Source organism: Schistocerca piceifrons, chromosome X, assembly GCF_021461385.2.
Source record: "Schistocerca piceifrons isolate TAMUIC-IGC-003096 chromosome X, iqSchPice1.1, whole genome shotgun sequence".
NCBI classification, from domain to species: domain Eukaryota; kingdom Metazoa; phylum Arthropoda; class Insecta; order Orthoptera; family Acrididae; genus Schistocerca; species Schistocerca piceifrons.
In genome coordinates this window covers 873,888,658-873,949,605 of record NC_060149.1, presented here as the reverse complement: position 1 = coordinate 873,949,605, position 60,948 = coordinate 873,888,658, and the positions used below count along the sequence as shown (strand labels likewise).

Sequence of the window (60,948 nt, the reverse complement as noted above, 5' to 3'; positions counted from 1 at the left end):
AAGAACAAAAGTAAAGAAAATTTCTGCAATGCCCACCTGAAAACTCTGATTAGCAAAAACAACATACGCGACTGTTAAAGCAAGTAAACACACTTGCAAAGAAAAGACAAGAGAGAATTAAGGCGCCAGCAAAACACAAAAGAAAATTCCGTGGCCTCGAGACCCGGGGTTCTTCTTACAACTCGTCGCCAATGTAGTATCCTGCCCACTCGTCTAATATGGGTGCGTAGGAAGCTGTTTTCTCGGATCGCTAGACAACAGTTAAAGCAAATCGTATTAATGAAGTTCATTTCGGCAAATTAATTGACAATACTTAACTTTGCGTATTCACAAAGGTGAATGTCCTTCAATATACACAATTTCAATGCAAGCAAATAATACAGCTCATAAGTCACTGCTGTAGCGTTTGTATGACGGCTTGTCTTTTACTGCGGCCGCGACTCGGCGGCACGGCGCTTATATTCTCTTCGTATAGATGCCGCTCCAGTCGTAGTATCGATATAGTCAACGTACTATTGGCTGACGTCTTCTCCCAGCTCTCTCTACTCTTGCGTTCTTCATCGTCGCTCTGGCGCTTGATGTTACGCCTTTAGCTGTATTTCATTGGCAATAATGTATGGTCTAAAACGTATCTAATAGTAAGTTACCCCCTATCATACCATTCGCTACAATATTTGTAAATCAAGTGCACATGTTTCACAAATAGCTTTATTTCACAATGACTGTTATGGCTTATAAGGGGGCGAATGGTTTACTAAGAAGCTAAAACGCTACAATACCGCGTGTACAAAAAGAACAGATTTGTTAAGAGCATACTTCTTCAAAATCGACTGAGAACGTTACGAAACTAAAAATTCATGCGGAACGAAAGTAGGCGTTTTCTTTTCTCACAAGGAAATTAAAGTTTTAAGGAAAAAATAAGTTCATAAAACGATGTTTCGAAGTCTTATACTCTGCCACGAATTTGCACAATGTAAAAATCAGGAAGTGGATTTTACTGCTTTTCCCCGTCCCTGCCCGGTTTGGGTCAGTGCAGTTCATGCCACAACGGCGTGCAGCGTGAACGCAGCCTCACAGGGGAGGTGCGACCGCGTTTTGTTTTTATGCAGCGTTATTTCCTGACATTTTGTACGTCGCGATCTGTATTTAAGGTAGTCTGTTACCTCTAATCTGGAATTCCTCATTTTGGAAGCTTTGCGGCGTGGAAGAGGGTTGTTAACGGCGCCGGTGTTATGTGATGTCATAGTTCAATTCTTTTATCTTGGCGGCTCGCGCATGCCCGCCCAGACGCGGGAGATTGCTGCGTTGCCAGTTGCAAACGACGCACGAGACCAAGAGAAGCAGCGCCGTAGTATAGTATAGTTCGCAAACTTACGTTTAGGAGGGAGCGCGCAGTTTATGAAGTAGAAGCCACCACCGCCGCATTAACCCTTTCGCTGCTAGAGTCGTGCTCCCCGCATTCCGCGCTGTGCGCGATTTTGTCATCACTGCACTGCTCGCCTGTGCTGACACATGGGGTTCCGACTGCTTTGACACACTTATAATTCGATTTTACAAAAACTATTTAGCCCAAAAATCTGATTTTTACACATCTTCTTGACCGATACCTTCCCCCCATAAATGACTTAATTTTGTTTCTATGTTCAACGCAGTTATTGTGCAACATTAAATGTAGTAAAACATTGCACGAAATTTTGAAGAGTTTGCAGAAGTCCATAGCGTATACTTTCCTTATGGTCGATTTTAGTTGCCACAATGTTGAGAATGAAATGTGGACAATATACCTAAATTTCATATAAAATTTACTATATAACAATATCTCATTTAAGTACCAGATAGGTGTCGTATGTAATATTGAGAAATATTCTGTCTTTCGCGACTGTAATAAAAGTTTTATTTATACCAGAGTCGTTTCGCTTTTTTCTAAAAAGTTCTGATTAAAATTGGTGAAGTACACAAAACTGAATTGTGGACGTAATAAAACATAAAAACTAAAATATATTGTCAGTGAGGCGCAATGCGCAAAAAATTTTTGTTTGTCACAACGGACAGCAAATACTTGCCAAAACATAGATCAGTTGACGAAAACATTGAATATGATGATGTTGCCAAAGCAGCGAAGCAAATAATTGCGTCAGACAATCAAGTAGCTCGGCAACGTACGAGCCGAAATTCTGCTCTAAATAATACTTTTAATACTGTAGAAAGAATATATTTCAATATGAATAGTAAAACAGTGACTGCAGAAGAGAAGATATACAAACAAAACAGATAACATGAATATTGTATGTATGCCTTTTCATTGTTTTTAATTGTTGTGAAAAGATATATTGGAGGACAAAATTAGAAAAACCGAAAACTCATTATGATTATAATGAAGAGACAAAGAACTAGAAACTTTTAAAAATTACGTTCAAACGAATAAAATTCATGAAGTAAGACCCTTCAATATTGTTTTTAAATAAACAAAATACTGTTCACCAAACAGGGTTTGAACTCAAAACCTTTCACTTAGTAGTCAAATATCTTACCCATTACGCTAATGCAGCTCGTCTTTTAAACCACTTTCCGGAGGACTCTAAACAGCACGCAAAATACCGACAAACACTGTTGATACGACTATGAATTATTCACGTTTCGTCGAAGTACAATAGGAAATAAACAATTACCACTGTTCTTTATTGCGAAAAAGCGGTTTGTGAGAATGATACGAACACTTTTCCTTGCAATCTCCTGAATTAGGAGGCTTATTGCTTGTTTGGTTTAATTAATTAATAGAATATGAAGCAATTGGTATAGAGAATGCTTTTTCCAAACTTTCTATAAAGAAAGTCTGCTATCAAGACATTGCTTTTGTTCAATTACTTTGTTTATGACTGAACATTTCTAAAACTGAAGCCACTAGTCCGTAGTCTGCACTGCAGTCAAGCTCTGGCAACGTCGTTCTCTGTTCATTGGCTGACTGTGTTTTGTGACATCAGATGCGCAGAACGAACCTAAACTCGGCCGCCGTCGTAAATGATGCGCACTTTAGTGAAGGGATAGCAAAACTAGTGCTCTCACTTTCCGCTCATGTGGTGTGCGGCGTGTGAAATATTGAGGCGTTAAATTTTGTATCAGAATTGCAACTTTGCTTAGGTACAAACGAATAAAACACTTATATTGACTGTTTGCAACGAAAGCTTATTTCAGTGGAATAAAAAGTAATTAGAAATCAACCTCAGAACAGTAAGACGTCAAACACCTTGCACCTCGATATCGCCTGTGTCTACGAGCAGTCCTGTGACACAGACAAATGTGAGGACGTGCTGAATAGTAATACCCCAGAATTTTTTATGTGAAAACTCTCGAAGCTTTTTCAATAAAACAAACGTTATTAACATTCCACACCTTTATTCTTCATGTCTGCCTGTTTATTTTTCAACATAGTCAACCTGGCGACGAACAAATTGTCCCAACGAGAGAGCACTTTGTTGATACCGTCACTGTCGAATGTTTGACTTTATTGATGGAGCAACAACCTCACTCCTGCCTGCACCGCTTCATCACTATGAAAGTGAAGTCCTGGAAGGTGCTGTTTAAGTTTTGGAAAAAGATTCTGTCTTGGTTTTCGGCGTCAAAATGGTGAACACAGCTTTCAGCACTTGTCAAAACGCAAAAGGAATTGTTGACAGATGTCGAATATCGTCTGTTTCGTGTCAGGCTTGATCATTCGGGGTCCCCACCGTGCACACATTTTTTCTGCACCACAGTTCTGCAATGATGGCCTGTACACGCTCTCGTGATATGCCACAATTCCCTGAGAGCTATTTCTGTATTATCTAATGATTTTCTTTGACGAGCTCATCAAACCGATTGTGATGAGGCTGATCGGTTCCCGTACGCGGTCGTCCACTCCGAGCTCTATCACACACATTGAGGTGAGCACCATCGTCTCTTTCATTACGAGCACGAACGCCTCGGCGTCGCACATGACTGACATCTGCGTACACAGCTTCCATTACCCTATGGTTGAACTAGATTTCAATTGGAGACACGTTTTCTACTGTTAGAAACTCGATTACACCACGCTATTTCTCACGCAGCGACATACTCGTTGTTACGTTAAACACCGACTTGTTAAACGCTACAATTCTTAACCCTCTAGAAGCAGAAGGTTGCGACTTGTATCAGCGAAGCCGGAAAGTCGACCGAGTAACATGCGTGACATGTGATAACCGATACTGAGGCCAGAATAAAAAATTCGCAGGCATTACTTTTCAGCACGCCCTTCTAGAATTTCACGACTACGACGAGAATGCAGAAGTATGCTGGTGGGGATGGAAGCAAGAAGAAGCGTAGTTAACAAATTATTCGATGCCACGCTGTAATCAATTCATTTGACGATTCAGAATAGAAGAAACGGAAAATGATGTTCATTAACACAGAAATTAAACTGTAAATATTGACAATGTGCCATTCTGCGCCTGCATGTGTTTTTCACCTTGAGATTAATACTTATAATGCGTACTAATTAGCCCATTCGTTGCCTTCGTAATGTCCCCCCTCTTGCTTGGTCCCTAAATGAGGTAAAGAAATTACAACAATGTCACTGATGGTTCCTTCGTATCTTTCCAGCGACTTTTTTTGAAGTGTTGTTGTTTGGTATTAGTAAAGTACACCATTATTCTGCTCATATGAGGTACTGGATCGAGGTTGCTAGAAGGCTTATAAATTGTATTCGAAACCCAAAGTCTCAAAGGAAGTGTGTACTTGATTATCCGAAATTTCCCTGTTAGTTTACGTAGCTGTGTAAATAAAAGCCAGAAGAAACCATAATTTATCCATTGGCGTAGCTCATTCGAACAGCAGCGGAACAAAATATCAATCGTAATCTTCCATTGACAGTTGTAACGCTATAACCAACAGCTGAGTCAATGGTAAACCATGGCTGTGATCACAAATTCATAGCTATCTGTGGCTGTGGCACAGTCCATACGACATTGCGATTGTTGGGTAATATACTGCGACACGAATTTGTCTGTCGTCACGGTGTTAAATCAACAGAAATTGTTGCATGGTTCTACCTGCGTCACCGGCTTCTCGTTATCGTCTTTTCTTGTTGGGCTTTTCCTATTGCCTGAAAACGAGACACTGAGGTAAATGTGCGTATTCTGCGTGACGAAAATTCCAACATTCCATTTTTTCAGGTTCACTGATCATGTGCATCGGTACCAGATAGTAATTGGAAAACTGAATGAATAACAATAATTGTAGTAACAATAACAAACTAATAATGACTGCAGTTTACTGCTTTATTGGAGGTTGACAACTAAAAATAAAAGTAGGATGATCCTTCAGTTGTTACAATGCAAGGGTTTTGTTAGCGTTTGTTTTACTGAATTCCGTTCTAGCTATTTGCAGGACAAAAAGAAAAAGAACTGAAGCGATACACATCGACAGTCCAACGAGATTTGTACCAGCAACTTCACTTTCCTTACAAGGGAATGGTCCAGTTGGACTGTAGAAACCCATTCTGAAATTTTTCACGCAGCAAAAACACACCCAAAGAAACGCTCTGTCAGAACTTTAATTGCTAAGGAGCACTGCAAATCTTTTAAAAAAGATGTACAAGTTACTCATTTTTACCGAGCACTAGAGCGCGAATCGGCGAATACGGAGACAGCCGCGGCAACAGGACGTAGCGCCGCGTAGGGCTAAGTCCAAAGTGCACACATGTCAATTTTAAGAGTTAAACCATAGAAATAATGTCTAAAATTATTAATTTGTTGAACAACTTGGAATTCATATCGACAGCTAACCTGTTGTAGATGCAGATGTTACACAAATGACTAGTGGAGGAAAAGTAATCAAAGCAGCGTATGATGCTACATTACAGTCCATTTCCATCAGTCAGAACTTTAATGTGATGACCTTGAATGTTTTATAATAATTCCTGTAGCATAGTTCGTGTGATAATTTTAGGGTAATTTAGATTTTGCCAGTTGTGAAACATCTCCTTGTTTATTTCCTGTGGTCGCCACAAAAATGCGAATTATGTGTTGGATGACGAAAACAAACATTTTCCATTTCGCCAGGCGCAACTGACAAAAGAAAAATTAATGTATTCAGGTTTTTCACAGAACTTATCAGATTTATTTAGACAAAATTGTAACGGAGTAAAAGATGGTCGTGGCCGTTGTTATGCTTATTGTGCTGCGTACCAGGCATACTTCACCCAATTCGTAAACTGTGGTGATGCAAACTGAAAATGAAGAAATCACTAAGTATAAGAATATTGTTCCACTGATAAACCGGAAGAACAAAGAACTATCAGACACGTTATCTTCTCCAAGGGAAGTGGAAGTCTTACAACGCAAATTGTCGAGCCTGAATGCGCCTACTTATAACTCCCTTAAAGACCATGAACGGATTGGCCTACATTGTTGCATGAAAAGAGAACAAAGTCACCTGGTTCAGAGACGGCTTTTCTGAACAAGGAAGTGGAGTAAATTGGTACAGCATAAACATTTCGGAAACCCATGTACATCTGAGGTACAAGGCCTTACTGTATCTAAAATACAGCCATTAGAGTCACAAAGTTTACACGGGGCCTTTAGTTATATGTTTTGTAACATTTCGTAGTGTTTTACAATCGATATTGCAATTCAGCTCTTGCTGTTAAGCCAAGTTTACATTTAATTGCAACTTTATTTAATTTTAGTGAGTTTTTATCATCATGCCTCCATGGTTATGCCTTATATATTCTTCCAGTAATATTACACTGTGATTACAGTTTAATGGTCGGCTGTCAAGATCACTCTGTCTTTATGTTGTGTACTGCGGATTGCAAGCTTAAATCTGTATCACTATTTTTTATTAATTGAGAAACATAGTGTTTCATTACTTCTGAACGTTTTGAGACGTCAGAATCATCCTAAAGCAGGAAGCTTAACACGTTTGTTTGATAATATGTGCGATGTACCCGTAATGTTGGCAACAGTTGTCTGAAGCTCCGAGTAGTATTTGGCGTCGCTATTCGAAAGTGCATGTCAACCAGCATAGATGTCAGTTATTAAACCACGTTGTAAATATTATTGTCAGCTTTTGTTTTATCATCAGACGACTTGATAAATGTATGAAGTTGAAGTTGTTTGTATGTCAAAAAAAAAGAGTGTCGTTTCGCCAGTAGGAAGATGGTAGTTGCGTTCTGACTGAAATCTATGTATTTAAGAGTATGTGAATTGTAATTTTTGCATGCTAGGAAACAGTAGTTATTACACAGCACCAAGCAACAGCAGTGTTTGTTGATGGGGAGTGAAGTACATTTGACGACAACCAACAGCTGGAATAGTTTGCCATGTTCTGTAGCCACCAAACACGTCTGGGAGGAAGCTTTTGTGCATCTTCCATGTAAATTGTCATTGTGGTATATTTGTTCGGGTTTTTTATCCTTTTGCATCGCCAGCAGAGTTCATAAATGCCAAAACCCTACTGCAGATTACAGTCACTGCATGTTAAGAATAATAATCACAAAATAACCTTTAAATTTTATAGGACTTAAGTGATATCGACGAGGATTAATAATGAAGATTAAAAAGTTTTTTCTGAATATAGTATTAAAGATGTGGCACAGTTTTCTCGCATTTTGGAATTGGTTCCGCGATACGAAGGAAAGTTCAGTCCAAATTCTGCATTTAAGTAAAAATTTTATTATTGCAAATAAATCTTATGACGTTGTTATGAACAGTGATGATCCATCTGTTAAGGTCAGTATGTTACACTATAACTGTGAATATACTTATGTCTCAGCAATATATTGTTGTTTACACTGATTTGTTGTGGTAATGGTCTTTGCCTCTTGCTTCCTTCACTTCTCAACCGCCCATCCAGGTTTCTTTACAACTGCAGCTACGAAAGTTACATCCAGAATTAATAAACCAGAAGCTTGCACATGACTTTCACTTCGTGCATCGTTTGGACTTTGCAACAAGTGGTGCTGTTTGTATTGCTTTACACAAACGTGCAGCGAAAGCAGCTGCAACAGCTTTTGAAACAAGAAAAACGAAAAAGTATTACGTGGCCATTGTTCGAGGACATGTTGCTAAAGAGCTTATGGACATTACAGATCCAATTGGTGAAGACAAAAGGGAACGACATGGTAACCATCGCATGTGTCTGGCTTCTGATCCTAACAGCTGTTACGCAAAATTTGCACATACACGATTGCTAGTTCTTCAGCGTGGGCTTTATGGAACATATCCAGCCACAAAAGTATTGTTAAGGCCAGTCACTGGAAGAAGGCATCAGCTGCGCGTTCATTGCATGAGCATAGGTCACACCATTGTTGGAGATTACACGTATAGTAATAAAAACGATAGTTTACCAACTCGAATGTATTTGCATTCTTATAGGTGAGTATGGACTGCCATAGAATATTCCAACAACATTTTGCTGTGATAAATTTTTTTTATTATTATTTGTTAAGAGAAGTATGTTGAATAATAAATTTATATTTTTTTGAGGAGGGGGAGAGAGAGAGAGAGAGAGAGAGAGAGAGAGAGAGAGAGAGAGAGAGAGAGAATATGTGTAAGTCAGGGATTTGCTGAAGAAATTGCATATATTTACGGTATCTTGCCGTTAATGTGTGATGTTTCAATTCCAGACTGGTTTGTCATGCTGTAATTGCACTTTGTGACCAAAAACTTCCAGGCATTTGGGGTTTGGCTTTGCATCTGAGGGTATAAAACACAAACACACACACACACACATATGTGTGTGTGTGTGTGTGTGTGTGCACCTACTCTTCATCATATGTAGTTCCTGTCATTATGTTAACAGAGGTAATTGATGCAACCCAGATGTTATAGTGAACTACATCCCTCTGTTGAAATCGTAGGAACCCTCAAGCTCAGAGATTTCACATGAATTACATGTACCCAGATTCACTGTGTCTAAGTGTAATGTGAAGTGGAACTAATAGGGTTTTCCAAAACCCATCATTACCATGACAAACTAATAAGTCAACTGGTGGTGAAATTGACAGTTACCATACATCCAATTGTTGTTCAAGCATAGGCACAGATGAAAGGGACTATGCATTCCATTGACAAGTAATAGGAATTTATTTTCTTGGCTTCCTGCTCTCCAGAAATCACTGATTACAAAACAAATGTAAAAGTTTACTCAGTGATGCAGTCAGTGCTGTCACTAGTGTAGAAAATGGTTTTGTGTAGTGTTGTTTGTGAGCACATGGTGGGACTTACAAATGGAGATGTGCTGGCTGTCTGGTTTATGGTATTGTGTCAACAGTCTAATTCATTGGTAGATGGGAAAATGGATGTAGGTATTCTTAAGTGTGTTACACAGTTACATGCTTACTATATGGTGGCAATGGTTAGGAAATGTGAATTTTTCTTATTAGTGTGATTATATTCTTGTCCAGAAAGCAGAGATCGTTGTATTATAATTTTGAAGAAAATTAGAATGATTTGCTGGAACTAATGGTACTTGTTCAGACATATAAGCTGAACATCTTACACACATGGCTTTTGGATTTTTTAATTTTTATATTCATTTTACTTTAAGTTCAGAGCTCCAGTATACGTCTCCCAAAGTGCTTTGATGAAACTTTCAAAAATACTCGAGAAAATAGGCTTTGAAGTTTTCTGACCATTTTTTAATATGCTAAACTAAGAGGGTGGTCTGTCAACAAGCAGTGTGGCTATTTGATAGTGTTTACATGATGTGTGGGGGTCATGGGTTTGAATCGTAGCAGAATCAATTTTTTAAACAAAGTTACACATTCTGTGATCTTTTACATGAAGCATAAAATTCAAAAAGATAGAAAAAATATAATTTGTGATTTTTAAACTATACAATCTTTTATAAAAGATTGGTAATTAAGCATTTTTGTTTCCAGTAAAAACTGGATTTTTCTGTGCAGTATATAATGAATAGGAAAATAGGAATGCGGGTAAGCTACTACAAACAGCATAGTGAACGCATTATTGTGGCCAAGATAGATACGAAGCCCACACCTACTACAGTAGTACAAGTTTATATGCCAACTAGCTCTGCAGATGACGAAGAAATTGAAGAAATGTATGATGAAATAAAAGAAATTATTCAGATAGTGAAGGGAGACGAAAATTTAATAGTCATGGGTGACTGGAATTCGAGTGTAGGAAAAGGGAGAGAAGGAAACATAGTAGGTGAATATGTATTGGGGGACAGAAATGAAAGAGGAAGCCGCCTGGTCGAATTTTGCACAGAGCACAACATAATCATAACTAACACTTGGTTTAAGAATCATGAAAGAAGATTGTATACATGGAAGAACCCTGGAGATACTAAAAGGTATCAGATAGATTATATAATGGTAAGACAGAGATTTAGGAACCAGGTTTTAAATTGTAAGACATTTCCAGGGGCAGATGTGGACTCTGACCACAATCTGTTGGTTATGACCTGTAGATTAAAACTGAAGAAACTGCAAAAAGGTGGGAATTTAAGGAGATGGGACCTGGATAAACTAAAAGAACCAGAGGTTGTACAGAGATTCAGGGAGAGCATAAGGGAGCAATTGACAGGAATGGGGGAAATACATACAGTAGAAGAATGGGTAGCTTTGAGGGATGAAGTAGTGAAGGCAGCAGAGGATCAAGTGGGTAAAAAGACGAGGGCTAGTAGAAATCCTTGGGTAACAGAAGAAATATTGAATTTAATTGATGAAAGGAGAAAATATAAAAATGCAGTAAGTGAAACAGGCAAAAAGGAATACAAACGTCTCAAAAATGAAATCGACAGGAAGTGCAAAATGGCTAAGCAGGGATGGCTAGAGGACAAATGTAAGGATGTAGAGGCCTATCTCACTAGGGGTAAGATAGATACTGCCTACAGGAAAATTAAAGAGACCTTTGGAGATAAGAGAACCACTTGTATGAATATTAAGAGCTCAGATGGAAACCCAGTTCTAAGCAAAGAAGGGAAAGCAGAAAGGTGGAAGGAGTATATAGAGGGTCTATAAAAGGGCGATGTACTTGAGGACAATATTATGGAAATGGAAGAGGATGTAGATGAAGATGAAATGGGAGATACGATACGGCGTGAAGAGTTTGACAGAGCACTGAAAGACCTGAGTCGAAACAAGGCCCCCGGAGTAGACAATATTCCATTGGAACTACTGGCGGCCGTGCGAGAGCCAGTCCTGACAAAACTCTACCATCTGGTGAGCAAGATGTATGAAACAGGCGAAATACCCTCAGACTTCAAGAAGAATATAATAATTCCAATCCCAAAGAATGCAGGTGTTGACAGATGTGAAAATTACCGAACTATCAGCTTAATAAGTCACAGCTGCAAAATACTAACACGAATTCTTTACAGACGAATGGAAAAACTAGTAGAAGCCAACCTCGGGGAAGATCAGTTTGGATTCCGTAGAAACACTGGAACACGTGAGGCAATACTGACCTTACGACTTATCTTAGAAGAAAGATTAAGGAAAGGCAAACCTACGTTTCTAGCATTTGTAGACTTAGAGAAAGCTTTTGACAATGTTGACTGGAATACTCTCTTTCAAATTCTAAAGGTGGCAGGGGTAAAATACAGGGAGCGAAAGGCTATTTACAATTTGTACAGAAACCAGATGGCAGTTATAAGAGTGGATGGGCATGAAAGGGAAGCAGTGGTTGGGAAGGGAGTAAGACAGGGCTGTAGCCTCTCCCCGATGTTGTTCAATCTGTATATTGAGCAAGCAGTAAAGGAAACAAAAGAAAAATTCGGAGTAGGTATTAAAATTCATGGAGAAGAAATAAAAACTTTGAGGTTCGCCGATGACATTGTAATTCTGTCAGAGACAGCAAAGGACTTGGAAGAGCAGTTGAATGGAATGGACAGTGTCTTGAAAGGAGGATATAAGATGAACATCAACAAAAGCAAAACAAGGATAATGGAATGTAGTCTAATTAAGTCGGGTGATGCGGAGGGAATTAGATTAGGAAATGAGGCACTTAAAGTAGTAAAGGAGTTTTGCTATTTGGGGAGCAAAATAACTGATGATGGTCGAAGTAGAGAGGATATAAAATGTAGGCTGGCAATGGCAAGGAAAGCGTTTCTGAAGAAGAGAAATTTGTTAACATCCAGTATTGATTTAAGTGTCAGGAAGTCATTTCTGAAAGTATTCGTATGGAGTGTAGCCATGTATGGAAGTGAAACATGGACGATAAATAGTTTGGACAAGAAGAGAATAGAAGCTTTCGAAATGTGGTGCTACAGAAGAATGCTGAAGATTAGATGGGTAGATCACATAACTAATGAGGAAGTATTGAATAGGATTGGGGAGAAGAGAAGTTTGTGGCACAACTTGACCAGAAGAAGGGATCGGTTGGTAGGACATGTTCTGAGGCATCAAGGGATCACCAATTTAGTATTGGAGGGCAGCGTGGAGGGTAAAAATCATAGAGGGAGACCAAGAGATGAATACACTAAGCAGATTCAGAAGGATGTAGGTTGCAGTGGGTACTGGGAGATGAAAAAGCTTGCACAGGATAGAGTAGCATGGAGAGCTGCATCAAACCAGTCTCAGGACTGAAGACTACAACAACAACAACAACAACAACATATAATTAGAAATAATAAGACATGCATTTTTCATAAAATCATAATTAGATGTGTTAATTAGCGTATATTTGATGAAGTTTATATTAAAATGACAGGTATTCAAAGTGAGTGGAAAAAAACAGACTGAAAGAAGACTCGATTTAGCAATTACAAGTCTTGTGTGCTTTATGTCTTCTACGCGTCACAGAAATGCTAGTAGAACATGAACCTATGTTTAAAAATTTGATTCCATGTGGAATTGAAGCCAGGCCACCCACACACTGCTTGTTGAATAATATGTAACATATTTTAGCATATTAAACATGATTGGAAAACTTCAAAATCAATTTTCTCAAGAATTTTTGATAGTTGCATTGAACTGATTGGGGGGAGGGGTATATTTGAGTTCTGAACTTCACGTATTATAAATATAAAAAATTACAAAAATCTGATTGCCATGTGGTCCCCTTATTGATCGTGAATGAAAGTAACAATTATAGGTCTGATCTCTCTGCATGAAAATCTTGTAACAAATATTTACTACACTTCAGCCAGTGATAGGTAAAGTTTTCATCAACCCGAAGGTTTGATTGAACACCATGGCGCTGTATTAGGCATGACCCTATTGGAGATGGTATACTACTGCATTCCTCCAACCTTTTAACTGCCATATCTAGCCAGTTGCAAGAGACCTATAGTGTAACATATACTCCGAAACTATGTTGCTACTCAGTATTTTTAACTGTAGCAAACTTTGCCAAAGGTGAAAATAAATTACATATAAAAACCCTAGGACTAACTGCTTCCAAATGTATGGCAGCAAGTTCTTTGTACCTGAGCATGGTACCGAGCGAGGTGGCGCAGTGGTTAGCACACTGGACTCGCATTCGGGAGGACGACGGTTCAATCCCGTCTCCGGCCATCCTGATTTAGGTTTTCCGTGATTTCCCTAAATCGCTTCAGGCAAATGCCGGGATGGTTCATTTGAAAGGGCACGGCCGATTTCCTTCCCCATCATTCCCTCGCCCAAGCTTGCGCTCTGTCTCTAATGACCTCGTTGTCGACGGTACGTTAAACACTAATCTCCTCCTCCCCCTCCTGAGCATGGTGCAAGGCTACAACAAAATTTAAATGCTGTAGCATTAGCAGTTAGGTGTGCCTCTGTATATTATTATTATTATCATCATCATCATCATCATCATCATCATCACTTATTTATTTACCTCGAGACGCTGTAGGATCACGCAGAGCATTCTGCTTCATTTTAGCATTCTTTCTGACCTTCCACGATTTTCTCATTTTTTTCTTCAGCGAGTCTCTTCCCATCTTCAGTCACTGATTTCTTTGAGACTTCACTCTCTGACCTAACATTCCACTTTCTGTCTTGAATTTCTATTGGATCTCTTTTTTTTTTTTTGTGCTTTTTCTAGGCCAGGTTTGACTTGTGTGATCCATCATGTTGTTGACTTGACCACTTGTATATGTGTCAGAATCCTGTTGGTGAATGTGGTTGGTGGTAGCTTGCTGATGTGCCCTTAGCGATTTCGGCATTCTTTTTCTGACTGCTGCTAGGTTTGACATCTTCTCTGTGATTGTCATAGAGTGTAATGTGTATCCTTCTTCTATCAGCTTTGGGGCAAGAATTTTTCTCCTTGTTTTGCGTTCTCCCTACAGTATGCTTTCCATTTTACGTTTCATATGGAATATTAGTGTCTTACTTGCATATAGTATTTCAGGCTTGATTACTGTGTTGTTGTATCTCATCTTTGTTTGAATGGACATGCGTTTATTATTATACATGTCTTGCATTTTGCCGTAAGCTCTATTCATTTTTTGTGGTAGAGTCTCCCATGAGATGTTTTCTGCTCTTGTAGGTTGAAATATTTCACCTAGATATTTATAATGTGTAACTCTTTTTGTCTTGCTGTATTTTGTGTAATTTTTGGGCATTTAATTTTGAGAAGAAGAATTCAGACTTCTGGAAAGATATTGGCAGGCTTACTTTTCTGCACATTCTTTTAGTATTTCTATTTGTCTGGTTGCTGTTGATTCATTATCAGAATGTGTAGACACGTCATCAGCAAAAGCTGTGTTTGAGATTTCTATCTTGTCCCAGGTTGTGTTGGTTTCCAGTGTCCTTGGATTTTCAGCTCTTTTTCACATTCCCTCATTACTTTGTCAAGGATCAGGTTGAACAATCGTATTTATTTATTTCCCCCCTCTCTCCTGTTGCATTTGCAAATGGTGTGCAGGAACAATTAACTAATGGGAAGCTTGTTTTCAATCTCAAATTTCTCTCGTTTTACTATTGTGGTCTTTCACAAGCCACATGTGGGGAGGGAAGTAACATGTTACTTGACTCTTGTTGGAAAAGACACTGTTGCTTCGATCCTGAGTAGTTCTTTCTGCAGTTTTCTGTTGTGGCATCTTTCATACATACAATAATATCAGTACCAAACAACCACATTGAGCCTCCAGTGTTATACTCCTAGTCATTTTTATGTATCAACAAGAGTAAAAGTCCTATAACACCCTCTTGGAGTACACATGGGGGGAAAAAAAATAAAAAATAAAAAAATTATTTTTTACACCAGATGATTTCTCCACATTAAGAGTAGCATGCAGAGTTATATGTACTAAGAGACTGTCAAATCAATCCCAGAGTTTGTTGCATAATATGTAACATCGAATTTCGTTCACTGTGTGATCATTCAGAACTTTTTTTATTATTATTTAGTTTGGCATCAAGGATACATTACTTGAATTGAACAGCAATGATGTTACTGGTAACACAATATGCATATACTACAAATAGAATAGATTACATTCATTTATGGTAATAAAAGTTTTAGATTAGATCGATAAATCAATAATATACATATGGATAAAATCACTAGGATGAGTTACATGTAAAAGAGAAAATGTGGTTTTTATAAACAGTAATATTGACAAACAGATCTTCAAGTTGTAATAAAAACTATAGGTTAATATCTAAAGTATCCAGCCAGAAGATTGCTTGTTCAGAGACCTCATGTATGCTGGTCAGAGTTCCAGCATATTTCCGTAGGGGACACTCTGTGACTATGTGGTGTATTGTTTGTCGTTGGTGTCCGCAGTCACACTTGGCACTTTCAGCAATTCCCCACTTATGCTTCAAGTCCTGGCAATTTCCGTGCTTGGTGCGTATGCGATTTAGGGTGGTCCACGACCTCCTAGGTAAGTGGAATCCAGGAGGGACTCGTGTATGATCAGCAATGAGACCTGCAGAATCGGGATTGGCTGCAAACCACTCTTCCCGCCATGCTGTTTCTGGTTGGAATCCTTCAGAAGTAAGCCTTTTTCCAAGTCTCCAGGAGGGTTTCCTGGACTTAAGACGTTGCCTTTGAGTGGCATCACAGTCCTGGTGTAGCAGTAACTCGGGATTCTTGGAGCATTTCTCCCATTCCCTTTTCAACGCTGCTTGACGTCATAACTTCGGTGGTGCAATATTAGACAGAACAGGTAGCCATTCTGTGGGTGTGGATTTTATTGTCCCGGATACGCTTCTCATGGCTACATTCAGCTGCGTGTCTACCATGGCTGTATGAGCGCTGTTCAGCCATACTGGGCTGCAATATTCCCCAACAGAGTATAGAAGTGAGAGGGCAGTTGTTTTGAGTGCTGATGCCTTAGGTCCCCAGCTTGTTCCGGAGAGTTTGTGTAATATATTGTTTCTGGTTCTCATTTTTAAAGCTGTTTCAGTTAGGTGTTTTCTATATGTTAGCGAACGATCCAAGGTCACGCCGAGATATTTTGGGAATGGGTTATATGACAGCAACTGATTTCTAAAGGAAATTTGCGGTTTATAGCGAGCATGCCTATTACTCAGATGGAAGGTTGAGGATTCAAAATTCATCTAGAATTCGCAGATCCTGAGTGAGGGTCATTTCTGAAGTTGTAAAACCGTTAGCCTGTGTCACCAAGGCTATGTCATCAGCATAGATAAATGTTCTTGCTTTCGTTTCTGGCAAGTCAGCGACATATAAATTGAAAAGTAGGGGGGCCAATACTGATCCTTGTGGTAGTCCGTCATTTAAATTGTATACCTTGCTTACTTGATCTTTTAGGTGAACTTGGAATTTCCTGTTCGACAGCATGTTATTGAGTAGTTGTTCAATTCCTTTACATGGAATTATTCTTAAGAACTTAAGAAGCATGCCTTTCCGCCACACTGTATCATATGCTGATGTTAGGTCAATAAACACGGCCATTGTTTTCTTCAGGTCTTCGAAGCCCTTCTCTATGTATGTTGCCAACGCTAGCACTTGATCACTACAACTGCGGTCTCGTCTGAAGCCAGCCTGTTCGACAGGAATGTGTTTCAGGATAGTTGGTGCAATTCTATTATAGAGTACTCTCTCCAGCAGTTTATAGCAGACACTTAGAAGTGCAATGGGTCTATAGTCTTCAGGATTGTTACCAGATTTTGACGGTTTCAGGATGGCAATTATTTTAGTTTTCTTTAAAGATTTGGCAGTCTTCCTGTTGCGAGAATTTCATTAAACAGTGCAGTTAGCCACTGCACTGCACCTTGGCCAGGATGTTTAAGGAACTCCGGGTATATACCATCACAACCAGCTGCTTTACCAGATTTCAGAGTATCTAGGGCTGAAACAACTTCGGCTGCAGAGATTTTCTGTGCAAATTCGGAAGGCTGTGCTTGAGACATTTTAGACTTTAGCTCATGTTTTATTTCTTTGGCTTTCTGTTTGTTGTCGTTGCTTGGTGTTCTTGTAATATTAACAATCCTGGCTGCTATTTTGTTAGGATTTATTTTGTCTGATAAGATATTAACTTTTGTGGCACTGCCAAGCTTTCTTAATAAATTCCAAGATTTCTTAGCAGCGTTTCCATATGGAAAGACATGTTTTCAGTTGTTTCCATCGATTTCTTTTGCCTAGCTGAATCTAGGGCCGAAATCAATTCATCTGCTACCTTGGTGTCTCGAGTCGTTTTAAATTCGTCATACAGTTCTTGACATCTAGGGCTCCATCCAGGAATGTACTTCTCTCTGTAGCCTCTTGGAATATGTTTTCTGGCAATGGAATGAATTAGTCTAACAAAGCGGTCGTAGTGCCTAACTTTAGGTGGAATAAACTGAATAATATGATCAACCTCTTCAGAGAATTTTTCCCATTTGGCTTTTTGGAAGTTCCATCGTGGCTTTGGTATAGACTTCACAACTGGGATTTCGAGTCCAATTTTCACCAGTACAGGTTGGTGTTGGCTTCTAGGGAAATCACTGAGCACCTTCCTGCTGCTCTGCAAGGGTAATCCTTTGTTGTTAGTGGTAACGAAACAGAGATCGGGAGTGTAGTCCTGAGCCCATCTAGCTGGGCGGAATGTCCCTTTGTCCTTCCCGTCAAATAGTAAGAAAAGGCGTTCCATTTCAGCCCATTCTGATACTTTCTCACCATCTTCATTCGTGGTGCTGTAGCCCCATTGTGTGTTATGGCCGTTGAAGTCTCCAATTACTATTCCTGGATGTGGAATATTTTGAGCAGCTTCATTTACCCATGGTTGTGCTGGGGACTTATAGATGTTCACAATCTCTGTGTTGGCGACTTTCAGCCTGATGGTATGGATGTTATTCTCCGTTTTTCTTTGGACATATATTACCTCTTCAACATCATTCTTGATATATGTTGCAGATCCGTAACTTGCATGGTATGTCGCAGCAGCTAACGTGTAGCCAGGGAGCTTACACCTGGAATGAAGTTGGGTTTCGTCTGAGCGGTGGGTTTCCTGTAGTGGAACAACGTCCACCTTGTTTTCAATCAATATTTGAGTGAGATCCTCACTTTTTGCTCTGCTTGTTCCATCTATGTTTAGCTGTAAGAGCCGGAGGGTATTCCCTAAGTCCTTTGTCAGGTAGTTCTTGGCAGAACTATTTTGCTTCATTGCTATGTATCCTCTAACAGCTGGGATATCCTAAGGTAATTTGTAACCACCAGAGGTCCAGCAGCCTATATCTGTAGATTATTTAGATTCAGAACTGAATCTACATCTTCATCTATACTCTGCAAACCACTGTGAAGTGCATGACAGAGGATACACCCTATTGTATCAGTTATTAGGGTTTCTTCCCATTCCATTCACGTGCGGAGCATGGGAAGAATGATTGTTTGAATGCCTCTGTGCATGCAGTAATTACACTAATCTCATCCTCACGATCCCTGTGTGATATGTAGCAGGGTGTTAGTATATTCCTAGAGTCATCATTCAACACCAGTTCTAGAAACTCTGTAAAGAGGATTTCTCGGGATAGTTAACGTCTATCTTCAAGAGTCTTCCAGTTCAATTCGTTTGGTATCTCAGTGACACTCTTCTTTGGATCAGACCAACCTGGGACCATTCATGCTGCCCTTCTCTGTATATGTTCAGTATCCTCTGTTAGCCCCATCTGGTATGGGTCCCACATACTTGAGCAATATTCTAGAAATGGTCATGAAACTTCCCCATTGGTCTACCAATAAACCGAAGTCTACCATCTGCTTTACGCACAACTGAACCTATGCGATCATTTCATTTCATATCCCTACAAAGTGTTACACCAAGGTATTTGTACGAGTTGGCCGATTCCACAGTTACTCATTGATATTATAGTAATAGGACACTTTTTTTTTTTTGAGATTTTACATTTTGAACATTTAGAGCAAGTTACCAATCTCTGCACCACCTTGAAGTCTTATCAGGATCTGACTAAATATTTATGCAGCTTCTCTGAGATAGTACTTCATTATAGATAACTGCATCATCTGCAAAAAGTCTGAGGTTGCTATAAATATTGTCTGCAAGGTCATTAACTTACAACGTGAATAGCAAGGGTTCCAACACACTGGCGTGGGGCACACTAGTAGTTACTTCTACATGTGATGATGACCCTCCATACGAAATATCATTCTGTGTCCTCCCTACCAAAAAGTCCTCAATCCAGTCACAAATTTCATGATACCCTCCTATGATCATATTTTTGACAATAAATGTATGTGCAGTACTAAGTCAAATGCTCTTTGGAAATCGAGAAGCATTGAATCTACCTGGTTGCCTTGACACAAAGCTTCCATTATGTCATATGAGAAGAGTATGAGTTGGATTTCACATGATCAATGTTTGCAGAATCCACGCTGGTTATCACTGAGGAAGCCATTCTGTTCAAGATACCTCATTATGTTTGAGCTCAGAATATCTTCTAAGATTCTACAACAAACTGATGTCAAGGGTCTTTAATGGTAGTTTTGTGGCTCAATTATTCTACCCTTCTTTTAGACTGGTGTGGCCTGTGCATTTTACCAAAACCAGGCACGGTTCTTTGTTAGAGGGATCTTTGATAGACTATAGCTAGAAGAAGAGCTAACTCAGCCAAAAATGCAGTATAGAATCTGACAGGGATTTCATTGGGGCCTATAGTTTTGTTCAATTTTATTGAGCTCAGCTGTTTCTCCACACTGCTGACACAAGTATCTATTTCACTCATCTTTTTAGTGGTATAAGGATCAAATTGGTGCAATGCCCCCAAGTTTTCCCTTGTAAAGGATCATTTGAAAACAGAGTTGTGCATTTCTGATTTTGCTTTGCTATCCTCAATTTCTGTACCTGCCTCATTCACTAGGGAGTGGAGATTATTTTCGGTGCCACTGACATCATTTATATATGACCAGAATTTCTTTGGGTTTAGTGAAATGTCATTTGACAATATTCTTCTGTGGTAGTCATTGAAGGCATCACAGATTGCTCCCTTGACAGCCAAACATGTTTCATTCAACATCTCTATACCTGTAGCCCTATGCTTTATTTTACGCCCATTAGAGGAGTTTGTGGCACAACTTGACTAGAAGAAGGGATCGGTTGGTAGGGCATATTCTGAGGCATCAAGGGATCACCAATTTAGTATTGGAGGGCAGCGTGGAGGGTAAAAATCGTAGAGGGAGCCCAAGAGAGGAATACACTAAACAGATTCAGAAGGATGTAGGTTGCAGTAGGTACTGGGAGATGAAGAACCATGCACAGGATAGAGTAGCATGGAGAGCTGCATCAAACCAGTCTCTGGACTGAAGACCACAACAGCAACAACAACAACATGCAGTAATCTCTGTTTCTTTAGAAGTTTCCTTACAGTGACTGTATACCATGGAGGTTCCCTTCCATTATGAACAGTTATACTGGGTACATATCTATCCAGTACATGGTCAACTATTCTTTTAAACTTGAGCTGTAGTTCCTCTACATGCTCCTGCCCTGTGCTGAAAGTTCAAAGTTCCCCAAAGAGGTATGAGACAACTGATATTTTATTTAGGATACTGAATGTATATATCTTCCTGCTTATTTTAGTTGTCCTTTGTACTTTGATAATCATTGTTGCCACGATTACGTCATGATCACTGATACTACTTTTGATGTGGATATCCTCAAAAAGGTTAGGTCTGTTTGTTGCCATTAGAGCCAATATATTTTCATTATGAATGGGGTTTCTAACTATCTGATCTAGGTAGTTGTCGGAGAAGGCATTTAGTAATGTTTCACATGCTGTCTTATCATGCCCACCATTAACAAAAGGCAATTTTCCCAATTAATTATTGGGTGATTAAAGTCTCCAGTGATTGCAGTATGATTGGGGAACTGACATACAAATGAACTGAGCTTTTCTTTGAAGTTTTCGGTTACATTAGGAGATGAGTCTGGTGGGTGATAGAAGGATCCAATTACCGTTTCATGCCCACCCTGTTTTATGCAGCTCCAATTTATATCTCAGTGGATTTGAGTTTCCTGTCTACTGTAACAAATACACCACTTCCATGTCCTATTTGTCTATCCTTTCAATATACACTAAAATTTTCTCCAAAAATCTCACTGCTGTCAATTTCAGGTTTCAACCAGCTTTCTGTATCTAGTATTATGTGAGCTTCACTGACTTTCAGGAGCACTTCAAACTCTGGCATTTTATGTGAATGGTTGAAAAACTGATACTTCTGGGTTTCCTACAGCTATCGTTATCTGGGATGGATGGAGTCACCTAATGTAAAAAAAAAAAAAAAAAAATTCTTGTGCGCATCCCAAACGCAGTCAGCTACCTGAGTAGCAGCTTCTTATGGGTGGTGCACACCTGACCCCTTTAGGGGCACCCTACAGTTCACAACACTATTTCACAAGCACAGGAAGTGCAGCCTAGCTGTCAAAGAACCTCCGATGTCTCTAGTTCAGTTCTTCCACTTGTCTCAGAGCCAAAGGCCCCCGATTGGTTTTGGAGACAATGCTGAAAATTGTGAGCTTTGTTGAAACTTCATGCACAAGGCTGATCTTCTCAGTATTATCTGCCACTTGTTGGAATGACCTAAGTATGACCTAAGAGCCCAGATGACAGGCATGGAATGTTTTTTAGAAGTTTAGAGACTTGACTTTGACCTGGGCACAGCTACCTATTGCATTATGGATCTCGTGGATAGACAGTGTGAGCTGTGTTTCATAAGATTACTGATTACAGAATCCATGTTGAACATGGAGTGAACAATAATGGGTGCCTGGACATTTTTGGTCACATAGCGTGTGTAGTGCTTGTTGGCTTTACCGTATTTGTCTGAGAATAATGTTTCACATTTTAGCACTTGAAAGTATGTTATGAAGTTTAAAATATTTCAGCTGTTAGCACCATGAGATATAAATTTATTAAATGAGTAAACTCTGTGCATGCCTATGATACAAACATTTTTTTTAAAAAATATTTATAGGCTGGTTATACCAAATGACATTGAATCTATAGATATTCAGACTGCAGATCCATTCGAAAATGAAAATAATCCACACACATGGATGGTGGTAGAAGCTTTAAATGACTTAGATGAAAATGTATTCAAGAAATTGGACACCCAAGGCTGGTGAGTAACAATTCCATAAGTTATTGGTTAGTTACAGTGGCTAACGTGTCCATAGTATGCAGCTTGCTCTCTGTGGCTTCATTATCTTCTATTGTTATAGTTTCTGAGGAGATTATTTGAATAATATGTGCCGTACATCTATTCCTGAGCGTGTAGCATTATGATGACGATACTTACACATCTGGGACTGTAAATTCTGATGTGCCACACCTTTTGCTATTTGGCCTCTGTGAAGTAACATTATGGCCAGAGGGCTATAGTTAATTAAATTGTGTGAATAAGAATGTGGTATTTGGGAATGTCCATATGTAAGAATCAATCAGAATAAGTTTCCATAATTTTCTTGTCTTTTGTTAATGCATAATTTGACTTATTCCTCATTTCAGAAGGTCTAACTTCTTGATGGGATCTATGGACATGCGTGAATGAATGAAAAAGATAAATTTACTTTGCATAGAGGTAATTGAAGTGACACACTGGGTCAGACAGTGGGTTTAATTCCCTGTAAAAGTTAATGAAGTGTTGTCCATTAACGTATGTCTCCCTGCTGCAAGGAATTGTTCCAGGAAGAAGTAAGTATGTTGTTAGATGTTCTTATAAAATTTGAGATATTACAAGTGTGACAAACTATCAACTCATCTTGCTGTTTACAATTTTTTCTGATGTTATTGAAAAAGGTGTATATAACTGGATTCTAATACACCTTGGAAATGTAAAAAAAATAATCAATGGCCAATATTATGGTTCTCATAAAGCGATTCTGACACATCAAACACTCTTCACATTGACCGATGATATGTTGCAATGTCTAGACTGTTCTGTTTGCTTTATTTGTCCATAGACCATTCAGTAGAACAGTATCAGACATGTCAGATACATTACAGAAACAATATATACATATACAAAACATTGCCAAACAACGATGGATTAGGTGAACATAGGTCAGGAAATTGGACATAGAATCATACCAGCATTCACCTTAAGAGCTAATAAACATACAAACACCTGCCAATGCTGTGGCAAACATAAATCTTTTCGCAACAGATTCTCTCCTCTGAGGTGTACTGTGTTGCAAACAAAACTCAGAAAAGTGAGCACCAACAGCAGAAACATTCTTGTGCAAAGAAACAAACAGCGTAGATCAGGCTGTTCAAACAAGTGCCCCGTGGACGGGAGGGCTCATTGCCTCAGCTCAGAGCTGCGGCAGTGCCGGGAGCTCCACGTTACGCTTGCTAGTACTCTGTCCCCCGGTGGCCATGGTGCCTCCTCTCGAGATTGTCCCACATTTCTTGATGAGTGGGCTGTCCAGGAGATCCGGGCAAAGGAAAAAGTACCATACCCAGTTGCTCGCAAGTTATTGGCTAGTCGCAAACCCTGTGTTCTCCCATCTGGCACCTATAGTTTTGTTTTTGTTACCCCCTCGCTCCGTGAAGAATATGGCCATGCAACCTCAAATTCAGTGCTGAGGTTGTGAAATTGCCCAGTGTCAAGGTAGCATCGCTATCCCACTGTACAGCTGTGCAATGAGCCACCAAACTCTTGCTTCGAGGGGCGAAGCCACCAGCTACACAACCGGTAGGCCGGAAAGGACAAAAGGAGTACTCCCATGAAGACTTCCTATGTCCCTCCAGCTAGACAACACCTGAGTCTTCCTCTGCTAACCGGAAAGGCTCGAAGAAGTCCACCAAAGACAAATGGTCTTCTCCTTTGCAGACACAAAGGTCCTCTTCGACAGTGTTCCCACATGATACCTTAGTCCGACCGACTTCTGTGTCGGCGGTGCGCACCGCCAACAGTTTTTCTGTGTAATGGAATGTTTGCGGTCTTCAATCCAATAAAGAGGATTTACGGCTGCTTTTGGCATCACAGTGTCCCCTTATACTCTGCCTTCAGGAAACAAAATTGTGTCCTCATGACCTCTTTAAGCTTTCACATTTCCTCCCAGTTTGTTTTGACCTTCCCCTTGACGACCTCAAGGGGAAGGTCAAAACAAACTGGGAGGAAATATGAAAGCTCAAAGAGGTCGTGAGGACACAATTTTGTTTCCTGAAGGCAGAGCATTCCGTCACATGGGGGCATCGTGCTGCTCATATGGTTTGATGATCATAGTCAGCCCATCTCCCTGACTACCCATCTTCAACCTTTAGCTGTTCGCCTTTTCCTTCCACACCTAACATTTTCCCTTTGTACGAGGGTCACTCCAAAAGAAATGCACACTATTTTTGTAAAAATACAGTTTTCATTCTGCACTTGTGAAAGTTTTACAGTGTGTAGATACATCCTTCCCGCTTGTTTTCAACCTTAGTTCAACCTGTTCCCATGAGTGGTGTCGTCACAGCATGTCTTCAAGATGGCTGCTACACTTGACATTCGTCAGAAGCAACATGCTGTCATAGAATTCCTGTGCTGTGAAAACGAGACAGTGGGAAACATCCACAAGAGGTTGAAAAAGGTGTATGGAGATGCTGCTGTCGATCACAGTACAGTTAGTCGGTGGGCAAGCAGGTTACGTGATGAAAGCGGGTACGGCAGTATTGAGGATTGTCCTCGCAGCAGCAGGCCTCGTACTGCACATGCTCCAGACAACATGCAGAGTGTTAACGAATTGGTGACTGCTGACAGACGCATCACAGTGAACGAATTGTCACACTACATTGGGATAGGGGAAGGAAGTGTTTGCAGAATAGTGAAAGTGTTGGCATTAAAAAAGGTTTGTGCCAGGTGGATTCCCAGGATGTTGACAGTGGCTCACCAAGAAACAAGAAAAACGATATGCAGCGAACTTTTGGAACTGTACGAGAATGGTGGAGATGAATTTCTTGGAAGAATTGTGACAGGTGATGAAACATGGCTCCATCATTTTTCACCAGTGACGAAGAGGCAATCAATGGAGTGGCGTCATGCAAATTCGCCCAAGAAAAAAAAATTCAGAACCACACCTTCTGCTGGAAAAGTTATAGCTACTGTGCTTTTGATTCCGAAGGACTCTTGCTTGTGGTCATCATGCCAAGTGGAACCACCATAAATTCTGATGCATATGTGATGACACTGAAGAAACTTCAAGCTCGACTGAATCGTGTTCGACCACATCAGCAAAAGCAGGATGTTTTGCTGTTGCACAGCAATGCACGACCATATGTCAGTCAAAAACCATGGAAGCGATCACAAAACTAGGATGGACAACACTGAAACACCTGCCTTACAGTCCTGACCTGGCTCCGTGTGACTATCGTCTATTTGGGAAACTGAAAGACTCTCTTTGTGGAACAAGGTTTGAAGATGACGACTCGCTTGTACACGTTGCAAAACAGTGGCTCCAACAGGTTGGTCCAGAATTTTACCGTGCAGGTATACAGGTGCTGGTTCCAAGATGGCGTAAGGCAGTTGAGAGGGATGGACATTATGTGGAGAAATGAAAATATTGTTCCTAAAGGATGTATCTACACACTGTAAAACTTTCAAACATGTAGAATAAAGATGGATAAATAAAAAAGTTAGTGTGCATTTCTTTCGGAGTGCCCTCGTACCCTTTATATCCCTCCATCATTCAGTGTCACCAGGGCAGACTTCCTTCAGCTTATTGAGCAGCTACCTCACCCATTTCTGCTACTCGGTGACTTCAGTGTGCATCATTCCCTTTGGGGTACCCTCTTGGCCGATCTTCTTAATCAACTCAACCTCTTCTGTCTTAAAACTGGAGCACCCACATTCCTTTCTGACTCCTCGCACACCTATCCCCATTTGGACCTATCCTTCCACATTGTCCATCTTGCCCATCATCTTGAATGGTTCATTCTTTCTGACACCTACTCAAGTGACCATTTCCCATGTGCTATCCATTTGCTGATTCCTACAACCCCCCCCCCCCCCCCCTGCGTGCACACCCAAATGGCAGCTTACTAAGGCTGACTGGTGGCATTAATCCTCCCTGGCAACCTTCAGAGAACAAGATTTCCCCAGTTGTGATGACCAGGTGGAATATCTCACAAACATTATCATTACTGCTGCAGAAAATTCCATTCCTCGCACTTCCTCTTTACCACGCTGTGTTCCAGTCCTTGGTGGACTGAGGCATGTCACAATGCAATTTGCACGCAGATACGTGCTATCCACATTTCAACCATCGTCCTATGATGTCAAACTGCATTCATTATAAACAGATGTATGCACAGTGTCGTTGCGTTCTTTGCAATAGCAAAAAAGCTAGCTAGCTTTCATTCATTAGCTCTTTTAACAGTTCCACCACTTCCTCTGTCATGTGGGCCAACCTGCGCCGGCTCTCTGAGCCATTTGCCAATTTCTGGTCTGACAGTAGTGGATGATGTCATCGTGGACCATATTGCTATCTGCACCACCTTGGGCTGCCATTTTGCAGAAATTTCGAGCTCTTCCCACTATCAGCCTGCCTGCCACCAGAGCACTTGCCTGCAAAAGGCAAAGGTCCCGAGTTCGAGTCTCGGTCCGGCATACAGTTTTAATCTGCCAGGAAGTTTCATCTTCAGCGATGTCTTGATCGTCTTCACTCATGGAGCATCGACAGTTGCTTTTGTTTTTCCACTGACAAAACTGTCTGTATGAATATCTGGTGGTGCAGTTGGTTTCTCGCACCATCTTTACATCTTGGGCCTGTTGCTCTTCCATTCGTTGAAACTACGAAATTCCTGGGGCTCATGCTCGATAGGAAACACTCTTGGTCCTCCCATGTGTCTTACCTGGTAGCCCACTGTACACGGTCCCTCAGTGTCCTACGTGTCCTCAGTGGTACATCCTGGAGTGTCAGTCGAGGCACCCTCGTCCGTTTGTACCGGTCCCTTGTCCGTTCGAAACTTGACTACGGGTGCTTTGTTTATGAATCCGCACCTCCGTCCCTCTTACGCTGTCTCAATGCTGTCCACCATTGTGGCAGCCGTTTGACCACCGGTATGCTGAAGCTGTTGAACTGCCACTGTCCTACCGTTGTGGCTTTCTCCTGAACAGGTATGCATACCGTTTGTCTGCCATGCATGGCCACCCATCCTATGCCTCTTTGTTCGATGATTCCTTTGATTGCCAGTATGGGGTGCATTCCTCTTCTCTGTTACCTCCTGGAGTCCGCCTTCGCCACTTGGTCCGGTGGCTTAATTTCGCACTAACTGCAACTTTACCAGTGGGTGTGATCCCTTCACCACTTTGACTTTGTGAAGCAGCCTGTGTTAACCTTGGCCCTCATTCGCTTCCTAAGGATGCTACTCTATTCTCGCTCTATCGCATTCAGTTTCACAACCTTCGCATGGAACTTAGTGATAGTGCTTCTGTATACACTGATGGCTCTTGGACTGACCATGGTGTCGGGTGTGCCTTCGTCATTGGTGCCCATGTCTTTCGATATCAGCTTCCGGCACACTGCTCAGTATTTACAGCCGAACTCTTCACCCTGTATCAGGCTATGCAGTACATCCGGTGACAGAGGCTTTGCAATTGTGTCCTCTGCTCAAACTCACTCAGTGCCCTTCAAAGTCTACTTGTGCTGTACACCACTCATCCCTTACTGCAACAGGTCCAGGAAAACTGTCACTTGATCACTCTTGGTTGAGCCACTGTGATGTTTATGTGGGTTCCTGGTCATGTTGGTCTGCCAGGAAACGAGACTGCTGACACTGCTGCCAAGGCTGTAGTCCTCATATTTCAGCCCACTAGTTCCTATATTCCCTCCAGTGATCTGTGTATTGCCATCTGTCAGAAGGTGGTGTCCTTTTGGCATCGCCATTGGTCCTCCCTTCATGGGGATAAACTCTGGCTTATTAAGCCTCTCCCAGCAGCTTGGATGCCCTCCCCTCGGCCCTCCCACCAGGAGGAGGTCATTTTAACTAGGTTGTGTATTGGACACTGCCTTTTTAGCCATCGTAATTTGATAAGTGGCGCTCCCCCACCACTTTGTACACATTGTGCCCAAGTTTTAACTGTCCACCACCTCCTGATGGAATGCCCATTTTTTAACCGTTTACGTTCCCACGTGGGTTTGCCATCTGAGTTATTGGCTGTTTTAGCAAATGACGTGCGAGCTGTCAATTGCGTTTTACTTTTTATTTGTCAGAGCAATATGGCAAAGGCCATTTAATTTTTAGTTTTGGACCTCTGTTTCTGTATTGTCTCTTTTGTAGCCCTTTCTCCACATCCCAGTTTTTAGCTGTCTTCTCTTATGTCACTTGGAATTGACATATAGTCTTTTTTAACTCCTCTGTGTCTTAGTGTTGTATAGTTTTGACTTGGGGGTGTAAGACCCCAGTTATTTCTGCGCCGTAAAGCAAAACAAAATGAGTAACTCTGTCCCTTCAAGTAAACAGATTCATGACTGTCCTTTTTAGTTCTTGGGGATGTGTAATGATCTACTCGCTGAAGCCCACTGCCTGCTTCATTAGAGGAAATGTATCTTTAGTGTCGGAGGTGGACGCCCACAGTGCGTGGTGTCTTGCAAAATGCTTGTTTCTGCAAAGAAATAAAATTTACAGTGCCATTACAATTGAATAGAAGGGCCTGTTCACAAGGAAATGGTTTCCAATTTGAAGAGCAGTATACAGGAAGATGTAAGTTAAAAAAAATTGTGATTGAGGATTTTTTTAGAACTCTAAAAAAACTTCGTGTACTACTGTAATGTGTTTATTCATTTCATCTGAATGCTGATGAAGAAAACCTAAATGAAGCCGTAATTCGTGCAATTTATAAAGTAGTCCTCATCATAGCACTGACTGGCAAAACATTCTGTTTGGGACCTCCCATTAAGTCATTTCTGGTAGCAATAGAAGAATGAGTAGTCCCAAGGGGATTAGCAACTTTTGATGGTTTTTTTCTCTCAAAGCAAAAGGCATCCCATTGAATCCTCGACATGGGAGGTGATCTGGAGCCACAACTCAGCAATAAAGCTCAAGGTCCCACAGCATTTTCTCTCACCCTCAGTGAGAGCACAGATGCATGTGAATGTGCTCTACTTGCTATTGTTATACATGTTGTAGACATGCAAATTATTGAGAAGTGGTACCACTGGATTACATGACAAGAGGGCTCAACATTTTTGAAGTCATGTGAGAGTCAGTTGATAGCAAGAACATTCTGTGAGAAATCTTCATTCTGTGGCCACAAACAGTGTACCACAAATGGTTGGGTATCAGCAGGGTTAAAAAGTAAACTTAAGAGCGACTTTGAAAAGGAAACGTGGGTGTAATGGACATTGTAATGAATTGTGTATGCAAGGTTGGTGTTATCCATCATCAGTTCAAAGGGTTTCTTTGAGATATTGACCTTTTTTATTTATTTAGGAAATTGCAATGTTTTTAGATGGGAAAGTGAAACAAATTCCTTGCCACAGAGAATCAAAATGGATGTTGCCCATGCTTTTCTGGCTGATATGATGATTTATCTAAATATACTGAATGTGTCACTATAGGAGAAAGATTTGTTGATAGTACATGGGGCATGACAAACTAGGGAGGCTCATCAAGTTGAAATAATTGCTTAACACTAATAATGTGACAAAATTGCTCTGATCATAGTACACATTCAGAGATAAGCTCTATTTGAAGTGTTGATGGAGAACAGAAATCTGATGTTTTCATTTGTGTTGATTCTCTAAAGTTAACTTCTGACATATCTTTTGTAAACTGTGGACATATAGTTAATCAGCTAATAGATAGTTTTGAGTCACAGTTCCAAAAACTAAACTTTCTGGAGATGCAGTTACAATTGTTTAGTGTTCCTTTTTCAGTCGTACTTGATGATGTGTCAGCTGCAATGCAATTAGAAGTAATTGACTTACAAAATTCAATTTTATTGGAGGACAGGTACTTCTGCACTATGCCAACGGCCGTGCGCAGTGGTAACACTGGTTTCTGTCAGATCACCGAAGTTAAGTACTGTTGGGCTGGGCTAGCACTTGGATGGGTGACCATCCAGTCTACCCAGTGCTTTTGGCAAGCAGGGTGCACTCAGCCCTTGTGAGGCAAACTAAGGAGCTACTTGACTGAGAAGTAGCAGCTCCAGTCCCGTAAACCGACATACGGCCGGGAGAGCGGTGTGTTGACCACATGCCCCTCCATGTCCGCATCCAGTGATGCCTGTGGTCTGAGGATGACATGGCGACCAGTTGGTATCATTGGGCCTTCATGATCTGTTTGGACGAAGTTTAGGTTTTTAGGTACCTCTGCACTATGGTGACAAGTCATGGGGTAGCGATATGCACGTATACAGATGGCAGTAATATCACGTACAGAATGTATAAAAGGGCAGTGCATTGGTGGAGCTGTCCGTCATTTGTATTCTGGAGATTCATGTGAAAAGGTTTCTGTTGTGATAATGGGTACATGACTGGAATTAACAGATTTTGAACATGAAATGGTAGCTAGAGTTACACACATGGGGCATTCTGTTACAGAAATCTTTAGGGAATTCAGTTCTCAGAGATCCTCTGTGTTCTGACCAGGGGCAATGCAGTGGCCCACTGCCTTCGCTTAAGAACTGAGAGCAGTGGCATTTGGGTAGATGTCAGTGCTAACAGACAAGCAATATTCCATGAAATAACCACTGAAGTCAATGTGGGATGTATGACGAACATATCTATTAGGACAGTGGGGCAAAAATTGGCTTAAACACACTATGGCAACAGACGACTGACGTGAGTGCCTTTGTTAACTGCACAACATTGCCTGCAGTGCCTCTCCTGAGCTCAAGACTGTATCAGATGAGTCCTGATTTCAGTCGGTAAGAGCTGAGGGTAGGGTTCGAGTGTGGCACAGACCCCATGAAATGATTCACAGAGGAATACACACCAAACTGAATCTTTGGAGAGTTTTATAACATGGTTTTTCCAGTTTTTCTTGCTCAGCATATATTCCTAAAAGTTTTGTTCATCATACTCTTTCCAATTCATTTCCAAACAGTGCCATAAGGAGACCCTGGGTTTGATACATTTTTTCCATACTGAATGTAATTTGTGTTCTTCACACTGTCAGCCTATTGGCATTGAATCGTGACTGCAGTGACTTGAGGACTTGATCAGTTGTTACAGACAGAGATGCCTCAAAATTGCTCACTATTATCCAAGTGTCATCTGCAAAAAAAAAAAAGATTTTAGCTGCGGGTTCTGAGGTCTGTATGTCTTTTATACCAATAATGAATAGAAAGGGGCTTAACATACTTCCCTGTGGTACACTTATTTTGACTTTCTTTGCATCAGATACTAATTTGATTTTATAATCAAAATGAACTGATGTGAGTTCCACAATCTGTGATCTATTTTGCAAATGAAACCACTTGTTTACTATAATCTTTTATTCCTGTTGCTTCCACATTGTCTAAAAGAAATTCCTGGCTCAGTATTGAAAGCCTTACAAAGATCTGAAATAACTCCTACAATACTATTGTTGTTATTTCTATTTATAATTATTCCATTTGTGTAATCCGTTATTGTTGTTTCGAAATCCATACTGATTACTATTTAGTAGCTTGTAGCCGTTGAAGTACTTGGTGATTTGTTGCTTCATCTGTCTGCCAAATACTGAAACTGCTGAAAGCAGTGATATGGGTCAGTAATTTTCAATTTTATACCTATTACCACTCTTGAATAAAGGCATTATTGCCTAAATTTGAATCTGTGTGGGAACAGTCCAGCAGTGAAAGCCTCTCGGGGGCTCACCATTCTTTTGTGAGTGTGTTTGTGGCAAGCAGGGACCCCAGGCTATTGCAACACCTACTTCCTGTTCTGTGTTGCAATCTCTCATCTCTATCATTCCATTCCTTACTCTCCTTTTTATTGTGGCAGCCTTTATGTTGACCACCTATTCTCTACGTTCTGCTTTCCTTTCTTCTTGGAATATTCATTCATTTACCTAACTTCACCTTTTGCCTGAAGTAATTCCTGGTTCCCTTCTGGGTTTCATCTTCATTTTGCAAATTTTTCTTGTTGTGTAGACTAACTGAGAAGAACATCTCAAATAGCACCTTTTGCATGCAGTGTTGAATGTCATCTGCCCACAGTATCTGCATAGACTGCTATATGCACCTCAAAGCCAACATGGTGGCTGATCTGATAGGGTCATTATGTACCTTTCTGGTTGAGCGCTCTGACAACATGGGGATCACACTACTGATGCCTGAGCTGCTAGCTTCTCACACATGCCAAGGAGTAGATATCCATCTTCTTGGGACATCAGGACTCTCAGCAATGCCTATCTTGCCAGATGGCCTTTGCTGTATCTGTTTGGGGCCCACGGGGATAGCCCTTGATTGGGGGAGGTGGCATCAGGGTGGATATTTTGCACATTAGACATATCACATTACATGAAGACCATGGCCATTCTGATCCAACCATCTCATCAGACAGGTATAGACATTTCAGTGTGGATACTTAATAACCTTGCTGCTTTCCATACCCTGGAAAGAGGGACAAGCCAGACGTCTGGGAGTGAAAAAAATTATCCAATACTTTGTATGTACTCAAACTGATGGGGTACTTTTACTGCAACAATGTATTGAACATAAATTTGGAGAAGTTTGAATATTTGGGAAAAATGTGCAGTGGATTGCTATTGATTAAAGCCTCCTCTGCTGCACAATCTACAGCTTTTCAGGTATGTGATAGTCTTCGTGATATATCAGTGATCATTGCCCCACACAAGATGAATATGGTCCAAGGAGTCATATTCCTCAGATTCCTTTGAAGGCAATGTATTTTCACAAAAAGTTAGTCATAGTGTACAGGTGTGATGTCAAACCTTATGTCCCATCACTCATGAGGTGCCTCTGACACATATGCTTTGGTCATATGTCATACCACTGCATGGCAGACCAAAATGCAGCAACTGTGGATAATGACTCCATGTGGGTAAATCTTATGAACAACCACCATCATGTATCAGTTGCATGGAACACCATCCTCCACTTTCACCAGTTTGCCGAGTTTCCAAGACGGAAAAGACTGTCGTATACTGGGGGAAAAAAAAGAAAAGAACTGGACACCTACTTACTGATATGATGACCAATCATGCGAAAGTCACAGCCATCTCCATCACTACCTCAATTTTTTCCAGACCAGTTATCCCATCACCCACCTCTCATCAGGAATCACTTCTAGAACCTGCCCAGAGAAGCAGCTTCTTCATCCAGCATCTACCATTGAGAAAGCTCCCTCTCAGAAACCCTCTCTCCACAGACTTACAGATCAGAGGCACAACACCTCCCTAGGATTGAAGCAAAAGCAGCCACCAAAGACAGTGAAGGAGGAAGAGGGGAAAAAATGAGACTAAAAACTTGACCATTCAGTGGAACTGTTGCTCTGCAAGAAACATGCTTCACTGGTGACCATTCCTCAACACACAGTGGTTATTGTGCATTTTGTCAGACCCGTGCTGGCCCTGAGAGTGCATCTGGATGGGGGTGTATTCATTGGTTCACACAGATGTCAGTGAGTGGATTTCCCTTCATACCATGTTGGAAGCAATAGTGGTGCTGGTGCAAACGACCTCCACAATCGCCATTTGCAAAGTTTATTTACCTGCAGGCAGACCACTTAACTTCCCCCCCCCCCCCCCCCCATTCTCTTCTGCTACACGACTTCATTGCACACCAGTCCATGTGGGGAAGTACCGTTTCATTTTCTTGTAATTGGCCAACTTCTTACTGATCAATAACCTTGTCTCATCAGTGATAGTACTTGTACCCACTTCAGTGCTGCCAATGACACCTTTTCAGCTATCAACCAAATAATCTCTTCCCCCAGCTGCATCGCTTCATTACATTGGTCACTGCATGTCAATCTTTGTTATAGTGACCACTTTCCGGTGATAGTGTCGCTTCCTAGTCAGTGCCAGGTTGACCGACTACCACATTGGATGGTTTGAAGAGCCAATTGGCATTTGTATGTATCTGCTGTTACCGTCGCCCCCTATCTGTTGGATTGCATTGACAAGGTTGTGCAAGACACCTCTAATGCGATCACCCACGCTGCGGAAACTGCTTGTCCCTTCTCTACAGTTCCCCTCCACCGCCGGCTGATGCCTTGGTGACCAGAGAGACATTGCAGTAGGTATTCAGGATCGCTGAAGAGCCCTGCATCAGGCCAACCTTACCACTTTTAAACGACTTCGTGCTAAGGCTCACTTTCTAATTAAATGTGTTAAAAAGGAATGCTAAGACCACTATATCTCTCCCTGGGAATGTATGCCTCTTCATCCCAGGTGTGACCAAACTGTGTAGTCTTCTGGACCACCAAAGACCCACAGCTATACCAAGTCTCTCCCTTTAGGATGGGCTCTGTACTGGTATGTCAGAGCAACATGCTGAACACCTTATCGGTACGTCCTGGGGAGTGGATCAGATGACCTTCCCTCTGTTTGCGCCAAGCTCTTGACTGTTCGAAACTAGTCTATGGCTGTTTCATTTATCCATCTGCACGTCTGTCCATATTGCACTGTCGTAGTACATCCCACCATTGTGGAACACGTTTACACTAGCCCGGTTGAGAGCTTTTATGCAGGCAAACACTCACTGTTCATTGACAGCTACTTTCTGATTAGCCTCACCAACATACTCTGCAAACTGCTTGAAATGATGGCAACCCACTGATTATGCTGGGTTTTCGAATCAAAGAGCCTTTTGTTCCCACTTTCAGAGTGGTTTACAGCAGAGATGCTCAACAGCTGACCATTTGGTTAGGTTGGGACCAGCAATCTGGGAGGCTATTTCTAACTGCAAATACCTTATTGCAATCTTTTTTGACCTACATGTGGCATATGATACCATCTGGTGCCATCAAATTTTACTTACACTCAATAACTGAGGCTTTTGAGTGTCCCTACCAATTTTTATTTGTCTATTTTTATCATACCAGTTGTTTCAGGTCAGAATTGGTACTTCTCTTGGCTCTCCGTGGGACTGAAATAATGACCTCCCCCAGAGTTCTATCACACTCTTATTGATCGACATAGATGGGCTAGTGACCTCTGTCGGCCTACTGGTCACCCCCATGCTATTTGTCAGCAACTTGGACCATTGTTGCTAAGTCTATGGCTCAGTAGTGCCTTGGGTTCTGAAATTGTTAGACCCAGTCCATCATCATGGAGTTTGAGTGGCCACTGGTGCTTTTTGGACTAGTCACATAGACAGTCTCCTTGCTGAAATGAGGATCTTTGCTCTTCAGTTCTGATGATACCAACTCTTGCTTACCTGTGCAATTGCCATTCCACAATTTCCTGATCATCCAGCATATCCTTATCTTTTTGCATACAGGGGGCGTCAACTGCCTGCACCCACCCTCTAGTAGGATTAGCAGTTGGAATGTGCCACGCAGCCCTCCCTCTGCCAGGACCTCGATCTATCCTCCTCAGAATATACTGCCCCCTTCCCCATACTCCCCCTCCTTGCCCCCCCCCCCCCCCCATTTTTGCACAGTTTCTCTATGTTGGTACCCAGGTCACAAATTGAGACCAAGCTGTGTCAAGTTACTAAAGTCTCAGTCGCTTCAATGACCTTATGGTGTCTGTCCCTTTCATTTCTTCAGGAGTACAAGGGTGCTACCATATTTTACACTGACAGCTATAAAACCATGGATAGGATAGCTTATGCTTTCACATCTCCTCCCTGGAGCGGGTAGTGTTTTTAAGGCATAGCTGATGTCCATTAGCAGATACCTCAGTTTTATTGAAGACCTGTCCATTAACAGAGACCTGTGACCTCATTTTAATATGTTGTGACTCATTGAGCAGTCTCTAAGCCAGGTCATGCCAATTTGGCCACTTAGTGCTTGTGCAAGTGGCACAGGTGCTTTTCCTCCTCCCTTCCCTCTTTCCTCCCACGTAGTGACTGTAGCAGTATGTGTGTGACAGAGACAGTACTCGCTTTAGTGTCGTCTTCAGTGTGCTGAAGTGTTCGTTCGGAATCTTATCAAATGGGACACTGTGAATCAGTCTTGTGAGTATTCAGCATGAGCAGAAAAGGTTCGGATTGAGGTGTGCCTTTTTTTAATGCTCAGTGGGGAGATTTGTATTTGTTTCTAAAGTCTGATGAGAAAGCACTGTGCTTAATTTGCCACCATACTGTAAATATCCAAGCATTGAAAATGCACTGTCACTACGAAAATAAACATTACTCAACACACGAGGGGATTATTGGACTGAACAGAACTGATTAAAGTCAGAATTGCCACAATCTCAAGAGGTAAGCGTCTTTTATATTGTTCATTCTAAAAGAAAAACAAAAATATTCCTTTTTGTAACTGTACTCATATCTACAGAAACTTGCACTATTTCCCTTTAGATATTGTGCTAAGCTAAATTATGAGACTGTTTAGTGTGGTAATATTTTAAAGTTAATTATTGCTGTTGTTATTCTGCAGATATGTGAGCTGAATTGCACACCGGAAAGTGCAGTTTGAGCAAGCTACATTATTGCACTGAAAACTGCAAAAACTGGAAGACCTTTTATGAATGGCTAATTTGTAAAAGAGTGTTTTGTAGAGTGTTTGGAGGTAATGTAGAGTGTTTGGAGGTAATACACCCATCTGTAGTGGCCCAGTTTGAGGCGGTAAGCTTGTCTGAACATACAATTTCTCGAAGAGTGCAAGAAATTGGTGCAGAATTAAAGGAGCAGTTTTGCAGTAAATGTTGTATGTTTGTAGAGTACTTGATTGCCTTTGATGAGAGCACTGACAATCACAGCATAGCTCAACTTACAATTTTTGTAAGGGGTTTCAAAAAAGATTTCATTGTTACTGAGGAACTGTTGCATGTTATTTCTTTGAAAAATACCACAGTCAGGGAAGATATTTTCCTGGCTGTAGAGGTGGTTTTGAACAATATACAGTTGTTACTCGAGTGCCTATACAGCATTGCAACTGATGGGACCCCTGCATTGTTGTTGGAAGGGGTAGATTTTGTAGGACATATGAAAAAAAAGTACACGACTCTGAGCTTCCCCCAGCTTTGACAGTACACTGTCTTTTACATCAAGGACAGCTAAGTGCAAAAGTTTTCCACAAGTTAGGTCCATCGTAGATAATGTTGGAAAAATTTTGAGGTTTTGTAGACAGCAAAGCTTGAATCATCGGGAATTTAAAGGATTCTTGGAGAATATTTAATCAGTTCACAAAGATATGCCTTTTTAATTGCGCTGCACGATGGTTAAGTTGCTCAAAAGTACTCTGTCTTTTTTTCATTTGAGACAAGAAATAGCTCTGTTCGCTGATAGGAAAGGTTTTCTACAGTCAGACTTGGATGATGAGCAACATATCGCTAACCTCGCTGTCATGAAAGACAACATGGGGTTGCAAGCTAAAAATAAATTAATCAGTGCTTTGTGTGACTATACTGAAAGTTCCATATTGCATCATTGCTTTTTAAAAGCCAGCTTCAGGGAGGAAATTTGTACAATTTTCCCCTTCCTGAAATTCTTGAATTTAGGTACTTATGAAGACATAAACTGAGTAAAATCTGCACCCAAAGTGTTTATGATGCCATTTTCAGTGTGTGCCCACAGGATGCCCCATCAAGCGTCCAAGTTGAGCTGATAAAACTAAAGTCCAATTCAGTTTTGACAGACTGCTATTATCATTACGATGGTGATTTGATTTCATTGTATAAAGGCACTGATCAACAAGAATTCCCGAGGATTCACGCCCTTGCCCAGAAATATATAGCTATGCTTGGGACAACATTAGTTTGTGAACAAATGTTTTCAATTATGAGTATTAACAAAACAAAACAAGGTCAAGTTCATCTGATGCTTTGTTGGAAGCTATGCTTCAAATTTGCAACTGCCAAAATGATTGTTAAAATATCGGAAAATTAGTGGCTTCAAAATGGTGCCAAAGATAAACAAAGAATGTTGTAAATTAGTGTAAAATAAGGAGTGCAATAAAACTATTCTTTTTGTCTGTACACAAAATTGGCATTGTTATTATTATTATTATTATTATTATTATTATTATTATTATTATTATTATTAATTTTACTACTGGTACGCTGCCTGACACATACTGATTGGCAGAGCCCCATTCACCAAACACCACCTCAACTCGCCTCACTAAGTGCTGTCATAACACATTCCTCTCCTGCCATTGCCACAACAGTGCTGTGTCTGTCTCCTTACCTTCTCCCACCCCACCTGTGCCACAGCAGAGCACTGGTGCTTTTGCCAGTGCCAGCCGGTGCTTGCTGAGCACCGGAGTTGGCGTGGCCCGCTTGAAGCCATTCACTGCTTTTACTATTGTCACCCTGTGACATCTGCTATTTGTGACCTTCTCTGTGAACTTAATCATACTATCTGCCCAATTGCCTTTCTCTGGGTCCCAAGTTGAAAGTACCCTAGGGAATGAAATGTCTAGTAGTTCAGCTAGATGCCACCCTCCCCAGTCACTTTCACAATCCCAGGTGCACATTTGTAGGTGCGACTAAGGGCTCTGCTCACGCAAAGATGGCATGACATCTGGTGTGCTACTGCCCCCTATGATAAACTCTGCACTGTCAAGGAGACTACTGCTGCATGACATTCTCCCTCGTGTGAAGGAATCCACCATTGCATATTGCCCCCAATACCCAAGTATTCTTTTATGTAACAAGCCTCCCACACATCCTGGTCGAATGCCCCTACTTCCTGACCCTCCATGTTAAGCATGGTCTTCTGAATTCTTTACCTCTCATATTTGTGGCCAACTCAAGCGAAATTGAACTGATTCTCCGTTTTCTGCATGACAGTGGTTTTTATTCTGAGATATAATGTTTAATCTACCTTTGGGGTTGAGGGGGAGGTGTGGCTAGGATTGGTCGGTGGTCTCTCGTGTCACATACTGGTTCAAAGACCCTTGACCCTGCCTTCTTTGCCTGCTTCTTCTCTTATTTACATCTGTATCTACACTATTCAAGCCACCTTACGTTTTATGGTGGAGGGTACTCTGTTTACCCGTGTCACTTCTCGAGTGTCCTGTTCCAGTTGTGTATGTTTCATGAGAAGAATGATTGCTGGTAAACTTTGCTATTTATTGCAGCTCCCAGCAGACGTGTCTCCTGCAAGGCTGTCTTCAGCGTTTTCTGGACTGTCTCTATTCGTGGAGTGTCATAAATTATTTTTGCTTTTGTGGTACCAAATCAGTTTGTGTCAACTTGTGGCAGTACAAGGCATTTCTTCCACCATCCGTACGTCTGGGCCAAAATGCTCTACCGTTCGTGGATACAGTTACATTCGATAGGAAACTCAGTTGGTCTCTCCACATGTCCTACCTGGCTGCATGCTGCACCCGATCCTCAATATCTTTCATGTATTGAGTGGTACCTCTTGGGGAGCTGACCAGACTGTCCTCCTCCGCCTCTATCGATCTCTTGTCCACTCCAAGTTGGATTATGGATGCATTGTCTACTCTTCTGCACGGCTGTCTATCTTACGCCGTCTAAACACAATCCACCATTTGGGGATCCGTCTCGCCACTGATGCCTTCCGTACTAGCCCAGTTGAGAGTCTGTACATAGTAGCCGGTGAACTACCACTGTCATATCGGCGCGACATCCTGCTCAGTAGATATGCGTGTCGGCTTTCTTCCATGCCAGGCCACCCAACCTGTGACCCTTTTTTTGATGACATTCTTGACCGCCAATACGAGATGTACGTTTCTTCTCTGTGGAATCCCGGCGTCCCCTTTGTCACCTGCTTCAGCAGCTGCAGTTCACACTTCCTGCCACTTTCCGAATGAGTGAGAGCCCTTCACCACCTTGGCTTCAGGCACAGTTTTGTGTTCATTTTGACCTCAGCTCGTTCCAGAAGGATTCAATACCTGAGCTGGCCTATCGCTGACCTTTCTTCCATGCCAGGCCACCCAACCTGTGACCCTTTTTTTGATGACATTCTTGACCGCCAATACGAGATGTACGTTTCTTCTCTGTGGAATCCCGGCGTCCCCTTTGTCACCTGCTTCAGCAGCTGCAGTTCACACTTCCTGCCACTTTCCGAATGAGTGAGAGCCCTTCACCACCTTGGCTTCAGGCACAGTTTTGTGTTCATTTTGACCTCAGCTCGTTCCAGAAGGATTCAATACCTGAGCTGGCCTATCGCTGCAAGTTTCTCGAACTTCGCTCACAACTTGCCAATCACATATTTTTGTACACTGATGGTTCCAAGTCCACCTATGGTATTGGCTGTGCTTTTGTTGTCAGGGATGATAAGTTTCAATACTGGCTTCTCGATTAGTGCACAATTTTTATGCAGAGCTGTTTGCCCTCTGTCATGCTGTTCACTACATCCAGAGGCACCAGCTTACTTGCTGTGTGATCTGCTCTGATTCCCTCAGTGCCCTTCAGAGTCTGGACGATACAGCTCCAGTCCACCCCATTGTTTGACAGATCCAAGACTGCCTCCATTTGTTCCCGGATGGGTGAGCCCAAGTGATGTTCATGTGGGTTCCTGGCCATGTTGGCGTGCCTGGGAATGACACTGCTGATGCTGCACCCAAGGCCATAGTCCATCTCGGTCGGCCCACCGTTTCCTCTGTTGCCTCGCAAGATATTCGTAATTTTCTCTATCGGCATATCACGTCACTTTGGCATGACCATTGGTGCTCCATTCATGGGAATAAACTCAGAGAAGTCAAACCTCTCCCAACAGCCTGGTCGCCTTCCTCCTGGCCGTCTCGCCATGAGGAAGTAATGTTAGCTCGGTTCCAAATAGGGCACTGCCGCTTTAGTCAGCGCTACTTGTTGAGTGGCGACCCCGCACCCAGCTGTCCTTTCTGTAGCCAGCCATTAACAGTCAGACATTTTCTGATCCTCTGCTCCTTTTTTAGCCACTTATGTCTCAGGGTCGGGCTGCCGCCCACTTTGCCAGACATTTTAGCGAATGACGTGCGAGCTGTGGCTCGCGTTTTAAGTTTTTTAAGAAGCAGTAATATGACAAGAGGTTTGATTTCTACCTGGTGACTCCGGTGTCTTGTCGATGTCTTTTAGATACTCTTCTGTAACGTCTTGACGCTTTAGATTTGTTTTTTCTTCCTTTCTGTATTAGACCTTGAAACGGTTTTTTATCCTTGCAGTCCCAGCATTCTGTGGTTCTATATTAGGCACTTATGACCTTAGATGTTTTTTGTCCCCCTCCCCCATAAAAAAAATCTCTACACTGCTGCAGCTCTACAGAGCCCTTGTTCAATCCCACCTTGACTATGGGACTCTGGTTCATTGTATGGAGGCACCCTCAGCGTTGTGTTTACTCGACCCAGTGCGCCACTGTGGCGTTTGCCTAGCGGCAGGAGCTTTTAGGATGGGTCCAGAGACCAGTGTCCTTGTGGAGGCTGGAGTCCCTCCATTGCAGGTTAGGCGTGCACAACTGCTGGCCAGTTATGTTCCACATGTTAATTGTTCTCCTGCGCATCTGAATCACCATTTCCTTTTCCACCCACGGTGGTTCATTCCTGCATTGGCCAACCAAAGCAGGGCTTGCAATTGCAGTTCGTGTCCGATCTCTTCTTTCCGAACTGGAGTCTTTGCCTTTACCAGCTATACTTGAGGTCAATTCACGTACACTTCCATGGTGTACACCTAGGCCGCGGCTTCGCCTGGACCTTCTTTCACACGGCCCTAAGGACTCGGTTAACCCTGCAGCTGTCCGCTGCCACTTCCTCTCGATTCTTGACATGTACCGAGGCCACAAAGTGGTTTACACCAACGGCTCTATGGCTGATGCTCATGTCGGCTTCGCGTATGTCCATGGAGGACATATTGAACAGCATTCCTTGCCCGACAGCTGCAGTGTTTTCACTGCTGAGCTGGTGGCTATATCTCATGCTCTTGAGCACATAAATTCATGCCCTGGGGAGTCATTTCTTCTGTGTACTGACTCCTTGAGCAGCCTACAAGCTATCGACCAGTGCTATCCGCATCATCCTTTGGTAGTGACCATCCAGGAGTCCATCTATGCCCTGGAATGGTCCAGTCGTACAGTGGTGTTTGTCTGGACCCCAGGTCACGTCAGAATTCCAGGTAATGAACTTGCTGACTGGCTGGCCAAACAGGCTAGCGGAAACCGCTTATGCAGATCGGCTTCTCTGCTACTGACCTGCGTTCAGTACTACACCACAAGGTTTTACGACTTTGGGATGTGGAATGGCATAACCTCAGCATGCACAACAAACTGCGTGCCATTAAGGAGACTATGAATGTGTGACACTCCTCCATGTGGACCTACCGCAGGAAGTCTGTGGTTCTCTGCCGGCTCCGAATTGGCCATGCTTGGGTGACACACGGCTACCTACTGCACCATGATGACCCACCTCAGTGTCGGTGCGGCACCCAGCTGACAGTGGCCCATATCTTGGTGAGCTGTCCTTCTTTGGCTGCCCTGTGATGGACTCTTCAGTTACCGGACTCGTTGCCGTTAATTTTAGCTGACAATACCTCATCAGCTAATTTAGTTTTACATTTTATACGTGACGATGGATTTTATCATTGTATATATGTTTTTGCTCATGTCCTTTATCCCTTTGTGTTCTCCACTCTAATACTTTTTGTCTGGGTGTTTTAATGTGTCGTAGAGTGGCTGGCCTTTCCTTTTTATTCTCGTGGTTGGCCAGCCACAGTCTTCTGCCGTCTTGTTTTTATCACTTCTACCTGTTTCTTGCTTCTCTTTGTGGTTTTCTTTTCCTGTTTTGTCCATAGTAGTGTTGATGTCCTTCTGTTGTTCTTCTGGTTCTTCCAGTCTCCTGTTATTGTGCTTTCATTTCTTCTTTCCCTTGTGTAATTATTTTACCTGGAACAAGGGACCGATAACCTTGCAGTTTGGTCTCCCCCCCCCCCCCCCCCCTCCTCCTTTTGAACGAACCAACCAACCAACCTTGCCCATCATTGCCCTGATGTGGCACCAGGGTCAGACTGCACCCACAATCAAATGCTGAAACATCTCTCAGTGTCAGCATCACATTCTTGCCCTCTTTAATTGGACATGGAATGAGGGTGAGTTCTCACCTCAGTGGCAAGAAAGCACTATAGTTTCGGTACTGAAACGGGATAAGTACCCACTAGAGATGGATAGTTATTGTCCAATTGGTAAGTAATCTGTAAGTTGCTCGAATGCACAGTGAGTAAGCGGCTATGTTGGCTAATTTGGTTCACCTAGAGTCCACCATCTGGGCAGCTTTTGCACATCGTCAGCACCTCATCATTGTCTTTTCGACCTACAGAAGGCTTATAGCATGACTTGGTGTCACTACATTCTCACTACATTATGCTGGTGGCTATATCTCGTGCTCTTGAGCACATCTGTTCATGCCCTGGGCAGTCATTTCTTTTGTGTACTGACTCTTTGAGCAGCCTACAAGCTGTGGGGTCTACTCCCAATTTTTGTCAAGAACTTCCTCTAGGTCTATATGTTCTGGGTTCAAGTGAGTTTTCTCTCAGTACCCTGATATCCAAGAGGACAGGGTCCTGCAGGGCTCTGTACTGAATGTCCCCCTCTTTCTGGTGGCCACCAATGGTCTAGCGGGGTCTTTGGTATTGCCCTCCTTATTTGCCAACAATTCTTGCTTTTATTATTGCTTCTCTAGTATGGGTGTTCCTGAGCGTTGTCTACAGGGTGCCATATGAAAGGCACAGTCTTGGGCTCTCACCCATGGCTTTAGGTTTTCAGCTAGCAAGACTCATGTTATGCACTTCTGTCACTGTTGTACTGTGCACCAACACCCAGTGCTTTACCTAGATGATCAATTACTTCTTGTAGTTGAGACATACCGCTTCTTGAGACTGGTCTTCAATTCCTGGCTGACGTGGCTTCCCCACCTTTGCCAACTTAAGTGAAACTGCTGACGACACCTCAATACACTTCACTGCCTCAGTTACACTAGGTGGGGTGCAGAGTGCTCTACCTTTTTGTGGTTTTACAAAGTCCTGATTCTGTCCTGTCTTGATTATGGGAGTCTTCCATATACATCATCATCATCCTCACCATTGCAGATATTGGACCCCATTTATCGGTTTAGGGTCCGACTTCTGATAGAAGTCTTCAGAATGAGACCTGTAAACAGCTAACAGCGTACTAGTAGAGTCTGGAGTCCCTTCATTACCCATCAGACACCTACAACAGCTGCTGAATTACACAATATGGATTTGTAGCTTGCCTGAACATCCCAACTACTGTGTCCTTTTCCATGGAAGGGAGCTCCACTTCCCACAACAGCGACCCATAACTTGGTTTACAATTGCTGCATGCCTGCAGTGTGTCTATTTGGAACTGGAACTTCCTCCACTGTCACTTCTGGTCAGGGAGACATCACATCTGCTCCCATGGATTGTGCCCTGACCTTGGATTAGTCTTTGTCTCCTTTGGTCCAAAAGATTCTGTTGATTCCATGGTTTTTGCTGCCTGTTCTTAGCTGTCTTTGAGAAGTATCCGGGTTCAGAAGTGGTATTCACTGATGGCTTAACAGTTGACAGACGAACAGGTTTTGCGTACACACATGCGTGGTGCAATGAACTCCCTCTCTGCCAAACGGCATATGCTGAGTTGATTGTCATTAAATTAGCTCATGTTTGTACGTACATTGGCAAATGTGTCCTAATCTGTAGCGACTCCCTGAGCAGCCTTCACACTATAGGCCAGTGCTACTCTCCTCACTCACCGGGTACGGCTCGCCGAGATCTTACCTCTGACTTCCATCGAGCTGGACGGCCAGCCAGTTTCATTTGGACCCCCAGCTTTGTCGGGATTTCAGAAAATGAACAACCTGACTGGTTGGCCAAGTTGACCACCAGGATGCCTATTCTGGAAATGGAGGTCCCAGAACTGGACCTTCGTTCATTTATGTGCCATAGATTGCTGGAAATATGGAACTCAGGATGGTCTGCCCTGTTCTTTCCAAACAAACCGAGGACAATTAAGGAGACCACGTTCATGTGGCAGTCTTCCCTGCATACTGCTTGCAGGGAATCCACCATCCTGTATCAATTCCACATTGGCCGCACTTGGCCACATTCTCAGACATGAGGATCCCATTCACTACTGATGCGGAGCCCACCTGATGGTGGGACACTTTCTCAAAGACGGCCCTCATTTGGCTGCTTTGAAGCGGCATCTTAATCTTCCTGACAAGTTCCCTCTGGTGCTAGAAGACAATGCCAAAATAACTGATCTGGTCTTACATTTTGCGCGTGAAGGTGGTTTTTATTCATCCTGTAAGGCAGGACTTTTTGGCCACATTGACCACCTGAGGGGTTGGGGGAGCACCACCCCCCTCCACCCGAGGTCCCGTGTCAGCCTTCACTATTTTTCATTTTTTGGTTTTAATGCCTTGTTGTGACTAATCTTTTAATGTCTTTTCTGTGCTGTCTTTTTTCTGGACTTTGATCTCTGTTCTTTATTGTGTTTGTTACACTTAGGTTTTCCAGAATTTGCCTTTTGCTTTTCCTTTAAAGACTACTCTTGGTTTGCCACTTAATAGATGAAGGGACTGATGACTTTGCATTTTAGTCCCTTTCGTTGGAGGATACAGAAAAACCTCAAGGAGGGGTGCTAAAGATATCTTGAGCCACCTTTACTTTTACTGTAATAAAAAATAATCAAGTCACATGCAAAGATTAAGAAAGTTTTATTATGAACTGATTATACACATTTACAAGACAGTGCCATCTTATGATATAAAAAAAGTTACAATTATGGTTCTCTTCCGTAAACAATGAATTCTGTGCACCTATTCTTCCTGACAAATTGGTTAATTACATCATCAGTAGGACAATCAATGTCAGGGTGAGTGTTCAGCAGAGCTAAGCCATTAAGTCAATCCTCCTCCATTGTCGACATCAGCCATGTCTTTGTATGCTTCAATGTTGAAAAACTTCTTTCTACTGTAGCAATAGACTGTAGTCCGTATTTATAATGCTATGTATCGAAGGTAGAAAAACAGTAGAATATTCGCAACTTTTCTTGAACAAATGCCAGACAGAATCACGTATTGCGATCACTAGAATGGCCGCGATTTTTCTCGTTGGTATGTGTTAGCTATCTATGTGCAGACAGAAATGAGTGAAGTATGACGATGTGGATGCACGTGCTACATAGGAAAGTGCAACTACTTGATAACTTGATTCAGTCAATTTGACTAATGAAAGAAATGAGTGAACAGCGTGCGGGCTGACTGGCAGGGGTGGTGCGGTTGGCAATGCGGGTGGCTCTGCAAGGGGGGAGGGGGGATGCGCACCCTCCATATGTATCTACCACTGGTCCCTTTCATTCCAAACAAACCAACCAGCCAACCATCTGAAATACTTGTGCCTTCACCAGCAGTGTACTACGTCGTCAAATCTGCCACAGATCCTGCTTTATATAGTGAACAAGCGTCCAACTTCCATGTTCTGTGTGTGTCCAACACCTTGTGGCTTACTTGTAGTTTCACCAATCTTCAATCATTTTCCAAATATGCTCAAGACAGTAGCGCACAAAAGGCTGACCAGCATCAATGTTTTCTAGATGTTCATTCCCAAGTGCCAAGCCATAACAATCACACCATTGTCAAACATACTTATATCAGTGGATTTCACCATTCACAGCCTGTATCATGGCTAGAATGATTCTCAATACGTCTGCTCCTCTTGTATACTTTCCTTATCGTGTCACATGCCTGCAGGGCCAACAGATGTCATCCAGTGCCGCAGTGTGCAGTATTAATAATGTTTTGGCTTATCAGTGTATTCTGGGTACTAGATTAGTGATACCAAATGAATGACCTCTGCTCAAGTTTTTTGGAATACACATTTCAAAATTAGTGGTGAATACTGAAGAGAAAGCATTGTATGTATTGTTAGCACATGATTGTGAAAGCACTTCCAATGAGGACATATTACTTAGACTACACTCCTGGAAATGGAAAAAAGAACACATTGACACTGGTGTGTCAGACCCACCATCCTTGCTCCGGACACTGCGAGAGGGCTGTACAAGCAATGATCACACGCACGGCACAGCGGACACACCAGGAACCGCGGTGTTGGCCGTCGAATGGCGCTAGCTGCGCAGCATTTGTGCACCGCCGCCGTCAGTGTCAGCCAGTTTGCCGTGGCATACGGAACTCCATCGCAGTCTTTAACACTGGTAGCATGCCGCGACAGCGTGAACGTGAACGGTATGTGCAGTTGACGGACTTTGAGCGAGGGCGTATAGTGGGCATGCGGGAGGCCGGGTGGACGTACCGCCGAATTGCTCAACACGTGGGGCGTGAGGTCTCCACAGTACATCGATGTTGTCGCCAGTGGTCGGCGGAAGGTGCATGTGCCCGTCGACCTGGGACCGGACCGCAGCGACGCACGGATGCACGCCAAGACCGTAGGATCCTACGCAGTGCCGTAGGGGCCCGCACCGCCACTTCCCAGCAAATTAGGGACACTGTTGCTCCTGGGGTATCGGCGAGGACCATTCGCAACCGTCTCCATGAAGCTGGGCTACGGTCCCGCACACCGTTAGGCCGTCTTCCGCCCACGCCCCAACATCGTGCAGCCCGCCTCCAGTGGTGTCGCGACAGGCGTGAATGGAGGGACGAATGGAGACGTGTCGTCTTCAGCGATGAGAGTCGCTTCTGCCTTGGTGCCAATGATGGTCGTATGCGTGTTTGGCGCCGTGCAGGTGAGCGCCACAACCAGGACTGCATACGACCGAGGCACACAGGGCCAACACCCGGCATCATGGTGTGGGGAGCGATCTCCTACACTGGCCGTACACCACTGGTGATCGTCGAGGGGACACTGAATAGTGCACGGTACATCCAAACCGTCATCGAACCCATCGTTCTACCATTCCTAGACCGGCAAGGGAACTTGCTGTTCCAACAGGACAATGCACGTCCGCATGTATCCCGTGCCACCCAACGTGCTCTAGAAGGTGTAAGTCAACTACCCTGGCCAGCAAGATCTCTGGATCTGTCCCCCATTGAGCATGTTTGGGACTGGATGAAGCATCGTCTCACGCGGTCTGCACGTCCAGCACGAACGCTGGTCCAACTGAGGCGCCAGGTGGAAATGGCATGGCAAGCCGTTCCACAGGACTACATCCAGCATCTCTACGATCGTCTCCATGGGAGAATAGCAGCCTGCATTGCTGCGAAAGGTGGATATACACTGTACTAGTGCCGACATTGTGCATGCTCTGTTGCCTGTGTCTATGTGCCTATGGTTCTGTCAGTGTGATCATGTGATGTATCTGACCCCAGGAATGTGTCAATAAAGTTTCCCCTTCCTGGGACAATGAATTCACGGTGTTCTTATTTCAATTTCCAGGAGTGTATTTATAAAACTAGCACAGTTTATCATAGAGAAATTTCCTCTATAAGAAAGAAGCCCTAAATCAGTATTAATAATTTCTATCTTTGTGGTGTCCACATTGGAAAATATGTTGTCTATAAGACTCGGGGTGTTTTTGTGGGGTTGTTAATAAGAGGAAATGTGTTGATGCTGTGCAATACATTAAGAAATAGCTCCTTTAATCCACAATCATTCACAAGTTTTATACTGAAGTGCCTACAGACAATTATAGTGGATTTTTCACTAAACATAAAGTCCAACAGAGACTCTAATATATTAATAAAAAGAGTCTGTCCCCACTAGGTGTTCTGTGTACAGTTATAATTATTACATTACCCAATTACCCATGCAATTGATTGGCAGCAGCTTCAAATTGCTTTTCAATACTCGATTCTTATGCCTTACAACTCCCTTTACAGTCAACATTAGATTTAAGAAAAATACAAACTACACCACTTGTGGAATCCTTCTTTTAGAACTAGGGTCTTGTGTGATCTCTCAAAGGCTTATGATTGTGGAGGTCACAAGATTTGCTCAGAGAAGGCCTAGCATTATGGAATCGCCGGACCTGTAGGTAACTGGTTACAATCATACCTTGACAATAAAAGGCAGAAAATATTTATAGATGGCCCAAATAGCTTATCCCAAAGTGTGCTGTCCTGTGATTTGGTGGTGATTGGGGGTGTGTCCTGTAAAGAATGTAGCCCCCTTAGGGTTCTGTGCTTCGGCACTTGCTGTTCCAAATACATGTGAATAATCTGCTTATGTGCATCATCAAAAAAAAAAAAAAAAAAAAAAAAATTTTATGACGTTTGCTGATGACACAAGCATTATAATAGATAACACATGAGTTACCAAACTGGAGTCTAAAGTGAAAGACATACTTCTGGAAATTCTGTCCCATTTTGCAATAAACTCCCTACCAGTTAATCCAAGATAGACTAGTCTTATTTACTTCCACACAAATCACAGGGTCCCGGAAGAAGTAGCACCTTAATTACCTAGCAATAAATCAAATGGATTCTTCTAAATGTCTGTATTCATGTAGATGGCAGACTGAACTGGTAATACGTTCTCCAGACACTGACACGTTCGTCATATGCAACATTTGCTCTAAGAGTAATCATGTTTTGGTGACAGTAGTATCTCACTGAACTTACTTTGGTTATTTTCATTCCATAATGTGTCAGTGCACGATTTTCCCAGAAATGTGGAAGAATTAAAAATGCATAACACAAAGAAGAGCAGTATAAATCGTGTGGGATACCGCCTCAAACCTCGTGTTGTAATATTGTTAAACAACTCTGTATAATGACTATAACATATGAATACATTTACTCCCTGGCATGATACATTTTGTCACAAATAACCCTATTCCATGTGAAACAAATTGCAAAACCATGGCCATAACACTAAAAGGAAAGATGATCTCATCTCTGAGCTGAAGCATGTGGCACCTGTACGAAAGGGGTTAAGCACACTAGTGCTAAATTCTTCAATTCACTGCCAAATAGTATCAAAGACACAAGAAATAACATATGTCTGTTTCAAAATAATTTGAAGAAGTATATGCTTGACACCTCATTTTACACTATGAAGAATTCTTTATCAGTGGTAAGCAAAACCTTTTGTTATGACACACTCATACATGCGAAGAATTTAAAAATCCCTTTGTCTGTATTTTAATTGACAGTGACAAAGAAAACATATTGCAGAACACACCACTGTTTGTAAACTTCATTATTACTGCTGCATAATTATTTTTGATTTACTCGTTGGTATTTATATTCTTTCTGTTGATATTTATATTTCATGTATTATATGTATTAATTTATTCATGGCTGTAATTTTTCAGCAACTGAAGAGAGAGCGTGTGTGGATAAATTTCAGTCTGCAGTTGAAAATACATTTTTATTATGATTTACCAGTTCTGACAGATTAATCTGCCACCTTCAGAAGCCTACAAAATCTAAAGATTTATAATATCCCTAATTTTGTAGGGTTGTGAAGCTGATAAATTATTTTGTCAAAACTGGTGATGCATAATAAAAATATATTTGCAACTGAAGACTGAATTTTATCCTGAAAAAAATATATGTTTTCATATTCTGTGTTGACTTGTTTTCCATCCAAGCAACTTGCTCACTCATATTGATCTACAGACCATGTATACCATAAGTAAAAAAGAAATAGGAAGTTATGTTATACATTAACATGCCTTCATTCTTAAAGGATGTAAACACACAAAAAGTGAAGCTGAAAATGTTTTTGCTTAGCAGGTGCTTGTACTCTTCTCTGAGGTATTGGAAGATATTGTCTTTTTGGAGCATGTTTACTGTCTGTTTAACTTATATAAGTTTACTCTGATCTTATTGAACTCCTGTAGTTATAAATTAATTGTATTACTTGTATCATGTACTGCTCATGTGTACAAACAGTGTACTTACAGGGTGTTTCAAAAATGACCGGTATATTTGAAACGGCAATAAAAACTAAACGAGCAGCGATAGAAATACACCGTTTGTTGCAATATGCTTGGTACAACAGTACATTTTCAGCCGGACAAACTTTCGAAATTACAGTAGTTACAATTTTCAACAACAGATGGCGCTGCAAGTGATGTGAAAGATATAGAAGACAACGCAGTCTGTGGGTGCGCCATTCTGTATGTCGTCTTTCTGCTGTAAGCGTGTGCTGTTCCCAACGTGCAAGTGTGCTGTAGACAACATGGTTTATTCCTTAGAACAGAGGATTTTTCTGGTGTTGGAATTCCACCGCCTAGAACACAGTGTTGTTGCAACAAGACAAAGTTTTCAACGGAGGTTTAATGTAACCAAAGGACCGAAAAGCGATACAATAAAGGATCTGTTTGAAAAATTTCAACGGACTGGGAACGTGACGGATGAACGTGCTGGAAAGGTAGGGCGACCGCGTATGGCAACGACAGAGGGCAACGCGCAGCTAGTGCAGCAGGTTATCCAACAGCGGCCTCGGGTTTCCGTTCGCCGTGTTGCAGCTGCGGTCCAAATGATGCCAACGTCCACGTATCGTCTCATGCGCCAGAGTTTACACCTCTATCCATACAAAATTCAAACGCGGCAACCCCTCAGCGCCGCTACCATTGCTGCACAAGAGACATTCGCTAACGATATAGTGCACAGGATTGATGATGGCGATATGCATGTGGGCAGCATTTGGTTTACTGACGAAGCTTATTTTTACCTGGACGGCTTCGTCAATAAACAGAACTGGCGCATATGGGGAACCGAAAAGCCCCATGTTGCAGTCCCATCGTCCCTGCATCCTCAAAAAGTACTGGTCTGGCCGCCATTTCTTCCAAAGGAATCATTGGCCCATTTTTCAGATCCGAAACGATTACTGCATCACGCTATCTGGACATTCTTCATGAATTTGTGGCGGTACAAACTGCCTTAGACGACACTGCGAACACCTCGTGGTTTATGCAAGATGGTGCCCGGCCACATCGCACGGCCGACGTCTTTAATTTCCTGAATGAATATTTCGATGATCGTGTGATTGCTTTGGGCTATCCGAAACATACAGGAGGTGGCGTGGTTAATATTAAAATCCTCACATAACAATAATTTCACTTCGGTACTATAAAAAGTGTTTAATGCTGCTTCCATTTTTTAAAGAATATGTTTTTGTCACCCAGTGGTGATCTATATATTGTTATGACAACTAGTTTTTCACTCTTCTTCTCAGTTTTTAACTCTATGGCACATGATTCAAAATGTTTTTTCTGTATTTAGATGGTTCAATTCTGTTTTCACTTTGAACTGCAGTCCTCCCCACCACTTTTAAAAACACTTCGGCAACAATGTGATGCTAAATTAAAGTTGCTTGTATTTATGAGACTTAATTCACTAGCCTTGCACCAGTGTTCAGACAAACAGATACAAGAGACATCAGCAAGATTGTTTAAAGCTACTTCTAGATCTAGCACTTCTTTTTTGAGGCACTGAATATTCTGACACATTATCCTGACTGGTTTGCAAGTATTTTTTCTTTTGTCGTTACCTGGTAATGTGCTGCTTTTTCCATAGTAGTTGTGACTTATCTGCAAATTTTCTTGCTGGTTTGTCACAATCTTTTCCTTTTCTTCGTTTGAAGCCATAAAATATCCTTATATAATGATGTAGATATACCTTGTCTTTGACTCCTCCTCAAGCAGTGTTGTGTTGCTGCAACTGTTGTTGATAGTTTTGTTGTTGCTGCTTCTGTTGTTGTTGGTTTAGTTGCTGCTGCTTCTGTTGTTGTTGGTTTAGTTGCTGCTGCTTCTGTTGTTGTTGGTTTAGTTGCTGCTGCTTCTGTTATTGTTGGTTCTGTTACTGCTGTTGTTGGTTCTGCTGCTGCTGCTGCTGACAGGATTCTTCATCCGGTTGCTGCCTTTGTTTCTTTTATTGGCACTATTTCTGTTGATGGTGGATCTGTTGTAGTATCTGTTGGTTTTGCTGTTGTTTCTGCAAATGGTTTTGTTGCTGTCACTGGTGATGATTTTGATGTTGCTGTTGCTTCTGTTGTTGTTGCTACTTGTGATGAACCTGCTTTTATTGATTTTTGTGATGTTACTGTTACTGTTGTTGATGGTGCTGCAGATGTTTGCTGGTGCCTTTTTATTTCATCCAATACTTTTTGTGCTAGAATTTTCTTCCCTAGGCCATTCAAATGAAGGCCATAAGAAGTGTGGAATCTCCGACCAGTGCCACTAATATCAACAACACAAATATTTTTGAATTGACTGCGTATACTGGAAAAACTCTCATTAGCAGTACTAATCTCTTTGTTCCCATAAGACCAGGGTGGCAGATCATAGCGATGTGGAATGTTGACAAAGAGAATGTTTGTATGTGACAAATGAGCCAGATGCTTTTTCAATTCTGAGCAGGCTGTAGAGGTTTCATTTTTATATGCATCGTTAGAGCCTACAAACAAAGCTACAAAGTCTTTTGAAGTCAACTTGATAATTTCATCAGTGTAAACATTCGTAATTACCTCCGAAAGGGAAGCCCCAGGCTTGACATAACTCGTGGATTTCACAACTGATGCCTCATTAACAAGAGAGGCTATTCCACATCCATGGCTATCAGCTAAAATGTGCAGTTTTCCCATGTGATTATGTATTTTTTGTTGTGACCTAGGCATATGTTGACATGGATTGCGCATAGGCCTATTTAGGGGAGCAGCAACGGCTGAAACATGTACCTGCATATTTTCAAAAATATTTTCTGAAGCACTATCATCACTTAGCACTTCGTACCTTTTTTGTAGTTGAATAGATGGGTTTAGTCTGACCCTGTAGACATTGGTATCATATTTTCATTCTGACAATGATTTTTCATGTGTTTTCGGCAACGGATCAACTTTTGCACACCAAGAATGGAACTTTGTTTCGCGTACGCCATTACTGCCTACTCTCCCACACTTTTTACACACGTTATGTCTTGTATTTTTGCTACCATGGTTTATGATTCCTGAGTGAAGTTCACTGAGTGATTTATTTACACCCGTTGTGTTCAGCTGCAGGGATTTGTTGCACTCGTGTTGTAAAACGCGTATCTCTTCCACTAACACTGCAATGATATTGTTTGTGTAATCCATCTTATTAAGTTTTTGCACAGGTTCGTCTCTGCTACATTTTGTGCAGAACCATATCTTACATTTAGGATCTACGTTAACACATGAATAATGAAATGCAGTTTTACATATCGTGCACATTACACCTTTAACCACACGTTTTTTGCAGTGGCAGGGATCCGAACCTAATGTTAAACTTGTTTCCCCGAAAGACGATGTAGATGCTCCACATGTGTAATTCTCCTTGTTATTTCTTGTGGTTCCACAGTTTTTTTCTGTGACTTTTTTTGTTATGTAGCATGGCATGCACAAGTTTTCACAATACACACTGACTATATTGCTCGATAAACACTTTTCCTCGCTATTTTTACACTTTTTTCTGGACTTTACACACTTGTGATCCTCACTCGGCGCCATTGCAAAGAGCAACATTGTAGACATGCTGAAAGTATGGGATGAAATGGTAGCTTTGTGCATGCACAAGACTAGCAGTTTGAGGAAAATTCTCGCACAAGTTCTGTCAGTTGCCAGCCATCTGTGGCCAGTTTGCAGCTACTGCCTGAACAGTGTACTGCTTATCAGGGAGAGTTAGAAGTAGTCAGTGTTGCTACATGGAATGCCATTTTCACACTGCACATGCGCATGATTATTTGGGACTGCTGCTCGAACAGCCCTACTATCAGTAACTGTAAACACTTGTTGCCTGGTGGCTGTTTCATAATATGCAAGGAGTCAACATTTTTCTGAGGTTTCTTCTAGTAAAAACCTTGTGGGAATGTTGTCTCCTAACAATTTCTGACATAGCCATCAGTGAAGAAGTATTTATGGGTTATTGAAAGTTAGACATCTATAATCGGAGACACTGCTTCACAATGGGCCAACTCTTACTTAACAGATAGGAAACAAATACCATAGTAATTGCAACTTTGAAATGAAACAGTCATTCCTCATACTCAAAGAAAAAAAAAATCTCAAGTAGTCCCACAAGGTTTGATATTGAGTCCCTATGAGTTCCTTTTCTACATAAATGATCTACTACTTGTTAAAAATGCACATTCAGTTTTATTTGATATCTGTCACTACTACTGTGATCTGTTATTCATTATGTCATAATCTTAAGGAGAAATTTTGCAAATGTAATGAGGCACTTAGTATTAAAAAAAATTAGGAATGTGTTTTGCCAAAAAACAGGTATGCTGTTGACCACCAATAAAAAAATTTAAAAATGCTATCAATTTCCTCTCTTTACATACCAGGTGATTATAATTAAAGTTTCAGTTTCAAAATCCTGTAAAAACAGAGTGGTGCTGTAAGCAAGAATATGCAAAATAAGATGCAGGGCATGTGGCTGTTCCTCAGTTTGCATCCCAGTTGCATGGCATGGCTGTTTCAATGCAGGATTGCAAGCTGCTGGTAAAGCTCTTTTAATGAGAATGCTGTCTGTGCACCAGTAACTCTGCAGAAGTTCTGGGCATGAAAGGGCATGGAAAAAGGCATTGGTCCGTCTGTCATGGTTCTGGAGAAAAGATTACATAATTCCAAAAGTCAGATTCTTTTGAAGTGCAGTATGGCAAAGGGAGGAAAACAGTTGATCCTACATCAGTAGATGACATGGCCAGAGCATTGTTGGAGGGGTCAAGCAGTGGTGTGCGAACATGCAGTGCAAGGGGTATTCCAGAACTTTGGATATGCGTGTGAGCACAGTGCATAAAATTCTATGAAATGTCCTGCTTTGCTATCCATATAGAATTACACATGTTCAGGAGTTGTTTCATGCTGACCTGCCAGTAAGACTAACATTTGCTAAGGAATTTCTTGCCCACCATCTCCAAGGACATGTCAATACACAGAATTGCAGAATATGGGCAACAGAAAATTCACTCTTATGTCAACCATTACCACTTCATTTGGCGAAGGTACCTTTGTGGTGTGGGTTTACAGCATCATTATTGTTGGGCTATATTTTTTCGAGAAGATGGATCTGCGGGTCGTGTTACTGGTAAAAGCTATGAGACTTTTTTGTTCAACATCCGTCCAACCCTTCAACAGTATGATTGTGTGGTTATAATTTTTTTTGTACAAGATGGTGCTCCTCCACACACTGCACAGGCAGTGAAGCAGCTGCTGCAGGGGCAAATTAGAAAAACTAGAATTATCAGCTACCATTTCCCTGGCTGTCCAGATCTCTTGATCTTAATCTGTGTGACTTTTGGCTGTGAGGTTTTCTGAAAGATATTGTGTTCAGTGATTAAATTACAAACGTAGCTGAACCAAAGGCACGAATTGCACAACACATATACTGAAGGGACCCTCCGATCTGCTGTGGATACCGTTTCAACGATTTCAGTTTGTGGCAGAAAATGGTGGACGGCATTGAACATGTCTTCCACTAGTCTCACGCCAGTTGTTGCTTTTTGTGTGGTTTTTGGCCTCAAAAGACAATTAAAAACAGATTTTTCCCAGTCAATGTTGTATGATCTTGCCATGATGGACAGGCGTACCTATTTAACAGTGCCATAACTGTCGAATGGTAAATTTGTATGGTCATGCACATTGCACAGTACTGTTTGTTTAATGTGTAACTCACACAATAGCTGTCGTATTGTGATTCAGCTTTAATTTGTAGCTGAACCCATTTAAGTTTTGACGCTTACTGCATCCGTCTAGTGGGGAAAATTTCCTTACCTTCTCCCCCCCCCCCCCCCCCATAACCCGATAACATGCCCCTTTCTTCAATAATATTCTGTTCAAATTTTATGTCATTCTGGGCAGTGAATCATTTTTTACAGCATTTTGAAACTATAACTATCACCCTGTATATGAGTTACTGATTTTCTTGTACAAAGCCAACACTCAGTCGAAATTTCATGTTCCCACCACAACTTCAGCACTTGCCACAGAGAGTGTGTTAAACTTCTGACACACCATTTAAAACTCTATGCCCAAACACCAGAGTATATGGGGTTAAAAATTTACAATAAAATAAAAGGTAGTAATATATTTAATATGATGATTGGTTCACTAAAAAGATCTTCAATCTTCTGGTGGAATTCTATTGAATTTAATGAGGACAGTTTCAGAAATTGAATGAGGACAGTTTCAGAGTTTGAAGAAGGAAATTGTGTATTTTATTTTTTTGTGTACCAAAAACCATCATAAGTATTTGTGTGGCTGTTCTTATAAATGTGTAAAAAATAATGTAAATTTGTTTATTTCTCCTAAAATGGTCTGATTGTAATACTTGTCATGTCTCCTATACGTTAAATCAAATTATTGAATATTATATGTAACAAGGTGAATAAATTACATCTCACTAGTCAGTCAAAACCAATACAGCCATTAAAGAGTTTACCCAAGCATTTGACTGAAATAAAATTTGTTGTTAAATCTGTATGGCTGGCAGAAGATTTGAACTTAGGTTCTTGCAATTGCAGGTTGATTATCTTAAGAACTGCCCTCTGTTCAGAGTGATGGGAACAAGCTGGCCATAGGGACTCTGATGCCCCTATTCCCAGTCTGTGTATGGAAGAGGGCAAGCTAACACAATACAGAAAGAGCATGCAAAACACACATGCTCTGCTTTCACTTTCATACAATACAAATCACACAAGGTCATAGGCTTCATGGCTGTTAATGATGATAAAAGTTCTTGGTCATTGTTCATTCTTGCAAACTCTTCTGATCACACATTCCGACTTGCATTCTGAGGCCTCCTTCCAGAAACTATATGTACACTTGTGTGCAGTGTCAAACTTGCACTACTTTAAAGACAGTGTTTCCCATCTTTTTTGCTGTAGATTTTAAAAATTGACTATTGAATGATGGTATTGAGATCAGTGGAAGTGTTCACTGGTGTACTAGTCACTAGCGTTTAAGGTGAGAATTATTGAATTGAATTTTGTTTGATCCTGGAGGATTACATGGTGTATAGTGAACGTACATGTAATATAGGACGTCAAAAATACAAAAACATACTATTCTAACATCATTGATTGTAATTAACAGTATTTACAAATTTTATGTGAACAGTACTCATCAACACTTCAAAATTTCTTATAAACCAGATAGTCTTTTAGATTCTTTGAAAACTTATGTCATGTATGTTGTCACGTAGTTTTTTAGGCAGACTTCTTAGTGATTTGATACCTGAGTACTGAGATCCTTTCTCAAGGATTGTCAGTCGGTGTGGTACGCTTCATACGTAATTCATCCTCTGCGTGTTGTGGGTGTGTACACTAGCATTTGTTGTTCACTCTGCACTATCTTTAGTGACATATAGTGTAGTTTTATATATGTCCAAGGAGGAAGAAGTTGAGATGCCTAGTCTTGTTTCTGCATGTTTCAGAATTCTTTCTTCTTAATAGGATTCTGGCTTTCTTTCTTCCTTTTTTCTTTTCTTTTCTTTTTTCTTTTTGAGTTTCCCCTCACTACCACTCCATACTGCAGGTATGGTTCAAAGAGTTATGATATACTGTGCACCGAAGCTGTTGGTCTGCATACTGTGGTAGCTACCTTGTCATAAACATGATGGAGCTAAGTTTCTTACAGATAGAATTAATATGCTGTTTCCATTTCAGGTTGTTATGCACAGTAATACGTAAGAATCTGTTGGATTCTGCTTCCTCTAGTCTCGTTTCATCCACCTCTAATCCCATGTGCACAGCCTTCGCTTTATTTCTTAACACTGCGTACATAGCCTTCCTTAGGTTTATTACAAGTTATTTTCCAGGAGCCATTGAGCTGTGGTGTTTGCAGATATGTATGTTCTTCTCTCAAGCTGGCCACACTTTGCTCATTGTTCAGTCATGCCATCTGCATACAATATTTTCTTCTTTTTCTCTTCAACACTTGTGTCATTAAACAGCAATGGCCCCATTACTGATCCCTGTGGCAGTCCCTATTTGATAGTTTTGGTTTCTGACTAATGTGCATCCCCTGTTGATATATATTGCCTCCTGTTGCATAGGTATGGTTCTATCCACTTCCCTGCTTGCCCTCGAATACTGTAGTTTTCCAATTTTCTTATCAGTATTTCAGGGTTCAAGGTCAGTAGTGTTCAATGCTTTGGAGATATCCAGAAACATTGCAGATACAACTTGGTTGTCATCTAAGGACTGTATAATGTAATCTGTCAGACAGGTAGTTGCTGATTCCAAAGATCTACTTTTTCTGAAACGGTGCTGTGATGGTATGAGAATTTTGTGTTTGTCCAGATAATCAACTAATCTGTTATACATAAGCTTTTCAAGGATTTTTCAGAACCCTGATATCAGTGCAACTGGCCTGTAATTGTTGGGGTCATCCTTATCCCCTTTCTTGTACACTGGTACCACCCTGCTCATCTTCAGTTTTTCTGGAAAAATTTCATCTCTGAGAGCCCCTCTTTGCTATTTCCAGCAATGGTGAGATTATTTGCTCACTTGCTTGCTTCATTACATGATTCAATATTTAGTCATCACCAGTTGATTTCTTGGACTCCAGTTTCTGTACAGTTTTCCTCAGTTCATGTTCTGTGACTGGTTTCAGGAACATGGTTCTGCTTGATTTTAGTGGTAATTTAGTAACTTTCTTTTGTGTTCTATTTCTTTCCCATTTTAAGTTCTCTTCCACATTTACATAGTTATCATTAAGTATGTTAGCTATTTCTCTACCATCTGTAACCGCTGTGTTGTTTATTTCCATTGATCTGATTTGTTTCTTTGTTTGATACAGCTTTTTCCTGTCTTTCACCTTTAATTGCGTTCCAAGCTGCCTTTGTCTTGTTTCTTGAGTTCATTGTGGTATCATTAATTGCTCTTGATTTTGCCTCTCGTATTATTTTTCTAAACTTCTTCTGTAGCATTTTATAACTTTCAGCTTCACCCCTTCGTCCCAGATCCTGCATTTTCCTTCATAGTTCTGTCATTTCACTGGTAATCCACTTTGTCTGATTCTGCATCTTTTCTTGTCTCTTTACTTTGTGGAATGCTACATTAAAATGGTGTTTAATTGTTGTAATAAATGAATCATATTTTTCATGTACCTTCTGTAGGGCTTCATTCGAGCTTTCCCTGCTTAATATTGTTCTAAAGACGTTAATATTTTATTCACAGATATTCCTGATTCCTTTGGTTGTTTGTTTTGGTTCAGATATTATGTCCTTACTTTTGCAAAAGATCAGCTGTCCATGATCAGATATTTCTGTTTGGACTACATGTGACTCATAGTTAGACCTACTAAAATTAGTAATGACCATATCAATAACTGTCTGACTTTGAGAAGTCACTCTTGTTGGTGCAGATATTGTTGCCTCCATATTGTATTGTATTCACAATTCTTCAGTATCTTGTCTTGGTTTTGATTCTTTTCCCGTGTCAAAACTGAAGTTTCCATGTATAACAATGTTTATCTTCATGTTCATTCGTAGTAAGTTGGCATATTTTTTTTCAGAAATATGATAATCTTGTCACTTGGTGATCTGTACATACAAAATAATGTAAAGTAATCAGTCACTACACCAGTAATTTCAAAGTCTTTTTCTCTAGCTACAGATAATCTCACACCTTTACTGTTTGCAGTCTTTAGGTTCTTTCCTGTTTTAA

The 60,948-nt window shown here is 41.4% G+C and overlaps 1 protein-coding gene across 4 annotated transcripts; it reads left to right on the top strand.

Moving 5' to 3' along the window:
- Nucleotides 1-7,009: 7,009 nt before the first annotated feature.
- On the top strand, nt 7,010-38,384 carry LOC124723096 (RNA pseudouridylate synthase domain-containing protein 1-like). Of its 4 annotated transcripts, none has more exons than XR_007006502.1 (5): nt 7,010-7,748; nt 7,873-8,393; nt 22,379-22,493; nt 22,880-23,065; nt 36,853-38,384. XR_007006502.1 is itself a non-coding variant. In XM_047248273.1 (4 exons), the coding sequence occupies exons 1-4, from the start codon at nt 7,566-7,568 to the stop codon at nt 22,598-22,600; spliced, it is 858 nt and encodes a 285-aa protein (XP_047104229.1). In that variant the 5' UTR covers nt 7,010-7,565; the 3' UTR covers nt 22,601-22,846. The 4 variants fall into 4 exon arrangements, 1 of the variants encoding a protein (XP_047104229.1); XR_007006501.1 differs by having other exon boundaries at nt 22,347-22,493; XR_007006503.1 differs by lacking the exons at nt 22,880-23,065; nt 36,853-38,384 and adding an exon at nt 22,594-22,623.
- The last annotated feature ends 22,564 nt before the right edge of the window (nt 38,385-60,948 follow it).

What these genes read in the sequence shown, in the direction of transcription:
- LOC124723096 (XM_047248273.1), top strand. Translation starts at nt 7,566, where the DNA reads ATGAAGATTAAAAAGTTTTTTCTGAATATAGTATTAAAGATGTGGCAC. An exon ending in GTGATGATCCATCTGTTAAG is followed by an intron (nt 7,749 to 7,872) that starts GTCAGTATGTTA and finishes CCGCCCATCCAG; the next exon opens with GTTTCTTTACAACTGCAGCT. An exon ending in ATGTATTTGCATTCTTATAG is followed by an intron (nt 8,394 to 22,346) that starts GTGAGTATGGAC and finishes AAATATTTATAG; the next exon opens with GCTGGTTATACCAAATGACA.